The following is a 72089-nucleotide window of genomic DNA, read 5'->3' on the forward strand; positions in this document are numbered from 1 at the left end:
ACAATAAAATAATAAAATATATAAAACAATAAAAATTCTCACGACGTTTCGACCATAACACAAACGATCATCATCAGGTGTGAAAACCTGATGATGACCGTTTGGTTTGTGTTATGGTTATAAAAAAACAAAACTATTTTTATTGTTTTTTATATATATTTTATTTCGATTTAAAGCTTTCGTGACTGCAAGGATTCATCTTCTTTGGTTCTTTCGGTAAAGTCACGTAGAATGAGAATAAAATAATAAATTGATAAAATATATGTATTTTTATTGTTATATATTTTTTTATTTTATCAATTTATTATTTTATTCTCATTCTACGTGACTTTACCGAAAAAACTAAGAATATATATTTTATTATTTATTTTTTTACCTTCAACGTGACTTTACCGAAAGAGCTAAGAACATGCAGAGATCGTTATGTGCTGTGAGAACTAAAAGCTGCTGACCTATTAAGTGGCCGGTATATAGCAGCAGAAGCTTTGTTTTCATAATCAGAATATGTATTTATACTGGAGGAATCCGATGAGCTATGTAGCTGTTTTTCACAGATGTCCAGTAGGGGCGGGTCAGAACCTTATAACAACTGTTTAAATTAATAATTGCATCCCTTTTCTAAATTCACAGCAGGATGAAGGCCTCCCCTATTGTGTGCTAGTCATAGCGAGTTGTTTAACCATACTTCACCACGCGATTCAGTGTGGGTTAGTGAAGGTGGGGGTTGGGGGATCCAGATAGCTAAGAGCATCACCACTCACGTTCGCAATGGCCACCAATCGGGCTAAGGTCGCAGGGTTCACAGCGTGGTATTCTAACCACTGCGCCCTTTACTAACTCTGCATATATCGATCAATAAAAATTTGTTCCACTTCGTGGACAGTCAACATTGCTTCCCTCCGCAGAGACGCCTCCTTGCCAAAGAAATGTTAATGTTCCATTGGTGTAGGGACAGACAACAAATATGAGCATGGAGGACATATTATTTTTATTTAATAAAAACCAAATTGGCACTAACACAAACAGGAGTGTTTGCATGGTGTTACAAAGGCCCCACTTGCAAGTAGATTTGTCTACTTAACCACCGATTTATAATATAGCACTTATGGTGGCTTTCAGACCCCATCCATTATTTTCGTCTCCCCCCTCCTCTTTTCCGAACATAGATGGACTCGTCCATCTGAATAACTGCCAAATCGCTCTCCGTGGTGCTGACGTTAAAAAAACCCGCCACTTTTTTCAAAATTTCTTGCTGTGGTTTTCACACCTGATGATGATTGCTTGTGTTGCAGTCGAAACGTCGTGAGAATTTATTTATTTTATTATTTTATTGTTTTCCTTCTACGTGACTTTACCGAAAGAACCAAGAATATGAATCCCTGCAGTCACGAAAGCTTTAAATAAAAATATAGCACTGTACATTAATTTTGCTCAGAAGCGGCACTTCGGACACTTTGCTGAAGTGCGAGACTAACGTCATGAAAAATTGTGACGTGAAATTCACACTTGAATTTATTTTAAATGGCCTGGAGCCGTATATATAAACCCACTTTGATTCGGTTATAACGAACACCCCATCTATTCGGTATGCATTGTTGAAATCGCGCATAGAAAATGTAAAGCGTACTGTGACAGCGAATGGGATTGGTGACTTACTAGAGCCCCGAGGTTGTGACCATAAGGGCATGAGTTAAAGCAAAGCCAGGAACAACGGAGTCCGTCAACAGCACCCATACGGGGTGGATAAAATAAACATCACCTGAGAAGGCTGCACCACTTGGTCTGAAGTCAATAGCGATGCTCCGCTCCATTGATCGCCCTGATTCAGTGATTGAAATTCCACACTCCATGGTTTGGGCGAAGTCTCTAAATCCTACCAAATGGTACTAATTTGTATCAATCCTGGAAGCATCATGGGCAGATTCCACACCGGACTGGGGATTCAAACTGGTAACCTCACGGCAAACAGAGTGCTCTACCACATTAACACTCGGCTGGATTATCAAGGGCATAGTGACACAACGGAATCGTTTTTTTTTGTCCAAAGGGGGAGGGGGGGAGATCATTTTGGACATGCAAATGAATGCGCAGCGAAGACCTTGTATGCAACGCTAAGCATTGTTATGCTGAGCGCCTCAAGCACATGACCACATTTTGTAAACACACAAAACCTTGTTTGTGTCCCTTCTGCTCGACTCTTGTCCTTCAGCCAGCTGTATACATGGCTTTTATAGCCCCTCGTACATTAGAGTCTCAGTATTGAATTGGAAAATAATTATTCCAGGAATGCACACTGTACAATAATTGATTTTACTTTCAATGTGTAAACCGCTTGGTTTAAGGCTGGAGGTCATGTCATTAAGTGCGGTTATTAACAGGTTTGTTTATTTTATTTTATGCATATTCCCGTGTTCAGTGAGTGCTTCATATAAATCAGCCCGGGATAGGTGGCGGTGCGGTTAGAGCAATCGACTCGGGTGGCCCCCAGGCTGTGGGATTTACTTCCACTGGACATTCGCTCCACTGGCTCCCTCGTTTTATTCAAATCGGGCCTTAAGCACCTACTTTTAAGGGCTTCTTCTATTTCTGGAATCCTTTGTTGTGGACTTGGATCTGATTGTTGTGAGCCTGCGTGTGTGTGTTTTGTGGGGAACGGTAGTGTCGCGGTTAGTGCGCCGCGCTCTTAACCCGGCGACCCGAGATCGATGTCGCTCACGGCCAACATAGATGAATATTTGCACTAGTCCTGGGCCTCCCCAAGGTCGACTCAGCCTCGAAATGAGTTTCCTAGTGCGGTGTGTAATCATCGCCACTCGAGAGACAAAGGCGGCCGGGCGTGGTGCTGGCCACCAACCTCCTCGTGTGCTGTCCGGGCCTTCAAAGGTGCTCGCTAGCAGCACTTGCCCTAACAGTCTGTTAAGGCCATACGGGGGATGTTTGTCTTTGTTTTGTACAGTGCCTTGTGATCTCTGGTTGAAAGGTGCTTTAGAAGTGTACATTATTATATGTCACAAGTTTAAATGAGAATGTTAAACTCTGGTGGGTCTTCCCAGTGTCCATCTGGGGCAGATAAATAAAGTACAACTTTGTGGGGATTCAACAATGGTTGTCAAATACAGTGACTGGTCTAGAGGAATGTGGAATTTCCACTACTGGTGCATGCCATTGGAGATGAGCACCAACCACTCCGTGCGTTTTCCCGTGAGGAGAAAATATAATGCACGGTGTCTGGATTTCCATAATGTTATCAGCAAGACAAATCTCAAATTAAAATCTTTGAAATGTTTTCCCCAAAGGTGGTTTTTAATGAAAATTTCAAAGCTGTCTCTTCCGTTCATCAGTAATCTGATGTTGCAACCACGCGAGAGGAGTTCTACTCGCCAAACATGGACGCTGTCAGATAATTTTTTATAAAACTATCCGAGTTGTTTCCATTTAAACTTGCTTATTCATGCCTCCCGCCACTTGCAACCCCCATGTTTAATTCCGCTGAATTGAATTCCGAGAGGGGTATAAACAGCCTCTGGCCACCCAGCAGTGTAACCGGGTATGTTTTGGCCAAATACCAGTGACATTGTGTGTGTGTGTGTTTTAGCTACGTGAGGAAACTCGAGGAAACCCATTCAGAACAAGGAGGCGGAGGGGGGATAGACTCCTTCTTGCTGTGATGCACTAAAACGATAAACGATTTTTTTTTATATTTTACCAGGTAAAGCCCACTAGTGTTACACTGTGCCACCCTGCCGGTGAATTAAACATTTTAACAAAAACATTGAAAAGGAAAGCCAGCCGGTTGCGCTTGTGCACAAACTTATCCCATTTTTTTTAAGGATCAATACAATTAATGCAACTCTGATAAAATTATAAAACTGTGTAACAAATGTTTTTTTTTGGTCCTGGGTAGTAAGTATTATTTCCTAATTGCTTATGCCTCACAATTAAAGAAAATGGTTATTGTTCCCCACAAACTTTGCTTTTGTGACCAGGACATTGATATTTTGAAATTTACCTATTTTACAGAAGATTCCAGATAAATCTTGACTTAAAGCTTTCGTGACTGCAGGAATTCATATTCTTTTGGTCTTTTGGTAAAGTCACGTAGAAAATAACAAAAATAACAAAAACTACGACATATTCTTAGTTTTTTCGGTAAAGTCACGTTAAAGGGAAACAACAAAATAATAAAATATATATAAAACAATAAAAAATTCTCACGACGTTTCGACCATAACTCAAACGGTCGTCTTCAGGTGTGTTGGTTTGCATAAATGTATTTTTAAACGCGCATTTATTTATTTATAAAAACGTTAGCGCCACGCGCAACGATTTAGCACTTTATTTAGGACTAGTCCATCTATATTCTGAAAAGAGGAGGGGGGAGACGAAATTTTTTTTAGAATGTATGCTGTCTGAAAGCCACTGTAAGCGTGAATAATCAATTAAGACCTGAAATGGTTTATCAAATCTTTCCAATGATTGCTAAGATAGAATCCATCTTCTCGGTTGAAATTGTCTCTGTGCTTGTATATGTGGATAGCCTCATGAACGAATCTCTCATAGTAGCCAGATGGCTTACAAAGAACCTCTGTCTTGGAAAAGTCAATGGCATGTGAGCCTACTGAATTAGAACAATGATCTGCCACGGCCGAGGTGTTGGTCCTACCGTGTTTAAGGTCTGCTTTGTGTTCACGAATGCGGTCCGAGACATGGCGTTTGGTTTCTCCAATGTAACTACTACCACAGAGGCAACTTAGTTTGTAGACACCAGGGTATTGTATGTCCGGAATCACATCTTTTACAGACGGAACCAGATCACGGATTTTATGTAATGTGTTGAAACGGACCTGGATCTTGTGTTTATTCAAGATTTTGGAGATCTTTTTTGTGATCCCCGCAATGTAGGGTAAAGTGATGGTTTTGAAAGGCTCCTCAAGAGGGTTCTTCTTCATGGGTTGAGTGATAGCTTTGCGGATTGTATAGTCGGAGTAACCATTAGCCCTAAGAGCTTGGTGTACGTGCTTGAGTTCACTGCTTATGTGTTCCTGGTCGGATATGCATTGGGCTCTATGATACAGAGTCTTGATGAGAGAATTCTTCTGTGATGGATGGTGGTGGGAATCCGGTTTCAGATAAGCATCCGTATGGGTAGCTTTCCTGTAGACAGAGTGGCTCATTGAAACATCAGGTCTCTTTTTAATTAGGACATCCAAAAAAGGTATCTTGCCATCTATTTCGACTTCCATGGTAAATCTGATGGCTGGGTGTATGGAATTGATGTGGTCGAAGAATTAGTCTAGAGCAGGCCGGCCATGTGGCCAGATGACAAAAGTGTCATCCACGTACCTCTTCCATAAGGTTGGGCGCAGAGTGGCAGTCTGGATGGCATCAGTCTCAAATTTCTCCATGGCCACATGGCCGGCCTGCTCTAGACCAATTCTTCGACCACATCAATTCCATACACCCAGCCATCAGATTTACCATGGAAGTCGAAATAGATGGCAAGATACCGTTTTTGGATGTCCTAATTAAAAAGAGACCTGATGTTTCAATGAGCCACTCTGTCTACAGCCTTTCAAAACCATCACTTTACCCTACATTGCGGGGATCACAAAAAAGATCTCCAAAATCTTGAATAAACACAAGATCCAGGTCCGTTTCAACACATTACATAAAATCCGTGATCTGGTTCCGTCTGTAAAATATGTGATTCCGGACATACAATACCCTCGTGTCTACAAACTAAGTTGCCTCTGTGGTAGTAGTTACATTGGAGAAACCAAACGCCATGTCTCGGACCGCATTCGTGAACACAAAGCAGACCTTAAACACGGTAGGACCAACACCTCGGCCGTGGCAGATCATTGTTCTAATTCAGTAGGCTCACATGCCATTGACTTTTCCAAGACAGAGGTTCTTTGTAAGCCATCTGGCTACTATGAGAGATTCGTTCATGAGGCTATCCACATATACAAGCACAGAGACAATTTCAACCGAGAAGATGGATTCTATCTTAGCAATCATTGGAAAGATTTGATAAACCATTTCAGATCTTAATTGATTGTTCACGCTTACAGTGGCTTTCAGACAGCATACATTATAAAAAATTTCGTCTCCCCCCTCCTCTTTTCAGAATATAGATGGACTAGTCCTAAATAAACTGCCAAATCGTTGCGCGTGGCGCTAACGTTTTTTATAAATAAATAAATGCGCCGTTTAAAAATAAATTTATGCAAACCAACACACCTGAAGACGACCGTTTGAGTTATGGTCGAAACGTCGTGAGAATTTTTTATTGTTTTATATATATTTTATTATTTTGTTGTTTCCCTTCAACGTGACTTTACCGAAAAAACTAAGAATATGAATTACTGCAGTCACGAAAGCTTTAAATAAAAAAAACTATGACGTTTCGATCCCAACGCAAGCGGTCGTCATCAGGCTGAAAAAAGAGAGGAAAGCTGCTTAGGCAGGCTGTTTTAAAGGTCTGAAATGGGTGTAGCCCAAGGGGCATAAACAAAGTGGGCGGGGCTATTGATGTTAATGTGATAAATTAGCATGTTAATGTGATAAATTAGCATGTTAATGTATGATCGGAGGGCGACCTCCACACCAGGAAGCTACCAAGGACGGTATCACGAGAACATGATGGGAGACTACATTTGTGGGCTGATTCGTGAAAGTGATTTACAGTATAATTGTAAATCTCGAAAAACTACTCACTTATAAATCTTTTGTAGTAATTTTTGTATTACTTTAGTATAAATACATGTAAATTTTGATTCATATGTGAACGAAAAGACACACATCCGCCCATTTTCTCATTGAAAATAGGTACATTTCAAAATATCACTGTCCTGGTCACAAAAGCAAAGTTTGTGGGCAATAATAGCTATTTTCTATACTTTTTAGGCATAAGCATTACGAAATAACACTACCCAGGAACAAAAATTGTGTTACATAGTGTAATCAGAGTTATCTTATAGACTCCTCAACACCAAGCATGGAAACGTGGAATTTGCAACCGCAGGCGCATCCGCTGTCTGTGGCACTACTCAGGGAGATACTTTTGACTTGTGTTGGTCCTGATTATGGCGTCACTCCAGTTATTGGTGTTCTTTAGACAGTATTCATATTACATCTGTAGTGGGTTCCAGGACACGGAGACGGCAGAATAGAAGCAGCACTATTTATTTAAACCTTAACAAGGGTTACACTAGAAGGGGTAGCGGCCCCTCCACCCGTATAACTCAGGAACACACCCCAGGCTCTCTAGCCTAAGCTCTAGGCTCCCAGTTCCTCCTGGTAGGGCTCTAAGGGAGGCTATCAGATCCGGCCCTGGTTAGGCACAGATCTCGGCACCCCGCCGACCAGACCGGCCCTTAGAAGGACTCTGACTCTGGGGCTCTGGGGCCGCACCACTGGCTTGCTGTGCCGGCCCTGAAAAGGGCAGCGGTCACAGGAGTTCCAGGGTCTCACCTAGCTGGCCTTCTTTCTTCACTGGTTGCTTCAGCCTCGGGCCCCACACTCTGCCCCCAGCTCCCTGGCTCCCCGCACTTTATACCCACTGGAGCCTTAGCGGACGTTGTTGTAGCCACCAAGGTGTGGGTGAACCACACCTTCCCGTGTCATGTGTTTATTCCCCATAGCACCCCTACATCACCCCCTCCCGTGTAACCCGCAGCCGTCCCGGCTGCAACAATACTCGAACAATAAACACAACAAACCCTCACCCGTGCGTGCCTCATAAGAACGAACACCCCAATAAATAACCCAACCCACCTATACAAAATTACACTATATACACATATACATTGTACCCGCCCCCCCCATCAACGCAGCAAGAAAACTTAACAGTGAACAACAAGAGTAACAAGAACCATTTTTACAACAAGCGGCGCATTTTGGCGCGAGTCCGATTTGCGGGTCCATCGTAGGGGGAGGGTCCGGTCGGCCCGGCAGTGGGCACCGGCTGTGCAGGTGCACCGTCTTCCGTCACCCCGGAAGGGCAAACTCCGTCCCCACCGGGTGGCGCAGGCGCGCTGGAAGCCGTCATTCTTGAGGCGCCTGAAGGTGGAACAGTTAGTGAAGCATCAAGGGCAGGTGACGAAGACGCCGTCCGGGAGTCAGCGGAGACATCACATGCTCGGCCTGTGTAATGTGGTGGAGGGACGCGCGGCGCCACAAACGGCTTCAGACGCGAGGGGTGTACGTACCAGCGGCGTTTCCCCCACTGGATGCGAACGCACTGCGGCCGCATAACCTTCACAATAACCACAGGGCCCCTCCAAGGCCGCAACAATTTCGCCGAGGTCGCCAACGGCACCTGAGGGCAGTGCAGCCAGGCTTGATCGCCTGGCTTCCACGCATGTGTGCGTGATTGGCGCGATCGCAACCTCTCGTTGGCCTTCTGCCGAGAGGAAGAGTTTTGGGCCGCTGCCTCCCGCGCCTCGGTCAACCTCAGGATATTAAATTTAACGTGGTCGGCCAATTTCGATTTTCTGCTGGTTTCCGAGACGCGGAGCTGATTCGCAATTGGTGGGTCAACGTCGCGACCGTACATCAAAAAGAATGGCGAGAAGCCGGTTGCCGCGTGAGGAGCCATTCTATAGGCGGCCAAAACCCCCGGAATGTGAAGGTCCCAATCGGTCTGGGAGTCACACACCTGGTGACACAACATAGATGTGAGCGTCCTATGCAGCCGCTCCACCATGCCATCGGTTTGTGGGTGATAGGGGGAAGTGCGAATCTTTTTCGTACCAAGAAGCGCACACACCTCGTGCAGAAGGACGCCAGAGAAGTTCTTCCCTTGGTCAGTCAGCAGCCGTTCGGGAGCACCCTTGTCGAGGACATAGCCCTGGACAAAGGCCTCGGCAACGGCTGCTGCTGACTGGTTAGCAAGAGGCCATGCCATAGGCCATCGGGTGAAATATTCCACGCCAACCAGCAGGTACTTGTTACCCCTAGGGGTCGCAGGGAAGGGCCCCAATATATCGAGTGCGACGAGTTCGTTAACCCGAGAGACCGTGATAGATTGTAGCGGTGGGCAGGCGCCTTTTGCTGGTGGTTTTCGTTGGGCGCACTGAGTGCATGCACCCAGGAGGTCATCCACATCCCTTGCCATACCCGGCCAGAAGAAATCCAGCTGGAGCACGGCAAGGGTCTTGTGGGTCCCCAGGTGCAAAAGTCGCTCGTGTGCGGCCCAAACGGCCTTACCCCGCAATGCGGATGGCACCACAAGCCTGTGACGGCAGGCCCTCCCATCCCAATGCATTAGGAGCCCCTGGAGCAGCCCGTACGAATCAATCCCCGCGACCCCCCGCACGGAACCCCCTGCGCGACGACGCAACGCGAGGAGGGATGCGTCCTCCATCTGGAGGCGCCCCCATTCCGCAACGGACAACCCCAGCAAGGAGTCCGCACCTCCCTCCCCGACAGGACCCTCAGGCAAGGGGTCCTCAGTGGCAGCAGCGAGAACCGGGATATCTAAGGGGGGGCTATCCTCTGGCGGCTTACAACGCCCCGATCCCCTGAGACAAGCGCAATCTGAGGCGGGCGGCAGGCGAGACAGCGCATCCGCATTAGTGTGCCGAGCACCCTTCCGATATATGGTCGTGAAATCATAATCCTGAAGGATTTCGAGCCATCGGGACAATTGCCCCGAAGGCTGTGTCACCCGCAAGGCATATTGTAATGCCGCATGGTCCGTACGGACAGTGAAATGCCGACCGTACAGGTATGGGCGATACTGTTGCATAAAAAATACAATAGCCAAGAGTTCCCGACGCATGACGCAGTATCTCTGTTCCGCCGGAGACAAAACCCTACTGCCATAAGCCACGACGCGTTCCACACCACAGATCACCTGTGAGAGCACACCCCCAATGCCCGTATTGCTGGCGTCTGTATCGAGCAGGAAGGGTTCCGAAAAATCGGGGTAGCTCAATGGAGGGGCCCGCACGAGAGCGTCGCGAAGGGAACAAAAAGCGACCTCCTCCTCCTGGCCCCAGTGAAATTTCACTCCCTTCGCCGTCAGAGCGTGTAAGGGCTTAGCAATGGTCGCGAAATCCGCGACGAACCGCCGGTAATAAGACGCAAATCCAATGAAACTCCTGACCTCAGCCACCGAGGTGGGGGTTGGCCAGGAGTTGACACACTGCGTCTTTGCGGGATCGGTGGATATGCCCGAGCGGCTGACGATGTGCCCCAAATAGCGTACGGATTCCCGTAGCAGGTGGCACTTTTGCGGCTTAAATTTCAAATTCGCAGCACGCATTTTGAGGAACACGGCGCGCAAGCGCAAAAGGTGTTCGTCAAATGTCTTGCTGAACACGATGACGTCATCCAGATAGATCAAACAGACGTTCCACTGTAAGCCAGCCAAAACCAGTTCCATAAGGCGCTGAAATGTCGCCGGAGCGGAGTGTAATCCCATAGGTAACCGGTTAAATTGGAATAGGCCGTGTGGTGTGCGAAACGCAGTCTTTGGCTTGGACTCATCATCCAATGGGAGTTGCCAAAATCCGGATAACAAGTCCAACGTAGAAAAAAAACGTGCGCCAGCCAGAGCATCCAGAGATTCGTCCATCCGGGGAAGTGGATACGCGTCGGCCACGGAGATCTTATTAAGGCGGCGAAAATCCACACAGAATCGCAAGGACCCATCGTGCTTTTTGACAAGCACTATGGGTGCTCCCCATGGACTGGTGGAAGGGGCTATAATGTCTGCAGCCAGCATGTCATCCACTGCCAATTTGACATGATCTTTTTCGGCCGGACTTAACCGAAAAGGATTCTGGCGTACCGGGGCATTGTCACCCGTGTCAATGTGGTGACGCAACAATTTCGTGCACCCAATGTCATATTTGTGTTTACTAAAAACATCGGAAAATTCCGTCAGAAGGGTGCGTAGGCCGGCACGCTGGGAGTCGGACAGATCACTCGTGCCCGAACATAGTGTGTCCATCCAACTATCGTCCCCCTCAGAATGCGGTTGAGCCAGAGGATCGGTCCCCACATTACCCATAACCGTGTCTACCACGGGGACCGGTGTCGCGTGCGCGAGCACAGTTCCCTGAGGAACGACGGCCGTCTGTACGCCAACGTTAAGGACGAGGATAAACGGGTCATCGCTCCCCTTAACGAGCGTTTGAGCGGCCACCAGATCCAGCCCGTTTTCCCCAGCCCTCGAGGGCCCTAACAGAATTCCCTGGTCCAGAACACCGGGCACGAAAGGCCGACGCAAGCGAAGGGGCACGAGCATTTGCGCCCCGGGAGGTACACGCACCGTCCGAGTGACGAACGCTTGTATCGACGCGCACGCTGCCCTTGAGGTGACAGGGGAAGGCAGGAATGTTACCCGTCGGCCCGAGGGAAGCTCGATGCAACCCTGATCAATTAGAATTTTAATCGGCATTTTGCCCAAAAAGTCCGTCCCCAACAAGCACGGAACCGCCAGCGAGGACGAGACTAATATCGGCCCGGAGAGTTTGATATCGCCAATGCAAATTTGTGCTCGAATTTGGCCTATGATACCCAGCGAACCCCCGTTCGCTGCGTAACACGGAACGGTGACTGGGAGCAAGGGGCGGCTTTGAACGGGAAGAATATTATAAATCAAGTCTGACACAATGGTCGCCGAAGCTCCCGTATCGACGAGGATACGCACCTCGACCCCGTCAATGCGACCCGCGACCACGGACGAGCCTGCCGACGCAGCAACAATGCGGTGGGCCAATTCCGTCCACTGCCCCGGCCCGAGCACCCTCTCGACCCCGCCGCCACCCAACAAACCAATGGGCGTACCCCGAGGCCCGTACACCGAAACGCGCGAGGTGGGGACAGGTGTGTGCACAGGCCGAGCATGTGGGGTGCCGCGACTTGCCGGGTTGCGATGCGGAGGCCTGTAGGCTGGAGCGCCGTCCGACCGTCCCGGCTGTCGTTGACGAGGCGCCCGGCATTCCGCAGCCACGTGGCCCTTGCGGCCACAGTTGTAGCACGTGATGAGCGCCTTGGGGTGCTCCTGGCGATCCGGTGTGGTCCGAGCCGGCCTCCCTCCGGATCTCCACTCCACCGGGCGACCCGCCGCGAAGACCTCCTCGGAGGGGGGGATGGTCGGCGTCCCAGCGCACACCGCAGCTGCGCCCTTGGGGACGAGAGGTGATCGACGCTGCGCTATCAGGTGCGCGTGGATGTGTCTTGCTGCCCGCAAGGAGCACATGTCCGCGTCGTCCTCTGCGACGATGACGATCTGTAGCTCCTGGGCCAACGCCAGGAGCTTCTCCGTCACCATCGCGTCCACCCCTTCGCCGTCCATCCGCGGGAAAGCCGCTTTTGCGAGGGCCAGGAGAGCCGTGCGATACGCCAGCGGTGGCTCCTTCTGGCCCCTGCACCGCTCGTGGAAGAGTTTGCGGCAGTCCGACGATGGCCCGTAGACTATGGTGAGGACCTGGAGCGCCGACTGTAGCGTAGATCGCGTTGATCTGGGAGCTGTGATGAGCGTAGCAAGGGCGTCATCGTCCAGCATGGCCGGTAGCGCACTCAACGCCTCGTTGTCCGTCCAGCCGGCCATCTCTTGATGAGCGAGAAAGCGGCGTTGAAAGGCCCCCCAGTCGCCGCCGTCTGAAACGAACTCCTTCAACACCGGCAGGCGTTGTTGAAACGATGGCTTCGTCTCTGAGAGGTGCCGCGCGCCATTTCCGGCCTCTCCACCGGTGTCTGTGGGGCTGGGGACACCCATCGGCGGTCGCGCAGGTGATGACGATGCGCCCGCCGATTGGTCCTGACAGCGGGCGTCCGTTGGTGATGACGTCACCACCGCTGATTGGCCCACAGCGTCCACGTGGCGCTGCGACCCTCCAATCGCCGTGGCGGACACTGTCATGGCGGCAAATCCGAAATCTGGTGGCTGTGTTTCGGCGGGAATGGCCGTTGAACGGCGTTCGTCTCTCTGCCGCCTTTGCGCCCGCAGCCCCGCGCGGTTGATTTCCTCCAGCGTGGAAGCCGCGGCATACAGCAGCTCAGCCAGTCGAGAGTGAGCCGCCTGCAACCCGTCCTCCATCGGCGGCCACTCCTCCAGCGGCGGCTGCTGTTGGGGCGTCTGGGACATCCCAGGATCGTCGGCCGCGGCCTCTGGCGCAATCCCAGGCGAGCCGTCCTCCTCCTGGGGTTCCTGTGATCGGTTTGTACTCCTTGTGTCCATTTTAAGACCACTCCTGACACCAGTTGTAGTGGGTTCCAGGACACGGAGACGGCAGAATAGAAGCAGCACTATTTATTTAAACCTTAACAAGGGTTACACTAGAAGGGGTAGCGGCCCCTCCACCCGTATAACTCAGGAACACACCCCAGGCTCTCTAGCCTAAGCTCTAGGCTCCCAGTTCCTCCTGGTAGGGCTCTAAGGGAGGCTATCAGATCCGGCCCTGGTTAGGCACAGATCTCGGCACCCCGCCGACCAGACCGGCCCTTAGAAGGACTCTGACTCTGGGGCTCTGGGGCCGCACCACTGGCTTGCTGTGCCGGCCCTGAAAAGGGCAGCGGTCACAGGAGTTCCAGGGTCTCACCTAGCTGGCCTTCTTTCTTCACTGGTTGCTTCAGCCTCGGGCCCCACACTCTGCCCCCAGCTCCCTGGCTCCCCGCACTTTATACCCACTGGAGCCTTAGCGGACGTTGTTGTAGCCACCAAGGTGTGGGTGAACCACACCTTCCCGTGTCATGTGTTTATTCCCCATAGCACCCCTACACATCTGTACTGTCGCAGGACGCGCATGAAATAGACCCTAACAGGGCAATTCATGCTGAAAAACATGCAATCTAAAAAAAAACCCCACTATATTCTCCACGAAGACGCTGATGATCAATTTAAGGTACGGAATTGTATAATTTTGGATCTCAAAGAGAGGGTCCTTACTAGTAATATCTGCTAATTCGCTAGCATTGATTCGAACAAATCCTGGGCCCAGATTTTTTTTGCTTATTTTTGCATCAATGTTGCTGGAATTATGCACTCTCAGAAGGCCGTGGGCGCCGGATGGGTTTGTGTAAGAAATATTATTTGATTTTATTTTGGATGGACCTACAATGCTGAGAGAGACGTCGTCCGCTTCATCCCATTGCGTTATCCACAGCGGCTCATTACTGAGAGAGCCCCACGTGGTCACGGGGAGGGAGCGCGTGGGCAAGGGGTGGGGGCTGCCGTGTGCACGCAGCAGTACCCCCCCCGCGCCCCCACTCACTCAAAATCCGCGCCGCTCCCATTGGTCATCGCTCAAGATTGGCGGTCACGTGCCGCACTCGCGGCCCAGCCAATGGGCTCTCGCGCACAGGGGTCACCGAGTGGTGGTGGTGGGGAGTGGGCTGTTGTCAGATCGGAGGTTTTCCCCTCTGCGTTCACCACCAATTCCCTCCCCCCACAGAGGCTGGTGTGAGCAAAGTTGTAATGTTCAAAGGGATGAGCAATATATTTGAGTTACTCGTCCGTCTCTCCACGTTATGACATCAATAAAAGAGGCCTTCTTTCATACGCCCACACTACCTCCTCCCCGCTGCTCTTTCAGCAGCATTTTGCTGTTTTTTTACTGGATTTTTCTGTTTGCGCAGTCACTTTAAGATGTTTTCTTGTTCATGTTTGTTGCGGTTGAACCCGATTCAAGAGCCGAATGAGCCTCAGGGCTATACCAAATAAATGGAACTGACAAAAAAACTGGCAAGCAACACTCTACATAGGACCGGCTTCGGTACTGAGTGTCTCATCAGCAGTCAGCCGGATTACTTTGAATCAATCGCTGGTGACCTGCCAGACGTTAATTAGGCAAGGATCCTTCTCTCAGATGTGTCCTACCTAGTTCGACGCAAAATTATGTAATGCTTAACACGCACTCATTATATAAGTGTGGAGAATGTAAAGATAGGTTTGTTTCTACTTGATATTTGTACGTTTGTGTCCATGTTGAAGTAAATGTTACAACGCATTGCTGGGATAGCCAAATTCCAAGGATTCATAGTTTGTACTTTAGACAATGTATATAATCTTTAAACTACAGGTTTTCTTTTTTAACCACCAGGTTTAATGGTTTAATTCACTTTGGGTGGAGCATGTCAATTATTGCCAAACGTGTGGTTAAACTGTGCGGCTGGGTTTACAATTACAAGTAGAAAATCACTCAACTCCACCCAAATATATTTTGCGCAATGTATTATTTAGATTTTTATTGGCCTTCAAAGATATCATTTTTCAATCGTGTATGTACTATCCCACGAGGTATGAATTACTCATCCACCCGTCACTTTACAAACCTGTTTTACTCGAATGAACGGCACTTTATTCACCAAACAAGCGGATAAAAAAACCCCAACTAAAACATCCAGAATGCGACAAAGGGCTTACACAGCCCTCTAACGCCTGTTTCGCCAAGACGTGAACATTGCGCTCACTATCAACAGTACAACTAAGCTCTCCTATTTTTCACCCCATTCTTCTTCAACTAAAAAAAACCTTGGAAGTTTGTTTTGCTTTAGTTCCAAGGATTTAATTTTCCGAGAACTGCCAACTATGGAGTGGAGTGGGGCAACTCCCCTCCCTCCACCCCACCCAATCCTCGCTTGCCCATGCGCTCTGGGAAATGCAGACGGGATGGCGCCAGCAAGCAGAAGCAGCAGCAGTCATCTTTTTCGCTTCTCCTTCATCCCTCCCCTACGGTCTTCTTTCCCATCACGCGGGCTCCCGGTCTATCTCTCTCTCTCACACACACGCAGCACGGTGTCTCTCGCCAGTGTTCTTCCTGCTGGTTGTTGCAGCAGCAGCAGCAGCACGTACAGACCATATCGCAGGCGTAATAGGTAGGACCGTCGTTTCGGTCGTTACCCTCGGCGTCGCGTTGCTCAGGACAGGTCGTGTGCTCGTCAGTGCGCTCGCTCGTTCCTCGTCAGCTCCACAGCACTCGACGGACGCTTAAAGTTTCGGTACTCGCTCGGTACATGCCAGCGGTGGCAAGGATGCCTTGTGCACACGTGCAACCCCGTAATACAGCTTACTCGCTGCACGTATATATATCCCCCCCCCCCCCGATGATTGCACCATGCTTCAAGCGATGTACTTATCCAACGATGGCCCAACAGTCGCTCGACACTTATCTGACGAATCCACCGCAGGACATTATTGGCTGCTGCTGCTTCTTCTTCTCTCGCCCGCTACCACACCTCTGATCGCCACCGCCGCTTATTCTTCTTCTTCTGCTGCTGGTGGTGGTGGGGAGGGGAGACTCAAGTCTACGAAGTGGGCAAACGTAATAATGTAAAGAGGCAAGTAAGTGAGCGTGAGTGAGGGGGGGTGGTGGTGGTAGGGGGTGGTGACGGGAGGAGGGGGAGTAACACCCCTCCGGGCAGCCCGCTGAGAGAGAGAGAGAGGAGAGGTCACGGCAAAGACAAAGAGGAATGGCGTCCGGCAAGCAGAGCCGCCACCACCACCCCCCCACTAACCCCGGCCGGCGACGACACGGAGAGCAGCAGCAAGGCCATCTCGCCATCACGTACTCCAACACCACTAACAACAACAACCACCACCACCACACCGCTCAACCCCATTCACCATCGCATACAACACTTTGACCACTCGTCGGCATTCGCGCATTGCACACTCGCGATCTTCTTCGCATTCTCGTCCCACGCACTTTCCTCGTCCCTGCTCGTTCCCGTCACTGCATCCGCCACACTATTTGCCACTCGCCCTATACAGTACTATGCGACCGCAATCCGGCACCGTTATTAACGCGTGTCCACGTCGCTATAACACTCGCCCCGCGCTCGGGGTGTCCTCTCACCTTGTCACTCACCTGCACCCAGCAGCACTCACGAACCAGCCCAAACACCGAAACAACAGCTCCGTTAATTCCACACGATACCCTTCATCTCAACCACTCGTCATCCAATGTCTCCGACATCATCGACGCTCCACTCCTCCTTCACCACCACCAAGCACCACGACCACCACCATCATCTCCTTGGTGTCCACCGACCGCAGGCGAGGTAGTCTGTCAGTGTTGAAGAGGGCGACTTTGTGGTTGGCGGTGTTGGTTGCTGCTCGATTGTTGCTCGTTGTTGCCCCTCTGACCGTCGTGGTGAGTGGTGGTGCTGGTTGCGTGAGAGTGAATGCTGTGTAGTTGCTTGCTGTAGTTGATCGTTCGCGTTAGTTTGCGATGCGTGGAGTTTGACGCATTGTTTATGCTGCTTGTTTCCGTGCGTGTTTCGACAGGCTTGCTTGTTATGTACTGTTGAACTTCTTTCGTGCCGTACAGTAATCCACCCGTGCTAATCGTAGGTGTGTTGAGTGGCTCTTCTTCCTCTGTGTTTGTAGAGAGTTGGTCGTCGTTCTTACGAGGCTCGTCTCACCGACGTTGCTGCTGCTAACTTCACGTGGTTTGTTTACTGTTTGCGACTGTTGCTGTGATCATGATAGTTTGTAAGCAAGCAAGTGATAACATTTGTTATTGTGCACTCTTACGAGTCCAGTCCAGTCCATCAGGAATGCGCATTGATCACACATTGACTGCAGTAATTCATATCGTGTCCCCGGTGTTTTTGTATGCTGTTGTACGGCAGTAATTGCGTTGAGAGAGTCGTGTGCGATAGGAATGATGTCAAATGTCCTCCTGTAGTTGTTTCGTCGACCTGCTGCGTTTGAGAGAGCTTCTTAGTAAAGCCTTGCGATCGTTGTGTGTTGGTCCAGTCGGACAGCGGATGTCATGACCGAAATTGTGTTGTCACATCGTGTAATTTGTTATTGTATCGACTTGTGTTGGTGTTAATGGTGACCCGAGTGAGGGCTGTGCGCTTCTGTGATAGTGATTGTGTCGAGTCTTGTTTTACTTCTGACGGCGATTGTCTTGGCTTTCTTTGTTGCGTTTATTTGAGTGTTAAGCGTTGTGTCGATGTGACGATAGCGTCGAGCACAGCATTGTAACCATTGAGGATTGTAACGAGTGTCTTATGCCGTCAATCAAGACTTAAGAACCGGGCCTCCCCCTCCGGGTTACTAAAACCACGTAAGAGATGCCCCATATCCACGCTTCTGGTCAACGACATGTTAGCGAGGCTTTTGTTTTACGTTGTGTAAACGTGCATTCGTGTGTGTGTTTGCTTGAGTATATATGACTTGTGGTCGTGCCTTTACGTAACTTTTGTTCGCCGAAACCTGGCGCTTAACTTTAGCCTGCACGGTGCCCGTGCCGCATCGCCCGTAATTTTCGCAAAAGCTTTCGCGCCCTGCGGGTTGAGAGAGCCCAGAGTTGTGTGTGGTCGAGTGTTACATGTCGTGCTGTGTGACTTGTTTAGTGTCCCACTGCCCTTGTTAACTCGGTTTTATTAAATATTGTATTGTAACGTTAACGTTCTTTTGACGTTGACTCGTTTCGGTGTTTCCACATTCATATGACGGGGACCAGGCTATCCTTAACACGACAACCAAACATCAGTTTACTCCGTCAATATCTTATTAGTTATGTATATATACAGTTACACACAGGGTATTATAACTTCCAAATGTAAAGACAAGTTTTCTCGTAAAACGAGCCTTGGGGTGGTGCTCATAATACAATTAATCGGATCGACTGGTGACAATTCCACATTCCTTTGCCGAGAGCAAGTCAACATTACAAGAAAAAAAGTGTTGTACTCTATTGTCTGTTAAAACAAATATGAATTAAGTTTCGGCACAGATAAGCGCCTGTACGTCATCAAAACCCCCTCTTTCCCGCCAACTCCGGTCGTGCCGCACCCTTGATTTGCGGCCTTCCCTACCCTGCGGGGAAATCCGCCACGCCTTGGGTAGGGAGTCTAGGCAAGGGCGGTGTGCAGGCTGGAGACCGAGGCCCACGAAGCCGAGCTTATGGCACGATCTCGACTCACGGGTGACTTGAGAGAGTGACCGAGTGACTGACCGAGTCACTGACCGAGTTTGTCAATGACCGAGTTAGTGAACGATGAGTGAAGTCACGGACTAGAGGGAAACTCGTACGGGACGCCCTTTGTGTGGGGCCCAGGGCTGTGACCTCTGCGCGCAACCTTGGGCAATTTCAATTCGTTTGTCTCGATTGTGTTTATTATTATTGTCTACCGTGATAAACAATGCGTAATGGCAGTGCTATTGTTTGCATCGTGTTAATGTGTTCTTGTGTTTAACCTCGTAACGTATTAATTGCTGCCGCTTGAATGACCTCGGCACTGGTTCCGCTTGCAGGTAGATTTTTTTTTACTTTTTGAGTTTTAACCTTGGCGCTTTAATTTTGTATTTAATTTAAATACTCCACTGGCAACAACACTACTACACTATAATAATTGTAATAGTTGCCAATGTTCATTATGCCACGGCCGGCTAAAACAGCTGTCACATTGTCTTGCCCTTGGGTCTTGGCAATTCCCATGACTAAGAATACAGTACAGCATAAAGCGATGAATTTAATTAACGTTTTTGTTAATCCGCAAATGACTGAACATTCACTCCTCGCCCACTATTTGTGTATTTGTTGTGACACATAACTGCTTAGTCTCGGACGTCTGGCAACATCACAGGTTGACGTTTCAAAATCATCCTAATTTTACGGTAATGTAATTACTGTACCGTACTTACAGGGTGTACAATTTCAAAGGCACGTTTACATAGTTTAATGAAAATATTAACCGTATTCACGGAATAAGTCAATGGGTTGACACGGCCACGAAACTTAACGCACCATCGTCCCAGCGTGGACTTTTCTACAATAGTGTACAATTGATATTTAGTGTCTAATTGCAGCAACGGCTTGCAGTTTTCCCGAGTTAAGAGAGATGATCACAACATTTATGTATTAACTACATCCAAATGGGTTGAATACTATGTCCAAGTAAAAAGCCACATCGTTATTATACCAATGTTTATGCGATCTAACGCCAAAAAAATCCCCCTCTGTTTATCCACATTTAAAATATGTGAAATCTACACAACTAGTATGTCCAACATTGTGGAACTGCTCCACAACTACCGTGGCTTTGTCTTTATGTGCAGGAGAAGACGCTGTCGCTATGCACTGTGCATCCTGTACAAGTTGGGTCACAACGGTGGTGATGATGGTGGGTGAGTATGAAGCAGAAGTGGTGCTGGGTTTCTTATCCCAGCTAAGTATACGTTTGAATATTCACTGAATTGTGACGTTAAGTAGCTGTGCATCCCTTTATTGATGGTGTGGCTCTAGGCGGTGATGTGGATGTTCAACTTTGACATTGAATGTATGCTCCAATAATGAAACGCCACAATGTTGAGTCGGTGTGTTAGGTCCCTGGGTTTCCAAATAACTTGTTTTGCTTGAATAAGTGCTGCGTGTTGGTAAACATTTGGAAATATGTATTACTATAGTAATAGCTAACATCATTGAACATATCCCATTTAAGACCAGGATAAGTATGTATACAGTACCTTATTTTTTTAACGTAATGCATTTAGAATACAGTACTGTACAGTAGACTAGGCGTTTGGCAGCAGAGGGCAGTGGTGCAAATTCCATTGTTGCATTGTGTCCCTATGCTCCCACATCTCTGCTACCTATGTGCACTGGCCTGCACAGACTAGCTTGGTTAACTACGGTCAAATAACCTGCATGGTGGAGGAGGCCCTCATTCAGCAGTGGATATATAGAGGCCTGCACATGTGCAGTAGAGAATGAGAAATGAAGTTGTGTTTATATAGGGTGGCGCAAAAGTCAGGACACACAGTGTTATTTCATTTATTTTAACGCTTGCATTAAATAATTTTAATTGTTTGTTCTTTAAGTTAATATTTTATCTGTTATTGTTAATATCTATTTTTCTACATGTGGGGTTACCTCAAAGCCGTCGTTGACACAGTTCTACCAAGAACCCTAAATAAATGGAGACGAAACATAATTGATGAATGTTCTAGTATTACGCCTGTAAACTTAAAAAAACCATAAATTTCAAAAAATAATTAATGCATGCGTTAATGTTAATGTAAGTCATTTTGAACATTTGCTAAAATAAACGAAAGAACCCTATGTGATTGGCTAAAATAAATATAACCCGACGTGTTCTAAATTTTGGGCCACCCTGTATTAGTGAACATTACTCCTGCCTCAAATTGATAGCAGTTTACGACCCATGTGTTTTGCAACAACTTTAAAAAACGTGTAATGTCGACAGTGTTGTTGGAATTTGTTGAGGACACGTGGGTTTTATAGTGTTTGATAAATTCAACGTCTGTTCATATGCAACTCGTCGAGAAAGATACAAACGTTATATGTACGTTTCATCACCCAAATGTAATGTTTAGGTCTATGAACAAATGAGGTTGGTTTTAAAGGAAGACTAAACCCAAAAACATAATACTTAAGCTGTGCGTTGACAGCTTTCCAATTGACTTGATTTTCATTGTTGAACAAAATAAGTTAAACATTTGATTAATGAAGAAACCTAACTGGCATCACTGACTAATCCAATCATTGTAAGTGTTAATCCTCAGGTGTAAATACACGATAGCACTATGAAGAATAACCTGACCATACTTTTTAATGTTTTTTTTTCCTGATCTATAAAGGGTCAAACTCATGTCATACAGCCTGGAACACACAGCCTAGATTGGCTCTTCATAAGATGTTATCTTTGTTTAAACAACTTTGGCTTTATCTTCTGGCGTTATCTTCATTTAAACAGTCTCGAACCAGTTTTCACTTCTCTGTCGTAAATGGTACTGCTGAAATGTTCATGGAGTTACAGTAGTTATTGAACACTGTCTTGTGCAATGTATAGTTATTCAATACGTTCTCTGTAATTTTATTTTAACATTTTTCTGCCTTGTTATTTAATTGGTTTGATTAGGCCACAGGTCTCTGGTCTAGTGTGAGTGAGCTGTTTTATTTAAGCTAGAAGAGTGGTTTCGAGGTAGACTCTTTGGCGTTTCTTAGTCCATACTGCAGTGTATTAATGTACAATTCTTCTTAAACATGAAAGAAACATAGTGTATACAAATTGAGTTTTTAGAATGAGTTGTGCCACATTTAAAGATTGCAATTAAGCTAGTTGGAAAAATATCTGCTTACAGAAATAATTAATTAGCCCAAAAAACTTTTATTTGTAGAAACGAACATGCTTAGCGTCTTATTGTGACCAACATGAATGCACTATTTTGATAATGAGAAAAATACTTAAAGTATTTAGTAGGTGGTCTCTAGTGAAGTTACTGCAGTATATATCTGCTGTAATTTTAAATACTCCAGAGTGCTCTGAAAGTCACTTGTGTCTGTCTTCTCATTAACTCCTGTTGGGCAGCCAGTTGCAGCCTAGATGTGTAGCTTAGAGATAGGCGATATTTGTTTTGTGGGCTGCCTCTTTAACCTCATAAATAAAATCTTTAAAACAAATATTTACACAGAAAACCTACACCTGAGTGTTTTAAGACTTTCAGAAGGCTCTTTTTTGGGATGTTAGGCAAACATTCAAAATATGAAGGCTGGTGTTAATGAAAAGTTGCAATGCAGTTAAATTTTGCTTCCAGGGAAGTGTGCTTAATGTAGCGTCAGGATGACAAGATCCTGGGGGAGTGACTTAACAGCTGTGTTTTGCATTTTTTAAATTCTTCAGGAGACAGATTGCCCTCTGGGGCTAGAGATCTGTCTGTAATCAGTAGGTCTTTTTTGCTGGAGATACAATCGGGGAATCTTTGTGCCAACATGTGTGCTTCAAAGCTCTCACTTTACCTTTTAGAAAAAAAGTCAACATCAGCTAGTTTGTGAATTGGAGAAGGAATTCCTATTGTTACATGTGTTGTAGAGCAGTTAAAACAGAACTGTGCCAACTGATGTCTCACAAAACGTTGGCGATACAGCAGATGGGTGACAATAGTAAGTGGTATCAGCACTTGAGTCAATTTGCGAATTGCTTCTTGTCACAAAGTTGATTTTCAGGATTTGTCCAAGTCCTCTGCTGCATTGTGGACGTTATAAAAATAAATTTCCATCATAATTTCCTTCTGTATCATAGTCAAACTTATTTTTTTCATATGTAACATAACTCTTGTCAAACTACGTAATGGTCACTTTCGTCTCCTGATAAAGGGAATGAAACTCAGTGGCGTGATACAGTTCTCCCAAATTTGGGACGTTGAATCAGATTGGTTGTGGAACATATATTTTGTTTCCTATTTGCATGTTTATCTATGAAGTGCTCATTTTAGGCTGGCATGGAAAGAGAGGAGACAATGTTCCCATGGCCACGAGGCAGCACTGAAAAGTTTGTGCCTCATGTCGGAGAAGGAGAGGCCGCGGGCAGGGAGGGTGTGCAAGCTTCTGTGGGGAGAGCGGGTGCCCAGCTTGCCTTGGCGGGGCGAGCAACTGTAAACATCCTCGACTGAAAGCTGTGCTCCGCTGCTGTGAAAGGGCTTTCAGTCAGATGTTTGCGTTTGCCGCGTGTCAAATCGTCTCATCGGTGACCACCACCCTTGCGCTGCGTTTAATTGCTGCCTCGTTTTCTGCCGATGGCGAGATGTGGGATGATCGAACGTACAGTCATAACGAAAAACTTTGCTTCCTGGTAGAGGGGAAAACATATACTGATGTTCCGTTTTCATTCTCTGTCTCCTTATCCATTGCATACATTTCCTGTTGATGCCATCTATTGATGGTATCTTTCGCTGACGGATTTAAAGCAAGCATCTCAGATTGCATGCGTGCAATGCAACACCATGCCATGCTTGGCTGGAGTTATTTGTGGTGTACTCTGTGTTCCGGCCTTTCAGTATACAGTTGCCGCTTTCTCGAGGAATAGTGTGTCCTCTGTGGCCTGTACTTTAAAAGTATGCTTACTGATGTGGGGTACATTTTTCTGGGCAAACTAACTTGTGTTATCTTGTATGTTGTGTTTAGAAACGAATTTCCGTCTCCATGTTTACTTAGTGTTTTTTTTAAAGAATGTATGTTGGGACATTCAATGCAAGTGACCACTCCTACAATCTGTTATCCTTGGAAATTATCCACTTAATGTTGGTGTATTTGCATTTTTAGTCCCTTCAAGAAATGTAACTTTCACTGGGAGCGTAGCTTTTACTTGCATGCTATCTCTGCGTGTTCTAACCAAAATGAAATGCCTTGGGTCACCCATATAGCAGCACATGTTCAACTTTGGCATCAAGTCATTGCATAACGTTGAGTAATGTTACATGATGTTACCCAGTAAGTCGAAGAGCAGCGCCATGACAGTTAATTATGTTGTGTTTGCAATGCCAACACAACATTCCTGAGGGCTTGCTGGGAGGGACTGGCATCTCTGTTAACAATTTTACATTTCTAGTACTAAGTTTATATAAGCAGACCTCCAGTGTAAAAATTTACGTGGGAAATGCGTGCACTCAATGTTCAATCAGCTTCCATACAGTGCAAGTTTGTGTTTGTTAGTTTCTTGTCTTGTGCGTATTTCAGTTTTTGCTATGACAGTGATTACACCAGTGAGTGCATCAAGTTTCTGAAAGTGAAATGCAAGCTACTATATATATGGAGGTTGCTTCACCCTTGTTTACAGGGTGCTTGTGTTGTAGCATATTGTTGTTGGAGTTTGACTGGAACGTAAAGATTAGCCAAACACACAAAGCTCGTGCTCCTACAGATTCACGGTCACCTTCCAACATACATTTAAGCCAAATATTCACACTGCTCAGATGGCTTTATTTTAATAAGGTGGGCAAGCCTGCTAAAGTTGGCGTCTTAAAGTACTAGCTTGGCACTGAGGTATTATCTTTTTTTTTACTGGAAATCTCTGCCAGTGTGAGAATTGCGTGTGCAATACATTAGTTTGAACACGATGGGTCCAGCCCACAGTTTAATTGCTTACAAATTGTAGCATGTTACTTGCCCGTGAAAGATTGCGGAAGAGTCGGTAATTGATTCGGCCCTCGGACATGCTCGTTCCTGCTCGCACGTTTGACGTGCTGTGCACTGGGTGTGTGTATAAGGAGATGCTGGCACAGGAGTGGATTTTTGACGTTCTGCGATCATTCTTCACACCTGTGATCTCAAGTAGAAAATTACATTTAATTGAGAGATGGCGGCGTCTGGCCAGGTGGCTCTGGTTACAACTTCTGACTACAAATAAAAGTTCATTTTTCGGTCAGTTGTTGAAACGAACCATTCTCTTAACATTTGATAAAATGCATACCGCTGTGTGGGAGTCGGGAGTGGTTGTCCTATGGAGAGACCGGTTCTCATCATGGGAATTTGTAAATTCCTCCACTTGATGGAGATGAACGCACAAATTCGATAACTTGTGCAGGGAGACAAGTTGACCTTTGAATGCAGTAGTGGCATTAGCTTTTACAGTAGAGTGGGTATAGCAATCCCCACCGTGTGTGCGACTTGTTTAAGATGACCAAAGAATGTTGAATGGGTGACGTAGCGCTCGGCTCACGAAGCATTAAGGCAGTTTGTGTACATGGTCTCCACAGTTTCATACGTGCCCAAGAGGCTACGTACGGTGCAAAATGAGTTCAGCATGCATTAATTTTTTCAATCAATGCATTCTTGTGGTTTCATGAGATAAATTAAATTGTACACTTCCTACTCAAAAGCATAAACAATTACGACTGTTCTCGCCTTAACTGTGATTGTCAAGGTCGTTGGCGACCTTTTCACATACAAATACTTTACTGTGATATTTTATTTAAGTAAAGGACCTCGACTGAGTGTAGGCTTTTTTGGGACAGTTCTGCTCAAAAAGGGTGTTGTTAAGTGCACTCGTGCATCCAAAAAGAATAATGTCAACAATCTACTCGATGTACTTCCATTCGCAGACCACCTCACATCCTTGGAGGTGTGGGTATCATGAAATGACTGCCTCCCTCGCCTCAAACGTGCTGGATTTCAGGCATGCGCCACCACGCCTTGGTTACATTAAGAACAATGCATCGAGGTTTCTCAGTTTGACATCCACGTTAAAGCTCCATAGCATTGGCATTAGTATTGCATGGAGAGTTTATATTTTTATGGCCGCTTTGAAAACACGTTGGTTACAAAATTTGACCGCTTGGGGGAGAGGGGGGGAAGCGTGCTGTATTGGCACACTTGCAGACCCATATCGTCGTCCGGTTTTTTCAAGAGTGTCGTGGGGCCTCGTTAGGGCCGCACTCGAGCGGACAAGGGAACGAGCCGAATGCCTCCTCTGAGAAGCACGTGCTCTTTAGTGCCCCCGCTCTTGACTTGCTGCTGAGGGCCGGTACGAAGGTTCGAAGCGGTGAACCTTGTATAACCAGCGTTCTATGGACCCTCCAGGAATGAGCTTAAAGATTTTTGGACAAAGGCAGTTAGGAACTGCTCAGAAGCTGCCATCAATTACATTGTGCTGCTGAGTACATAATTGAAAGCCTCCTTGTTTGAAAAGATTGGAATGGGCATTTCCTGTGCTGCCTTGTTTGGGCAACTGGGGCAACTGGGCCAACTGGCCCCATTTGCTAGCAAAATATCAAAGTGAATATCTGGGTGTGCCAGGGAATTTATGTTATCTTAATGAGCCTGGGGATGTCCCACAAGGAAACAGCTTTAAATACACTTGAAGCGTTCGCAAACAAACAGAATTACAATTCCTCTCGATTGTAGTTTTCGCTGGATAAAAACGATTCTTTAACATCACGAGCAAATTTATGGATTTGCTAAATAGCGTTGAGTGTGGCTTTTATGCCAAGGGTGCGGAGGACTTTTTTTGTCTTTTTTTCTTCCAATTATATTACAGTTGGCTTATTGGCATAATGTTGTGAGATTTGCCTGTTGGAGCTCTCTCGCATTGTATCAGGGAATGGCCCTGCAGGATGAATTCAGGAAATAACCCTGCAGGATGAATTCACAGAACTGTCGAAATCACTTGGATGTCTTATCCAAGGTTTTACGCCATTGTGCTCTGAAAAAATAATGGTCAAAGGGGTGGGAGTAAAACCATGCATTTTTCATTATCAGAGCTAGAATATGCTAAAGCAAGTGACAACCAAATTCAAAATTATTGTGTAGTCATTGGTGACCAGGCTGAGAACATGGACTCTGCTACACTTGAGAACTCGTCTTCATCACGGGTGGGTGAAACTTTTGACTCAAACCCAGGAATCTCTGCATGCTCATTGCTCGAACACAGTATATTAGACCTCCACCCTGAGCGGTCCAGCCACCTCCAGTATGCACACATCTTGATCGCACCTGTGCCTCTTCACTTAGCCCAAGTGAGGGCGATGTGAACGCTGCTGTGTGGCTGCTGCAGGTGTAAATCCTGGCCAGATGCCACGGCCTAAATTTCCTCTCCCTTCTAGGCCTTGGGGCCAAAATGGAAGCTGCTGTTGAGCCATGTTAATTCAGCGTAGTGTTAATAATATCTCGTTACTTAACCGCCCGCTTTCCAGTGTGGTGTCTATTAGTGGAGTGTATTTATAGCCCGAGGTGCAATAATCCATGCAGTCATTAAGCCGGGTGGGCTGGGTGGGGAAAGAACTCGCCTTGTCTCCCCGTCCTCTGTAATTGAAGCTGTGACTGCTCAAGGTTCTTTTCATGTTTGCTGCAGACCCTTTTGGAGATGGCCGTGTGGTTCTGGGGGCTAATGCTGTGTCAGAGCGGTGCTGACCTGACAGCATTGAGATTCGGGGGTTTGCATTTGTGATTCAGTCGTTCTTGATTATGCATGATGGTTTTCAGTCTGGTCACCAATGACTCTGGCATAGTCCAACTCTTGAGGATTAAACATGTCAGCTAACCATAAGAAAAAAAACCCACTGTCAGGACTGTTAAAGGTGTGTCCTGAGTGTGTATAAAGGAGCATCTCGAATTGATTTCATAAGTAAGTTTTGTTACACCATCTTCTGGGGGTCATTCTCCCCCCCTCCCCCCCCTGGCCTTCGACATGATTGGCTCACAAGTGACGACACTACGTTCATCCCTCTATTTAAGACCGAAGCAGGAGGATTTTTCCACAACTCTGGCTGTCTGCCTGATGATGCATGTTTTATTTGCCTGCGAAACGTCGTACTCAAAATTGTAAATGTTATTGCTTTTACTCTCCAACACACGGGTGTGCTGAACTAGTAACGAATTGGCATTTTTTGTTTATGTGACAAACCTTACTAATTGGCTGTGTCGGGTGGTGGTGGGTTTAACGACATTTATATTTATGCGATCTGGCACAAAAACTTATATTATGGACAAGATGGTGCACTGCCCAATTTTCAGATGTCCCTGTCTAAATGCATTTAGCTCAAAACATTGCTCCAATATGACAAGAGAAATATAATTTTGGGTAAAAATAATTAAAAGTTCCCCATTTTCACCATGGAATATTTGAAGTGATTAATCTACTGGGCTGGTTTTTCACGGTTCTTAAATGGGGTCTACTTGGTCCTTGACAGCAAGGGGAATAATTGTACTGTCGCCACTTCGCTTGAGCTCATTCACTGACGTCATCAGTAATTCTCATCTCGCTTATGAACTAATGCACTGCCTGCTGAAAATCTGTTTATATTTACAAATGCGAAGATGAAGGCTGCAAAGTAAATACCTATACAGTAGTCCCTCGGTTAAGTTTTTTAATCCGTTCCACGAAAACTACCAGTAACCGAAATTACTTAATCGAATATAGGAATTACATGTTAAAAGCATTAACAATAAAGCCAGTCGAGGTCTAAACGCTCAGAAATGAGCATCGCTGATTGTATAACGTAAACATACCGTTAATCAAAAATTTTACGTGAGTTGAAACTATGGGGTCTTATGGGAGTCGAAGCGTTTACCGAAAAACCATTAACCGATGTCACTGTTCCATTTCGGCACATGTTATGTGGCCCCGTGGTGCTGGGCTCGCAGGCAGAGTTCAAATCCCACTCAAATGTTAACTCAGCCCTTCCGTCGTTCCTCTACGGTAAAAAAAAATATTGAAGACCGTGTTGTAGGAATTCCAAGCCATCTTACGGAGAGATTGACCCCCCAACGATGGGAATGAGGAAATTTCACCGACTGGCCCGTTGTTGTCAGTGGAGATGATAATTATCCGATGTGCGTTTGAGCAGGGAGATATCGACTTGAACTCATTTGCAAGTAGCTGGCTGTTGCTGAAACTGCTGCTGTACTCGCTGTACCTTGACCATAATGCAGACTTCCACCATAACTGTCTTGCAGTTACTCAAAGGAAGTGGAAATCTGAAGTGACAGATTCTTAAGCAATGGACTTGACTTGCAGTGCACTTGCTGGGCTCACTGAAATTTGGATTAAATACAGTATTTAAAATATCTGCTCATGCATGTGTATTGACAGTGCTTTGTTGCTTTTTAGAGATTGACCGTTCTACCGGCAATAACAACTTTATTGTGTAACCCTTTGCGAGAAAAACCTGGAAAACCAGATACGCATGGACATGTCATTTATTTAAAATACCCCAAAAATAGTTGCAGATATTTCAAAAGAGGATTAGGCTGCATAATAACAATTAAAATATAATTTGTCTAGAAAGCGTCGCCTAGTCTCAAGACTTAATTTTAGAGAGCCCAGCATTGCTCTCCATGGCTTATTCGTGTTTGGGGGGGAGGGGGGGTTAAGGTGTATATTTGTGACTCAAGTCGTATGTAGTCGTGGGCAGCTGTGGATTAGTGGTGAGGTCTAAGTTCATGACAACATTATGTTGAAGCCACTCCCTAAGGCATTGAGACAGTTACCTGCTCTTTTGAATTTATCTACAGCATGCTTAAAATCTATTTTACAAAATGCTGTGCACTTCAGTGATTTTGGGGGATGTCTGTGCACAAAGATCTGCTTATCTGCTTAATACACCAACTCAATCGTCAAAGCACTGGATCACAGACGTGTGCCACCACCACCACCATCACGCCCTTCTTCATAGTCTCCATCGTCCAATATAATATATAAAGTTTGAACATCTGTCATTACTGCCACTGTAAGACCAATATCCATACAGTGTTTTCACCCACTCTCAATCACTGCCATACTAAGACATATGAAGTGTCCTGCTCAACTGAACCAAATGATGAATGACACTGCTAAATTAGTCCCTGGCTTTGCAATGGAAATATTAGTCTTGGTACTTTCATGCAGCCCGCACTCAGCGCGTGTGTGACCCTTTCACTTCCTTGGACTATTGATGGCGTTCTACTCTCTCTGTGCAAGTGTGGCTGCACTTAACTGTGCTCTCTGGAAAGCCCATGTTGAGAGTTGAATCCTTGATAGGACAGACTGTGATGTGTGCGTGTGTTTTCTTGCTGTGCGCGGTCAATTTGCCTCTATTCCTGTCTTGCTGAGCATGCCTGCCGTTCGATTTGCTATCAATCCTGGGGCTCGGTTACTGAGTGAGCCACAGTGCTGAATGTGTATGTGGTTCCTTTACTACTTATAATGTCATGAAGGCGCATTAACAAATCCGTGACTGCACCGACCTTCCAGCGTTCAAATCATTGACTAAAACTCACCTTTTTAAAATTGCTTTTAATGTTTAGCTAAGTTTAATGTGTTTCTAGTGTTTTTACCATTTGATGTTGTTTTTGCTGCTTTTATGGTTTTATGTAAAGTGTCTTTGAGTATTCAGAAAAGCGCTCACAAATACAATGTATTATTATTAAATGTTAACCCAATTACAGTTTGACATTCGCTGATCTACCTCGCAAGCAACAAAGTAAAAACACTGGTTAACTAATAATAATAGGTTTTTACCCTTTTATAAAAACCTATTATTATATCTTGCTACTGGCAAAGGAGGTCTCATAATGTAAAAGCTTACCCGAGCTCTCAATACTCTGATGGTGCATTGTCTTTGAGTTGTGCGCCTTTTGGCGTCATCTGGTCCAACACCATGTGAGACTGGGCTCTTAAGAAAAGCTGTCTGGGGTGTGGGCCAATCAATTTCAAGGACAGTGCACACATTATCAGTGTTGTCTTTTTGTTTGCATTTTGACCCTTGTAAAAAGGTATCAGTTTTGTTGCCAGATTAAAGAGTAAAAACCTATTACATCTTGCTACTGGCAAAGGAGATCTCATAACTGGTTAGCTAGTGACCTTATTTTTTTCCATTTTATTTTTTATTCTTGCTCACTCCAGTCGCGCGAATGTAACATTTGTATATAATTTGTGTAAATTTTGCATGAACCATAAATACATTGAAATTTCACCTGTCTACTCTCCTTTTGTCGACGCTTATTAGCCGACGTTATTATCTGCGCGGGATGTTTTTTTGAATGTGTGAATAACATGAATGCTCCCTGAAGACGGGGGTTTACCACACCCAGACGTGTGTGCCCTGGTGCTCGGAAGTGCGAACCAATAATCTTGGCTAGGTTTATGCGGCCTCTCGACTCGGCTCTCCCATTTAGTTTAGTCTTTGTTCGCAGTGCAATCATTGATCGTATTAACGCATCAGCTGATCCATCCTCGCTGTACAGTGCAGTGCTCCCAACCTTTAATTCTGTTACTCGTTCATCCCCCCGCGTGGCTGCATTAAAACTGCAGCCCATTTAGCGGCCGCTGTCAGCGGTTAACAAGTCTCACTGAAGCAGGGAGCTGTGTTGATACATTTTTCACGCGCGTGCGAGCGGTGAGGGGGATCTTCGATTAAGTTTTGGTCTTGTTTCGAGCAAACACGAAATATTACGCTCAGTTGGAAAGTGTGGAAGTAAGCGTCTGTAATTTTCCGTGGCTCATTAAAACGGCTGCCACGATCGCACAAGTAATTTTTTGTTACATTTTTATATTGATTCCTACAATAATTAGATCAGTAGTGTCGTGTTTATTGTGGATTTATTTTGGAGCATTATATTTTACATTGCTTTACTTCTTGACATTTATTCATTACGAATTTAGGTTAAAGTAAGTGAAGTCTTTGTCCGTTTGTGTTGAAACAAGGCTTTGGGAGGTGCTCATCTCTGTTGGTGGCCTTGATCCAGTGGTGGAAATTCCACATTACTATTGCAGGTACAAGTCTCTTCTAGAAGTCACCAAGGTAGGCTCCAGAGGCTTGGCGACCAATGGAGGCCCTAGAGTCACCGATGCTAAAGATCAGCTGTGGGCTGCGCAACAGTTTCCGGGATCTAGCAGCAGGGAGGAAGAGATGGCGATGTGTGGTGGAAACAGCGGCAATGCCTGTGGTCATCTCCTGACCTTTGGGTGACTGCTATTGCCCTCTCACAATGGTGTAGGCTAAATTATTTACATCAAATCTGCATACTTATTTCCCCTGGGGTTTTTTTTTCACTGATTTTGATTTACACAAATATATTCCACTGACAAACCTTAGTGTTTGTTTAAGCTCACCTGTATTGTGTTACACCCACGTCTTTCTAGATTGAGATGTGCCGTCTCAATGGACTCACACCTGGTTTTCACAAAAAAGCCTTTGTTTAACTGATGGACCGATTGATGGGCAAAGTGGCTGGAGTGCAGTGCCCTTTTTGACTATGAGGCTCAGTCAATGTAAACACCCTACACTCTCAGCTGTGCGCCATTGGTTAGCTGGGAGTGGGGTGTTTATGTTGACTGCCTTAAGCAAGCTGCACAAACTGCAATGCTCCTGGCGAGGGGGAAGAATGGGCAAGCAGGCTTCCATTCAGCCCACGCAGTCGCTCACAGTGGTGAGGTACGGGATTAATGTTTAATCCGAACCTACTGCTGTCCATTGTTTATGCTGGTTGATTCGGTAAGTTGCTTGTTTACTTATAGGTTGATTGGTGGTCAGAGAAGAAGTTGGTTCATGTCGATAGCTCTTATATTTTCTGCGTTGAAAATTAATACGTAGGCCTTGTGTTAAGGGCTGCCCGGCACAAAGTTTGAAGCATCACGTGTGAAAAAAAAAGCATTTGAAGTCACGGTCAGCAGAGATGTCGTGATGTCACTGCAGTGTTGTATTTGATTGTACATAGTGGCACAGCACTGATGTTACCAGAGCACTCCTGGGTAACCTTAAATGACTCATCTCAGGAAGAAAGCTTCGAAACGTGTGTTTCACAGCCTTAGCCGCAGCCTAGGGGTGTAACTACAAGGCAAGGGCTGTTTGTTTTTGGTTGTCTTTGTAAATTTTTCTGTGTATTCCAAGATTTTATGTATAAATACATAGCCTGCTCAGTGTCTGGATATGCTATGCTTTTTTAATAGTGTTCAGCCCTGAAATCGTGTTGATCCTCAAAACAGTTTATAAATACGCATATTTAAAAAAAGAATACCGCTAAAAAGTCTGGCTGGCTTGTACAGTGATTTGAGATCATACTTAAAACACTGGAAAATGTTAATAAAGCTGACGTGTTTAAAATGTTGACATATGAACAGGTTTAAATAAACAGTAGTTTTTCATTACCAGATATTGTGTAGGAAACAGACCTTTAAACAGCCAAAATGGACATGTATCCCATATTAGAATAACAAACCAGTCCTTGTTAATGCTATATATGTGGACCCAGCAGATGACAATGCAGCATGTATCTTGAAAGTATTTTTTTATGATTAAATCACATTCTTACCTTTGCATGTTTTCTTCTTTTAGTAGTAGTCTTCCATCACGGAGTCTCTAAAGTATTGAAATACAGCAGAGCTGAAAAGCACAAGGTACGTATGTGTGTGTGTGGTGTGTGAGGTGTTTGTGTGAATGTAGAAACAAAAAGCTGACCAAAAGCTGATAAGGCTTTCAATATGTGCGTGGGACGCATTGGCCAACAAAATTATTGCCGTGCCTCAACCCTCACCAAATTGTCAATCGGACATGGGACCCATCCAGGGGCGGGGCCACAGGGGGGGCTGGGGGGGGCTTAGCCCCCCTGAAATTTTCGTCAAGTCGGTAATCGTGATAACTGGTTATCCGGCTGCTGCAAAATTCTGGCTGCCACCTTGTGCTGCCCTGCAGACTGCTTGAGCGGCAGCCTTTCGAACTTATCGAACTTATTAGCCACATCAGCGGCTCTGACCTTTTAACAAACTCCGCGTTCAAATCCAATAAAATTTGTTTTGTACATTTGTGGCGCCCATTGGAAAACATACACACTGGATATCTCAGAATATTGAAGTCAGCCCCCCCCCAAAGTCAAAATCCCTCTGCCCCAGGACCCCACCTGACCTTTGTTCTACCCCCACACTCGGTGCTTGGCCATGGGCTCATTTTGACTTTAAAATTGTAAGTTTTATTGCTTGCAGAACAATGCATTTCACACAATGCATGTTGTGTCCGTGACCTGACGCATAGAGGACTTTTGCGGTCAGCCGCGGATGGTCAAGGCACAGGGGGTGCGATCGGCTAACTGTCTGTACCTCAATACATTTTTGACGAAACGTCAAACCTGCAATGAGAAACTTGCAAAGTTTGAGTGTACCTCTAGCGGTTTGTGAACATCGTGGGCTTTGGTGTCTTTTAACAGGCACCCACAAAACCACTTTTCCCAACAGTTTGTAAGATTATACAGGAATAAGGGCCGCAGGTTGATGTAAAATAACGATCGTGGTGAAATTTCTAGGATTTATTATTGTTGAAATTTTTAAACTGGTACAAAATGTGGAAAATTACACGACATTGTTGTTTTTCTTTAAAAATGTACACCACCAACATTAAACCATATAATCCATTGTTACTCAAATTATTCTAACAAGTAGAAAATTAAGTATGGTAATTCTATTAATGGTCATGTTTCATGTGAAAATTGTCATGAGGTTCAATAATAGCGGCACACGTTCACAGTAAGTGTTTAATTGGCAGTTTCAATACGCCGTCTTACTAGGCTTTAAAAATCAGGGTCCATTGGACGTGTTTAAAATGAACAAAATTTAGCACAATTGACACCTTAATTTCCCATGACACAGCTATCAAAATTGTTGAAAACCATCCACAAAAACAACAAATACCGCCACGATGGTGTGTAATGGTCAGTACACTCGGCTTGCAATTCACACGTCGCCGGTTCGATCCCCCCGGTGCTGCAGTCGAAACAACGATGCAAGTTTCCAAATTCTCTGCCCGCCCATCTAGTGGTACAGATAGGTGGACCACCGTTAGTCGACCACTGGCAGGTCACGTGTTCTGGTGGGGTAAAGTGTGAGGAACTCCCCATCTCGTCCAAGACGTCTGGCCAGTGTGGAAGAGTAGACCAAATTCAGGGACTCTCCAGAGCTGCCTAGAGTGGGGAGGCACTTCAATGAGCAGTGGTGTGAGCAAGCAATTACAGGGCTGCACCTTTGCCTTTTGAAATTACAAATAAGTATGCAGATTATTAACTTATTCTGTAATAAACATCCCTGTAGTTGCAGTGTTAAGTTTTGAGACTGTCACTTGCAGCACGGTAAGGTGAACCTCGCACTGAGTATGTGGACCTGCACAAACTTGTTAGTGTTACTTGCTGGATGGTGTTGTCAGCACAGCATATGGCCCGCAATCAGGAAGGTTTTGCGTTCAAATCCCATGAAGGGGGTTGACCTAAATGTACATAAAATGAGTACCACTTTCTAGGAATTCAACAGAGGTCGCCCTCTCCTATGGAATAACTTTTCTCTGTCATGTGAATGTGGAATTTCCATCAACGGTGCAGAACTATGAGCATGAAATGAGTACTGCCGCATCTATTTGAGCACAAATCTACTGACATTTATTTTCCACGTCCTTTTCCAAAGGCAATGCCAATGCAAAGTCATTTGCAATGCATTGCCCTATGTCTTACTTCACAAAAGTGCAATGTGTTCCCTGTAGCGCTTAGCATCTGGTACTTGTAACATTTTTACAGTGCGTATGAACTTATCTTTGAATTATTAATTGCGTAGAAGTAAAGTTTTGCTTTTAACGGCCGTTAAGTTAAATGCGGAGTGTAATAAATTAGAGTTCTTTAACAATGGGCATTTCCTTTTGGCTTCCAATATTTAAAAGTGGGAAAACTGTAACTTAGCTTGTTTCCAAGTTTTAAGCTTTAATGTTTACGTTTAGCCGTATAAATCCCTGTAATCGCTTTCTGCTGTCGGGCTGAAGCTGTTGTATGGAAGAATAAATTGTGTCGACGTTAACTGTTGGGCTGGGAGTAAGGGCGAATTATTAGGCTGGCAAATTAATCTCTGTGGACAGGCTAACAATGTGCAGAGGAACAGAGCAAACTTTGGCATGGACCTTTTTCCCTTTTGTGGTATTCAACAATGTAACAGGGTCTTTTGTGTATACATGTGTACATGTGTGTGTGCATGTCCACGCATTACGATTGCATTGATTATTGTAGCTGCTACGATTGTACTGGACTTTTATTCCTAGCAACCTGAGTTCAATATTTTGGCAACGGTTCACTTAACCAGTGCAAATTGGAATGTGAACCCGACTCGTTGACTGAACGTAAAATCATTGACCTGTTTCAGAAATGTGCCAATATCAGCAATGAGACAAAGGCAACTGGGAATTGGCAACGTCGGTCACGCTAGGCCTGTATAAACTCTTGAAGTTGGGGTTGCAAGTAGCCATGGGGGCCATGTAGAGTAGCCAAGGCAGTTGTAAAGGCTATTGAGGGGGGGTTCAACATGTGGGTTTGGTCGTCCCCCCACCCCGTCTTGAAAGGAGTTAAAGTTGAGAGCAACGTCTTTTTCTTCCCTCTTTGTCTCTGCACCCATAGGCCTTAACCTCCTTCTCACTGTGTGCCATGCTGGCCTCAATAGATGCTGCTCGCTAAGAGTCCTTCCTCCGATACTCATCGAGGCTAAAATGGGACATCTTTGTATTGGAGATAGCTTTCCACTTTGGTTTGGAATGCCGTCTGTCCCTCTATCAGTTCTTTTGTTTGGGCATTTGAGGCATGTTTCTGTGCTGGGGAATTCTTCTTCAGGCGATGATTGAAGAGGCTTGGCCACGCCCGTGGCTGAAAGACATCCGTGGAAGCAAGCATCCTCCTGTGTGTAGCGTTACTGAGCTGTGCTGCACAGCAACAACGCGTGTTATCAGCACACTGTCCCGCATGGCAACACTATGAGTTTGAGTGGTGGAGTTGATGCATCACGCAACGCAACCCCTTCTCTGTTGATGCGTTTAGCCATTCCACACATGCCACTTTCCCTGCAACACACCAACCCTGTGAAATTCCAATATCGCTCTTTAAACAAACATTTTTTTTTAAATACCTGGCATTACTTGGCCTGCTTTTTCTGCATTACATGTCGGCAGTTATGAAGCCACAAAAAACCTTGTCTCTGTCTCTAGCTCTTAGAAACTTTCTGGCCTTGGAATTCAGGTGAATGTGGGAGATGCTAATGAATGTCACACGGCAGGGGAGGGTAAGTGACTTGTACGTTTGGAATAGAATGTCAAAAACACGGAGGCTTTATCGGGAGGATGAGGTTTCCATGGGTGGGACACGTACAGGATAGAGGAGGGCTGGCTTTTTTATTTTAACAAAGTTGCTGAGCACAGGCCCAAAATGTCAAGCAGCCAGCAACAAATTACGCTTGTAATAGATTAGGATTAACGCGGTTTTTTTAAATTGAGCAAGGAAAAGAGAATATGAGAGGGAGATCCAAATTCAAGCATTGCGATGAAAGAAGCAGAATAAATCTTTTGACTTGCAGGATGGTTGAACGCAGTATGGAGGAGACAAAACAGTCGGTCCTGGAGGAATCAAATAGTGAAGTTCGCGAGAACAGTAACCATGTGAGTAGCAAAAGAATAGCGACAAGGAGAAGGCATGGAGTGGCACCCAGAGATTGGTGATTGCGGGGAAGAGCTAGTGCCAGATGGTGCTGATGAAGCATGCTTACAATGAAGCCAGTGCAAGAGTGCCCTGTACATGGCGGCTGTCAGCTGTCTAATGACTGAGGGATTGAGTAGAATGAAGCATTGGTGAGCTGTGTCAACGGCAGCATTTAGTTGCGATGATATCTTGACTCGATGTTTTCAGATTCAAGGAAGCTGCAACCCAAAAAAAACGAGTTATATTTTTTTATTGTCGGCATTTACCTAGGCTGTGCAGATTTATTAGTGAGTAATTAATATAAAGTCACTGCCAGGCACCCTACCATAGCACTTAACGTTGCTGAGATAATGACATTAAAGGGTACAGCAGTGATGTTACTCTGTCATGGCACACTTAAAAGTAATACAAAAATATTTTTTGTCTCAATGAAGCTTAACTTTTGTTGGACAATCCCAGGATGGTCAGGTTAGGTACATGTCTACAGAATAAGGGCCGTGTACAGTACTTGTGGAATGGATTGCATGATGAAAGTATAGGTTTAAATTGTCATAGGTAAAACCTATTGGGCAATAAACTCTCATGTTCAACGTGGACTCTGTTACATCATATATAAACTTGGTTACACCAGCAACAATACAACAACAACAAACCTAGGAGCGGCCATGAGTGCTGAGGAGCGTTCAGGAGCTTGTTGCAACCCTCAGAGGTGGATAGAGGAAGCGCCTAAATACCACTCGTAATTTTTGTCAGGTTCTAGCTCGTTGGCTCTTATCACATCGTGTGGGAGGAGGAGCTCTTCCACTCTTCCACTCTTCCTGAGCGAGAAGAGAGGCTTTCATCAACAAAAACTTGGAGCGGGTTTTTTGGGTCACGTCCGCGAAGAATGTGGCTGCTACCGCCGCTGCGTGCGTTGTGTTGTGACGGTGCATGTCGTGTGCGGGAATTAAGAGCAGACACTTCACCGCTTTCTCGGTGTACGTTTCCTTTCTCATCTGAACACATTGCTTGCACACCTTTGTGTTTCAGAGAGATGCAGGGTGAGGCTGTACAATGTCAAATCTGTCTTGTATGAAATATATGAATAAAGCTTAGGCAGCTAACTTAGTCAAATAATAATTGCATATTCCACGTAACTTTAGAGTCATCTTGTGTCAATATTGTGTTCATGCTGTTTTCCTACCACTACTTAATATGCCTAAATTGCGTAACTGCACAGCAAATCCAAGCGCATTTGGTTTGCAAGATTTATAAATATAGCCAAGTGCGTTGCCATCCTTAAGTGCCGAGGAATGCAGTGCGCATTGATATACTGTGCTGCATAGTAAACACGTGTTTGCATAACTGGGCCCTGTGAACACTGGTTGCATTAGAGCAGGGGTCGCCAAACTACGGCCCGCGGGTCGGATGCGGCCCGCTTGCCGGATGTGGCCCGTGACGTCAGTCCATCAGGCCCGCCGACGGCACTTGAATTTGGTTGATAAAACCTATGGAACACGAGACTTTGTGATGCAATTTAAATATGTTTAGAATATTAGGAGATCTTCACGAGTGCGGAGACCTCCTGACTGCTATGTTCCTTAAATGTAATATTTTAAATTGTATCTATATTTTCTTGTTTATTGCAATGTTTGCTTATTTCGCGCCATCCCAAGTACTTCCTCGGCTCGTGGTAGCTCCGCCTACGCTCTGACGTTACCATGGTTTCCATGGCAACGTCATGGCAACACGTTACCATGGTTTCCACGGCAACGTCATGGCAACACGTTACCATGGTTTCCATGGCAACACACACAAACACGCATCTTTTCCCGCCCCCAGATTTTCCAGCTGTCAACACAGGTCCGACGCTCCAGAAATATTTATTTATTATGCGGCCCGCGCTTGTCATTCTTTCAGTTATCCGGCCCACTGTGAAAAAAGTTTGGTGACCCCTGCATTAGAGGAATGAAACATGAACGTGAGATAGGACTGCAGGCTATCGTGGAGAGGTGCGACGTCAAGCGGATACCAATAGCCTTCCTCATTGTGTGAACTTTCATGGCACTTTGCAGGACGTAGTGTAGGTGTATACAGCACTTCAGGATTATGTCAGCAAAAGTATCTATTTGAGTGGGGGAATGGTGGCGCAATGGTTAGCACACTGCAATATTTAACCCAGCGACCCGAGCTTGATTGCCAGCCATCGAGTGACATTTGTACCGGTCCGAGCCTCCCTCTTCACCAACTGACACTGACCAGGGTATGGTCAAACAATCCCCTTGACCAACACAACATCAGGGGGGGGGAGGCCTTCATCGAGCAATAGATGGACGGAGCTGTAGAATTATTTTATTTATTATTAACGCTAAAGTGTGACTGCGTGAAATACGATTTACCTGTGCATTCCTAAGCGGAGATACAATCCAAAAACATGCAGCCATTACTCTTTGGTTCCTTCGGTAAGTCACGTAGAAAGAAAATAAATAATAGAATACGACGTTTCGATTGCAACACAAGCAACAGTCACCAGGTGTGTGTTTGTCTCTCTGTGTGTCTTTCTGTGCGTCTCCATGCCTGTGTTTGTCTCTCTGTATATTTGTCTCTCTCCGAGCTTGCATTCACACCTGATGACGGTTGCTTGTGTTGCAATCGAAACGTCGTATTCTATTTTTTTCATACGTGACTTTACCGAAAGAACCAAAGAGTCATTCCTGCAGTCACGAAAGCTTCAAATCAAGTTTGAACCACCTCTACGGGGAGGATTTCCACACAACTCATACTTAACTTCAAATTGAGCAATCCTTGGAAGAACGTGTTAGCCGACTGTTGCATTGCATTACAGTTCCAAGTCTACTAGGTTTCTTTTCTCAAACTTCCAATTTCTCTCCGCCTGCCGCTCTCACTGACACGCTAATTTCTCTGCCCCAACCCCTCTATATAATACCTCGTCACAGAGGCGTTTGTCTGTGTGCGTCTCTCTCTCTGCGTGTGCCTCTCTCTGTGTGTCTCTCTCCGTGTCTGTGTTTGTCTCTCTGTGTCTCTCTCCGAGCGTGTATTCACACCTGATGATGATTGCTTGTGTTGCAATCAAAACGTCGTATTCTATTATTTATTTTATTTTCTTTCTACGTGACTTTACCGAAAGAACCAAAGAGTAATTACTGCAGTCACGAAAGCTTCAAATCAAGCAGACATTGTGGAAGCGTACCTGAGCAGCGTGCCCTGGACTCTGACACAAGCTGGTGCTTCTTTGTCGAGGGAAAATACTTTTAAAGTTGTAGTTAAGTGTGCCGCCATAGTGTACATGCCGGTGATGTTTCCGCATTGTTGGAAAAATGCATGAGAGTGACATCACTAGAGTGCTATAATGGCATGCCGAACTGTTAACGTTTAGTAAATGTCATTAATTTATTCAGAAAAGCCTTAATGAGTCTCGCCGCTTTTCATCTGGCGTACTCCTGCGTCGGGAGTGTTTTGTTCTTTTTCTCTTCGATCGTTGCTTTGCATGCGTGAGGAATCCGGAGCACCCTGGAACAAAATGTATCCATATGCAGGCAGGTCCATTAAGGCAGGTCAGCAACCCACTTGCTCTACTGCTACCTCCTGCTCAGCTGGCATTCCCAGCGGGTTTGGAATTCTCAGAGCACGGAATTTCAGTCCGCACAGTTCACCTACCCTGCCTGCAAGAGGGCTGGACTATAGGCGTGCGTTACAACGACCAGCTGCAATGTTTACAATGGTTTTATGTTGACATGGCGCTGCTAGCTGTAACTGGGAATGGCTCTTCGTGTGATGTCTCTTGCAGCTTGGGGTCCATGCTGTCGGACAAGGCTGAAGTGATACCGATGAAGACTGCAAGACAGGAGGACGACCCATAGGAGAGTCACATGCGCTGTTGCAACTCGTGGCTAATTATTATTATAGCCACCTCGAGCTCGGAGTCTTAAGGCGATTTAATAAGTTCTGTACGCATACTTTAAAGATGCAGTATTTTTGTGAGCTAATGAAAGCAGAATTTTGCCAACGCAGAGCCAAACTATACCGCCACAGTGAAATAAGCTTAAAGGTTAAACAGAATATACTGAAACACATTAGCTGGTTTAAATGCTGATGGAAAATTACTGGTTTTGTCACCTACCATTAGATTCCAGAATTTACACCATTGGCTCCGTGCTGCAATGAAGATGAGCATTGTCCCGCGCTCGTGTGACTAGGGAGACGTGCTTACTAACTCGTAGACCTGCATGGTGCAGCGTAACCCAGTGGCATTTACTTATCAGGTAATGACTCACTGAAGTCAAAACAGATCTAATTTGCCTTAAAATTAAGTGTTCTTGCGATATATTATTCCAGAAAACACATTGATCATGAAAATAAATGCTATTTTATTTTGGTTACTGATCATACACCTGTTTATTCGTGAAAAAAAGTTGTGTTTCTGCGGGCTGCATGGTTTCAGCTGATAGCTCCAACTGTATTTTTTACTGCTAAATGCGTTCTTTTGTACGGAAATTCGAGTCGCCTAAAATTTGTATCGTCGGATTAAACTGGCCACCTCGGTGGTTTGTAAAGAGATTGGGCTCTACCTTAGGAACGTTACAGTTCTACCACTGGCTCATGTTGCTAGGAGAAATGAGTACTGCGCAGTGCTCGTGAAATCACCTTGACTTTGAAGCAATGGAAGCTTTACCAATTGTGGCTAGCTCTGGATTTGATTTTTGAAAAATTAAACGTGATGCTATAATATTGCACGGAGTAGCATATGTCATGCGAGACTTTTTTTTATCAGTCGCTGTATTCCATGAAACTGGGTTATTTTCCAAATGTTTCTTAATTTTGGTACATTTTGTACGGCGCTTTAGTTTGTAAGGCCGGCTTGGCTCTGAACATGGCACTTAGTGAAGCTTAATCTTTGCCTGCCTTACCTGGTTCCCTTGCATAAGTATAATTTGCAAGAAGCAAAACTTGAAAACCTGTTCGTGTACACGCGGTGCCTCTGTATTGGCTCGTGTTGTGATGCACAAGCGTGCGTGTGTGTGCGCGCGCGTGCGTGTGCGCGAGCGTGAGAATAAACAACAATGTGCTTGCTCTGCAGCGAGCGCATTGACGCATGGGCTGCCAGCTGTGCTCTGCGGAAAAAATCCATATGCGCACGTATACTGGCGCAGAAGGGAAGTGAAATTGTTATGCTAATTGTGATGCGATAATAAAATCAAATTGGACGATGCCGAAACGTGCAAGCCTCCCGTACACTCAAATAAATATCTTGCGCGGTAAAAACAAAATAGCGGGTAAAACCGTGGAACAGATGCCACTGATGTCTGGACACTATTGCGGTGGCAGTTGGTGTGAGTGAGACTTAGTGGAGTGTGGGAAGTGCATATTGGCTAGTCAATGCGCACAGAAGTAGGGTCATTGACAGTTGCACTGCAATAGAACATGCATTAGCTCTAGCTGCTTGTGGTTATCAAACTAATCATTGAGTCTCATCAACATTCTTGCTTTGACCTTTTTGGTCATTCCAAGCGTGCACATACCGCATGTGAATTGATTTTATTGGTGCATAAGTGGACTGGTGGTGGAGTCTGCTCACGGAGTTTACGAATCACGTATACAGTAATGTCTTTGTCTTTTGTCAACGTGACACTTTTTTGCTGATTGGCCGTGTCGGGTGGTGGAGGGTTACGACACATTTATAAATAACGCGATCTAACCCAAAAACCTGTATTATGAATAATATTGGTCGCGAAAGCCTAAGTAGTGTCTTTAGAAATCTGTTGTGACATTATCAGGTCTGTCCTTTTGTATGACATTTCGAAAGCCATTGGACCGTATGTGTGGTGATAATGAAGAGTATGGGTTTCCTTTGGTGCAAAAATGACAAAGGAAAAAAATGTTTACTTGCCCGAAAAACCAAAGGGTACATTGGAGTTTGCAGCTGTGGTGCAAATGGTATTGACAAGGATGCATCATCCATCATTATTTGTAATAATAAAATAATGACCGCCTGGAAGCTTGCGTTGTCTCGTGCGCTTGTGTGGTGCTTAATGTGGCTTCTAAGGGACAGGATTTCACTTCGCAAATGACAACAACAAAAAGCTGTCGTCGGTGTGCAATTATCAGAGTGGTTAGAAAGGAGCATTGCTTGCCCTTATGCTGTGGCTCAGCCACGTTAAAATTGTACGCACTATACTGTTGTACATTGACAACCCGTGCTGTTCATTTTAATAAAGGCAGTTGGATCCTTAACAGTGTGAATGTTACAAAAAAAGCGATTCGATCTGGTCATTGCGACGATTTACCGTGCATTCTGATTGAATCGCCTCCAAAAACCCGAATTGACGTTCGGCGTCCGATGCACACAATAACTGCATTTGACCATTCCCATTGAAGATTGGAATAACAACACAACGTGCGTGTAATGTTTTTTAGGAGAGAGGAAAAAAACATGCATTGTCAAGATGTTTAATTTACTTTGCGTGAACACGTGGTTTAATCTGATGCTGCAATGGGACAAATTGCAACATATCTCGGGACATGTATTGATTCAATTCCAGCATGAGTCAATTCAAAATTACATTTGTTGACCTTGAGTGGAAGTACGGTTCCCAGGAACCAATCACAAACAGCGTAACAAAAACATAGTCGATGACACGTGCGATGTGATGCATCTCGTGAGCATCGGGCTTTTTTTTCAATGAATCGTGACATCCCTAGTTAATAATAATGCACAGGCAGTAGACAATTTACTGTTTAATTCGCAAGAGTTGCTGATGCGACGTAAACTAACAGACACGCGTTATTTCCATCCGGGGATTACACTGGGGACTTGCGTGAGCCTTGAAAAGGACTGAACGGGCTAAAGGAACAAGGCAGCTTTTATAAAACGTAAAAAACGTATCTGTACTGGGTGAAACTACAGTCTCATCGACTTAAAGCTTTCGTGACTGCAGGAATTCATATTCTTTGGTCTTTCGGTAAAGTACACGCAGATATATTTATTTGAACCTATCTCCGTGACTTTACCGAAAGCTTTAAGCTTTACCGAAAGACCCAAGAATACAGTCTCATTTTTCAAGAGGGTCCTGCTCGAAATGTTTGGCCGATCCCTAATTGAAACCTTAGTTTGTGGAAAAGAACAAGCGCTAGGAACCCGGCGGCCCGAGTTTGATTCCCACTGGCGGCCAACACCAATGACGATTATCGGAACCGGTCCTGGGCCTACCCTAGGTCGACTCAGCCTCAATATGAGTACCTCGTGCGGTGTGTAAACATCACCACTCGGGAGACAAAGGCGGCCGGGCGTGGTGCTGGCCGCCCACCCCGTCGTGTGCTGTGCCTGCCTTCATAGGTGCTCGCTAACAGCACTTGCCCGAGCAATCTGTTAAGGCTATACGGGGGATCTTTATCTTTTTGTGTGCAGGATGGAGGAGGACCAATTGATGAGACAGACATTGGGGCGGTCTCCACAGGTATGGCGATCGTCAGTAACACTGCTAAAGCCTGAAAGGCAACGTGTATATAATAGGTGACGCTTTGGGAAATCGCCCCTGATCGTACGTAAAGAAGTGCATTAAGGGCCATAGCCCGAAACGTCACCTAAAATATACTTTTCATTTTTAGGCAGTGTTATTGATGTATGCGTTGAATAGTTTTACTGGTAGGAACCTGGTTACACCAGCAGCCCACAGGGGATTATTGTGTCTGTCCGTCCGTCGTGCATCCAAAAATGGGAGGGGTGGGGCTGGGTGGAGAGGGGAGGGTGGGGAGGGGCTGGGTGGAGAGGGGAGGGTGGGGTGGGAGGGGCTGGGTGGGGAGGGGAGGGTGGGGAGGGGCTGGGTGGGGCTGGGTGGGGGGTGGGAGGGGTGGGGCTGGGTGGGGAGGGGCTGGTCACCCCGTGGTGCCCTTATAAAACTCAACGTTTAGCCTACTCACGCCGGCTTGTGCCCGCCCTCACAGTCGGACATATTTGCGGAATACACCACGTGGTGCCGCCGTTGACCCTGGCCATTGACCGAGCAACCCAACGTTCCTACCAGCTCCCTCCGCATGAATGTGTGTTTTTTTTATATTTGTGCATATGCACAACTGCCAACGCGGCATCACCGACGCATATTTATTGTAGGAGTCGGCATGTATGTTTAACTTTGTTCGCACCCTACCTAACCAACCGTGCTAATCGGAGGTGCAGGGGAATGAGGACAATCTAAACACAAAAGCAGTTCTAAATAAATGAGTTTTCAATCTAGGTAATATTAAGATGCATAGCTCCAGTAGCTTCCTAACATTGTAAGGAAGAGCGTTCCAGATGGCCACAGAAGCGCATCTGAAATCGTGCGATGCAGTGACCGTCATTGTTCGACGGATAGCCAAAAGCCGCTGCTGCGAGGATGACCAGAGTTCGCGTGATGATTTCTGCTCCTTGACAAGATCAGCAAGGTTACCGTGTACTGTGGTTCATTTGTGACAAGCATGTGCTGCTCCCTGGCGGATGTCTCTCAAGATGCGTGTGGACCGGCACCCTGTGCGGTTCCAACGGGGAAATGTGCGTGCTTGGAATGCTTGCTGGTTCGGGTTGGAATGCTGTACAATATGCGGCTCCGTATCGTTCCTAGAAAGGAGGGTTTTGGCTTTGAGCCCCGAGGGCGTGTTCGTGCGCACAGCCAGACGTAAGCCTCCAAATCTCACAAAGCTGACATTCGGACAGAGCCTCAAGGGCAAGAGGCTTGTCATCTTGAATGTTCATTTTCATTATTTGTTTTGTTGCAAAAAAACTAACTAACCGATGTCTAAATTTACCGACGAGAGGACAAATTGCCAAGGCGATGTGTTTAAAGTGTTTGGGCCCAGAGTGTTACCATGCTCCAACTAGCCATGGGGCAGCTTTCATCCCCACCGCTAATGAGTGGTTGAGTTGAACATTCTCATGGCAGGAGACAATATCCATGTAGGGTAACCGCCGTTTATTGGCTTCCCACGATGCTGAGTCGACCCCAACTGGCATTTCAATTCGTGGCATTATGTATTGTGAAACAAAATTTGTGAGCCACGTCGATAAAACTTTAAACGTGTCGTTGAAATGACCGCAAGGAGACCGTACGCTGCTTTCACTTTTATTATGGATCGTGAATGCAGTCGCCCAGGCGTGCTTCTGCCATAATGATGCCTATCGCTGACAAAGAGCGTTACGTCCTGAACGAAACCGCGGGGCCTTTGTGCAAATGTAAATTTGAGCATTCTTACAATGCCACAATCTCGAAGGAAATATAAAATTACGCGAGCCGCATTTTAAATGACACGAGGTAAAATACCACACAGCGCCGTAGGGAGAAAACCCACAATGCCTTGGAGTGTCCCGAGAGTGAACATGAAGTCACGTGGGGGTGGAGCAGTCGTGCAAAGGTTCGCACATTGCACATGCCAAACTCAGTTCGATTTCTGGCCCTGGCTAACATCAACTGATGAGTAAATACCTCAACAACTCCTGATTCCCCATCTCACCACCAACCCGCAATGACCAGCATGGAAAGCTTTGGTCTGACTGGCAAGACGTCTAATATATGATTCACACTCTGCTCAAGAGATGTCGACATCGGGCGTAAAATCAGACGTGGAAACGAGCCCATTGTCCTCCACGGATATATCCCACGTGTCCAATGACAGCGGTCTCCGACGTGATTTCAAATCTGTTCAAGAGGAGATAACTCATCACGACGGAAACATTACTGCAGGCTGGAAAAAAATGTACAGCATCGCATGTGAATTATTTATTGTATTGTTATACAATGCTTTGCTGATCTTATACTATGCTTTGTTGATCTCATAAGCCATCACGCAAACTTCGGTCATCCTTGCAGCAGCTTTTGGCTCTCCATCGGTCACCGCATCGTCACGCGTTCAGGTGTGCTTCTGCGGTCGTCTGGAACGCTCTTCCTTACTATATTAGGAAGATACTGGAGCTATGCACCTTAAACTCACCAATATTGAAACTAATTTCTTTAGAACTATTTGTTGTTTTTAGTTTTATAATGAAGGTTTTTGGGTTAGATCGCGTTATTTATAAATGTGTCGTAACCCTCCACCACCCGACACGGCCAATCCGCAAAAAAGTGTCACGTTGACAAAAGACAAATAGTTCACTACTTTAGCCCACTGGTGTGTTGAAGAGTGAATCCACAACATTCACAGTTTGAGTACGACGTTTCGCTGGTAATTACATCCAGCATCATCGGGCAATTCGCCAGAATGGTAAAGCCCTCACTTGCTCCTGGTCTTAAATAGAGCAGCAGGGTGACATCATCATTTAACTCATTCAGGTGCAGTGATTTGAGGCGGAGGGGGGGGGTATTGTAATTATATAATCGATTGGTAATCAGTCAATGGTTATGATTAGTAATGAGTTGTAGATTAGTAATTAGTTGTAATGTGTGTTATTGTGATTATATGCTACGTTACTAATCCGTTAAATAGTATGAGTTTCCCCTATAAGGAATTGTAATATGTATTATTTAATAATACGCCTCCAAGCCGCACTAAGCCTGTAGCTGTCAGAGCGATTAAAGTTATTTCTATCTCTCTCAATTTCAATTGATTCTCTAATTAGTCTTGGCCAGTAATAATTAGTTTTTCACAACACTTCAACGTTATCAAAATCAATTGAGTGTCCTTGTTGGCAAGCATGTTCTGCCACTGCCGATAGTTGTGTTTGAGATAATTTAATATTTCTTTGGTGTTCTTTTAGTCTTATGCTGATGTTACGTCCCGTCTGTCCAATATAACATCTGCCACATAAACAATTAATCCGATATACACCTTCTGTTGATAATTTAGGTAATGTGTCTTTGGTGCAAGATACTAGTTTTTGAATTTTGTGTACTGTACCAAATCTTACTGTAATGTTTTGCTTTTGCAAAACACGGGCTAATTTGTCAGTTACTCCTGACATATGGAATTTTAATTGTTTTCACAATCTGATCGCTTTCAGCAGTGTTGCTTTACGATCGTGATTTGGCATTCACTGCTCTGTTAATTTGAGTATTATTGTAGCCATTCTGTCGTAGTGCTTCTTTAACGTGTTTGATCTCTCTCACTAGACTTTCACCATCTGACACTGTTTTAGCCCGATGTATGAGCGTCTTGATAAGAGATGATTTCTGAGCTGGATGATGATGCGAATCTGCATTCAGATAGGCATCAGTGTGCGTTTGCTTTCTGTAAACGCTGTGTGTTATTTTACCGTTTAGGCCATGTCCAAGCTAAATATCTAGGAACGGGAGTATGTTATTCACCTCCATTTCCATGGTGAACTGGATGGCCGGGTTTTGTGCATTAGATGATTTAGAAAATCATTAAGTGTATCTTTACCATGTGGCCAGACAACCAAAGTGTCATCCACATATCTAAACCAAAAAGATGGTTTCAATGTGCTCGAGGCAAGTGCTCTTATTTAAAAGTTTTCCATGTACAGATTTGCTATAGCAGGAAATAAAGGAGAGCCCATTGCTGCTCCTTCCTTTTGTTTAAAGAAATCCCCTCTCCATAAGAAGTAAGTGTTATTTAAACAATGGTCAGCAAGTTTCGGAATATCTTTTGGTAAACCTGTATTCTTTACCAGTGTATCAAGTAATTTAAGGGATTCGTTCACTAGAACCTTAGTGAATAGAGAAATCACATCAAAACTTACCAGAATAGCATTAGGATTAAGTTTAATATATTTAATCACATTCACAAGATGTTCTGAAATTTTTTATGAATGATGATGTCCTACCAATGTAGCGCTGTATTTGTTTAGTTATATATTTTGCTAATTTATATGTGGCAGAGCCAATTGTACTGACTATGTGTCGTAATGGGATGCCGATTTTATGAATCTTTGGTAGCTCATGCAGTCTAGGTGGTTTTGAGGCCCTTGGCTTAATTTTGTATTGCTCATTCTTAGGGATTAATGAATTTGCAAGTATTGCAGTAGTCTTACGTACTAAAGTATTAGTTGGATCTCGTTTAATTTTAATGTAGGTACTTTTCTCTAATAAATTTCTATTTTTATTATCATAATCGGCACGTGACATCACTACAGTAGTGCGGCCTTTATCAGCTGCCAGGATTTGGATATCTTTATTTACACGGACCTCTCTTAAGGCTGTTGCTTCGTTAGAGCTAATATTTACTTTTGGAACTTTGCTATTCTCAATTATTTTGGCAACCTCGTGTCTAGTCATCTCTGCCTCATGTGGAAGGAGTCCTACTGCTGATTCTACCTCAGCAATTATCTCATCCACTGGAATTCTGCGTGGGGTAACTGCAAAGTTAAGGCCTTTAGAAAGGACAGAGATCATGTCACTGGTTAAAACAGTGTTAGTCAAGTTCATTACGGTTTTGTTTTTAAAATGTTCGTTTTTAGTAGGGATTTCTTTATTATGAAGTCTAGAAAATGTATTCATTTGGTTAGTTTTTGTTAGATTAAACACATTATCAGCCGATTGTTGTTATGGTATCGATTATATTCCAATAATGCATGGATACACTATTGCTTATATCTAAGTGTAACTGCTTTAGCGATTCCGAAATGTAAGATAATTCACTCCTGTTGTGCTGTATTCTCTCTATTAATAATAATTCGCTAGCTTTGTTTAGTATTTGGTAGCTTTAGAAGACTTTATGTGATGTGTTATTTTAACTGCGTTTGGTATTACCTTTGAATCTCTGCACCTTTTGAGGAACGCCAGTGAAGATATCAATTTCATCCGCTTAATGCGGAGCTTCTCCAACTATCTGGTTCCCCAAAAGGTGCAGAGATTCAAAGGTAATACCAAACGCAGTTAAAATAACACATCACATAAAGTCTTCTGATGAGCACGGTTGGCTACGTAAGAAGTTCAACATACAGACATACTGTACAGGGTGATCCAGATGTCTTGTAACCCCCAATTAATTGACCCGTAACACTTTTTTTATTTGCTCATTCATTTATGTTTTAACTAAAACCTTACTTACAAAACGAATATGAAGTTTTAGATCATTCAATGCGGGTCACAAGACATCTCTGGACCACCCTTGTACATCGATTTCACTGCTGCCTGTTCGGCGCCTATTTGTACACGGGAAGGCTGCACGCCGTGGTGTACTTTGTGAAATCTGTTGCTTTCCAACGCCGCAGAACTCCAGGGCTCCCAGGAGCGAGAATGTGGTGATTTGACAGCGATTCAAAATGTCTTCCTGAGCGTGGAAAAACGGAGCAAATTGCGCGAACACAGGGAAATTGGTTGACGAACGACAAACAGAATGGTCGAACGCTGACGTGGAGTCTTGGCGGCCACGAGGTGGCGACAGGACACCAACCACATCCGGGCCCTCTTACGCGAGAACGCTGCCTCTGAATGTACCACGCGGCTGGCTGTCATTCTCCGGCGTGCCTTCATTTGACCCACAACTAAAAACAATCGCCTGCGTAATTGCGGAGAATGTACAGAAATAAACAAACACTTAAGCGTATAAATTTTGATTTAAAGCTTTCGTGACTGCAGAGCTAAGAATGTGTAATACTTAAGCGTATCTCATACCTGTCAACCCCTTAAGAGTGTCTCCCTTATTCTTTGGTTAAGAGTGTCTCCCTTATTCTTTGGTTACTTCGGTAAAGTCACGTAGATAGAAAAAAAATAATAAGAAGAAATAAAGTTAATAAGAATAAAAAATGAAAATGTAAATAATAAAAAACTAAAAAAACTAATTTAGACTGTAGCCTGGTTCTTAATCGGAGTGAGTGTACTGGCAATTTTTAATGTGGAATGTAGCCTGGTTATTAAGTTTGGTGAGTGTACTGGCAGTCTATAATGTGGACTGTAGCAATGGTTATTAAGCTAGGTGAGTGTACTGGCAGTCTATAATGTAGACTGTAGCCTGGTTATTAAGTTTGGTGAGTGTACTGGTAGTCTATAATGTAGACTGTAGCCTGGTTGTTAACCTCAGTGAGTGTACTGGCAGTCTATACTGTAGACTGTAGCTTGGTTCTTAACCTGAGTGAGCGTACTGGCAGTCTATAATGTAGACTTATTATTGGTTCTTTCAGTAATACAAATAAAATAAAAAACACAATAACCACGACGGTTCGATCGCAACACAAGCGGTCGTCATCGGGAAAAGAAAGAACCAAAGAATATGAATTCCTGCAGTCACGAAAGTTTTAAGTAAAAAAATAGTGCCTCCCTTATTATAGACCAATTCAGACCTTATTAGTCACCCCGTGCCATTATACATCTCAACGTTCATCCCACAAAGTCCCATCACACGGGAGAAACACAAACAAATAGATGAAAATGTTAATTTTGTCCGTATCGAAGCGGCTGTACGACGTATGGACTTGAAAACTAAATTTCCCTGTACAGGAATACGGGATAAATCGTATGGGTTGACAGATATGGTATCTGTCTCACCACATGAACAAGTATTTCTGAGAAAACCCGTCAACCGACCGGCATTCTGAGAGTGCATCAATTGAGCAGCATTGTGCTCAAACACACTCTGTGCCGGTTCTACAACACGCAGTGTCTCATCGGCGCAGTGAGGCTTGCTTGAATCGATGATAGTGCCAATGCTTTACTTCACCAAGCGAGACCCAACTGAGTCAGTTTCCTGTGCAATGGAGACCTGGGAGGAATAACATTTCAATAATGCAGACACATATCTGTACAATTTTAGAGTACGTTTTTATTTATTTTATAAGGAACCACGAACTCATTTATTTAGAACTGCTTTTTTGTGTTTAGTTTTTCCTTCCCCCGCACCTCCGATAAGTGCGGTTGGCTACATACGATGCGAACGAAGTTCGACATACAACAAAGATCGATCGTCATGATCCACAGCCATGGACGTCAATCCACTGCTGGTTTAAGACTTTTTTCTAAAAGGGTCATTTGGATATTTATAACATCATTCGCGGGCCATACAAAATTATCAACTTAAAAAATAGCCTGTTAAATTTAGTCAAACATTTAATTAACTCACCCCCAAAGTGATGGCTGGAACTGCTTCTCTTTGACGAGGCGTGTGATGTTAGCTGGTATTGACGATGTTGCTACTCGCAACTGCATTTCCAGGTTTGCTCTCCTAGATTTATTGAATTTCGAGTCCCGCCTGCGGTTGCCTTGGCAGGGCCAGAGACCAAATGATTTTCCGGGCCTGAAACGGCCCGCGGGCCGGACGTTCCCCACCCCTGCCCAAAGCCGCCACCACCACTCCCTCACTCACTATCCTGCATAATCATCTCGCACTCATTGCACATTACACACAAGATGCTTGCCACAAATGAACCACAATACCTTGCTGATCCAGTCAAGGAGCGTAAACCACCACGCGGACTCCGGTCATCCTCGCAGTGGCATTTGACTGGCCATCGAATAAGAACGGCCACTGCATCTCGCACTTTCGTATGCGCTTATGCGGCGGTCTGGAACGCTCTTCCTTCCGATATTAGGAAGACACTGGAGCGATGCACTTTTAAATCTAGATTGCAAACTAATTTCTTTAGAACTGTTTTTTGGGTTTAGTGAGTTTTCCTTTCGCCACACTTCCGATTAGCACGGTTGGCTACGTACGGTGCGAAAGAAGTTCAGCAACATACATACAGAATTCTAACGAGCACCGGAACATTTCAACTAAACCAGGTAAAGCCAATTGAGCCATTGACTGATTTCATCGCTCCATCTCCTCGGTAGACGATCCTCAGACTCTTTTCATTCTTTGCCTGCCGCTCCGTTCTTAGCCTTGACCATCAGCTATCATCCCTTCTAGATGTGGCGCATCCTCCTGGCCAAGCCCCAACTGGCTTTCACGAGAAGACAATGGTGTCACCAGTCCGCGTATGTTCTCTAACCCATGTGTTCCTTTTCATTCTAGACATATATTATGTACAGTGAGGGAAGAAAATATTTGATCCCCTGCTGATTTTGCACGGTTGCCCACTGACAAAGATATGATCAGTCTATAATTTTAATGGTAGGTTTATTTGAAGAGTGAGAGACAGAATAACAACAAATAAATCCAGAAAAACGCATGTCAAAAATGTTATGAATTGATTTGCATTTTAATGAGGGAAATAAGTATTTGACCCCTCTGCAAAACATGACTTAGTACTTGGTGGCAAAACCCTTGTTGGCAATCACAGAGGTCAGACGTTTCTTGTAGTTGGCCACCAGGTTTGCACACATCTCAGAAGGGATTTTGTCCCACTCCTCTTTGCAGATCTTCCCCAAGTCATTAATGTTTCGAGGCTGACGTTTGGCAACTCGAACCTTAAGCTCCCTCCACAGATTTTCTATTTGATTAAGGTCTGGAGACTGGCTAGGCCAGTCCAGGACCTTAATGTGCTTCTTCTTGAGCCACTCTTTTGTTGCCTTGGCCGTGTGTTTTGGGTCATTGTCATGCTGGAATACCCATCCACGACCCATTTTCAATGCCCTGGCTGAGGGAAGGAGGTTCTCACCCAAGGTTTGACGGTACAGAGCCCCGTCCATTGTCCCTTTGATGCGGCGAAGTTGTCATGTCCCCTTAGCAGAAAAAACACCCCCAAAGCATAATGTTTCCACCTCCATGTTTGACGGTGGGAATGGTGTTCTTGGGGTCATAGGCAGCATTCCTCCTCCTCCAAACACGGCGAGTTGAGTTGATGCCAAAGAGCTTCATTTTGGTCTCATCTGACCACAACACTTTCACCCAGTTGTCCTCTGAATCATTCAGATGTTTATTGGCAAACTTCAGACGGGCATGTATATGTGCTTTCTTGAGCAGGGGGACCTTGCGGGCGCTGCAGGATTTCAGTCCTTCACGGCGTAGTGTGTTACCAATTATTTTCTTAGTGACTATGGTCCCAGCTGCCTTGAAATCATTGACAAGATCCTCCCGTGTAGTTCTGGGCTGATTCCTCACCGTTCTCATGATCATTTCAACTCCACGATGTGAGATCTTGCATGGAGCCCCAGGCCGAGGGAGATTGACAGTTCTTTTGTGTTTCCTCCATTTGCGAATAATCGCACCAACTGTTGTCACCTTCTCACCAAGCTGCTTGGCAATGGTCTTGTAGCCCATTTCAGCCTTGTGTAGGTCTACAATCTTGTCCCTGACATCCTTGGAGAGCTCTTTGGTCTTGGCCATGGTGGAGAGTTTGGAATCTGATTGATTGATTGCTTCTGTGGACAGGTGTCTTTTATATAGGTAACAAGCTGAGATTAGAAGCACTCCCATTAAGAGTGTGCTCATAATCTCAGCTCGTTACCTGTATAAAAGACACCTGGGAGCCAGAAATCTTTCTGATTGAGAGGGGGTCAAATACTTATTTCCCTCATTAAAATGCAAATCAATTTATAACATTTTTGACATGCGTTTTTCTGGATTTTGTTGTTGTTATTCTGTCTCTCACTGTTCAAATAAACATACCATTAAAATTATAGACTGATAATTTCTTTGTCAGTGGGCAAACGTACAAAATCAGCACTGGATCAAATACTTTTTTCCCTCACTGTAGCTGTTAGTTGCCAGAGACAAAATATACACTGTATCAAATTACTTTTCATAACTTATAAAGGCGAGGTAGCTATGATGGTAACGACTATTCATTATTAATCAATGGATGAATGGCACGGTTTTTGTTTGCGAACTTGTGTCGTGAAGTTCACGCTGTAGCCTCGGCGTGAAGTGCCGAGGCTACTACATAAACAGGGAATGTATGGAAGAGCATCCTCCACATGTGCCCATCTTCTGCGCTCACGCGGAGGATGGAAGACAGCGCCAACCTCTGTGACTGCGGAGCGAAACAAACCACGGGGATCGCATGGTCACCTGTTGCCCGCCCAGCAAGACGACCATTTCGTGTCGGCACCCAAGCAATCCACGCCCGCTCGCAGCGAGCGCAGTGGAATTGCTAAAGAACCCAGACGTCGATGTTACAAGCCTGTTCTCTTATAACGCGGCGGTAGTTGCGTTCCTGAAGAACACCGCGTTGTAGGAAGAAAAAAAAAATCGCGTCATAATAAAAAAAAATGTAGGGGCCGAACAAAGACTGAGGCGCGCGGGTAGCATCTAGAAGCATCCAGCAGCATCCCCAATGCCTTGTGCGATGCCAAGCCGAGGCAGCCGCGCGACCGCTTATTCCTACTCGCGCGACGTAGTTCCGTTCACTCGATCGCGTTATATCCAATTCGCATCCAGCGTTATATGAAAAAAAAATGTGCTCCCAAATACATTCGTCGCGTTATATATCCAATTGGCGTCATGAAATACAGCACGCGGCGTTACAGGAGAACAGAACTGCACTGCGTAATAACCTTTGTTGCCGTTCCCGGTTGCTTATCTCGGCAACGCGCCGCCGCATGAAGGATAGAAAAAAACTATTTTTGCTGCCCGTATGCGCAACACCGCCGCTTCGATTTGTGGGATTTTATCGAATGAATCGACATACCGTAGTTCTCACAACCCTTCTCCACCCCCGCCGTTGCCCCCCGTGCACGTTTGGGGCAACGTTGACGCTCGCCGAGCCTCGGCCACAGCCTCGATAAAATCGATCTTCAACCTGAACACCGCAGGGGTGGAGAACTTTCCACGCTGCCGGTGGCGCCTGGGTTGATGCATGCGACGGGACAGAGCACTATTCGGTGCCGCCAGGGATGGCGAGTATTTAACAATACAGGTAGTCCCCGACTTACGTCGGTCCGACTTACGATATTTTCGACTTACGATGGGGTCATCGTAACGCATCTCCATCGTAAGTCGGGGACTACCTGTACTAGTTTCTGTCTGTGGCTAATAAAAGTTGATGATATACTGATAACGCATTTACTAAATTAGGATCATTGCATCGTTCACTTTTATTGATTCGATGTAAAGATGTTGGTACAACTCAAGATTTAAGGTCTCAGGTGGTACCAATGAGTCAATTAGTTGATCTATTTATTATGTGAGAGCCCACCTTCACAAAGGTAAGTCAAATTCAGGTATATATTTACTGTCCTTAACTTGTTCACGTGACTGTTTATTTTTGCTTCCTTGAGTAGCCCTGTTGGAATAATGTTTCTCATTCCTCTTGCTTCAATCAGCTTTGGGTGAAAACTTCGTGCAAATACCTACAATACCTTAGACAGTATCTTGTGATTCGAGGAAGATGTTTGGGAAGTGTAGGCCGGCGGTCAGACAACACATCTTCGGCCTTCTTTTAAGGATAAAGTTTGATTTGTAATGCTTCATTTCGCTTGTTTGATCATTTATTTCTGTTTTCTTTATCGTGCAAAAATATTTCAGTTGTTGTTCCCTGTCCCACATTGTTGAGCATTTTTGTTCATCATTGTGAAATAAGGTACAATTGTTTTTAACGATTTTTAACTACAGTCCTTGTATCACCAAAATCAGTCATGTTCTATTCACTGCAGGATGGAGGAGGCTCCCAACAGTTTCACCATCCCGCAATCCATCTCGCTCCTGCTTACGAGCCGATCTTAACACTCAACCTCCGTGGTGGTGATGTGGTGGTGGGTGCATTGGTATGCGTGTTCACCGCTCTGTTATGAAGGCTAGGAAGGGGTTAACTTTAGCATCGAAGGCCTGATGAGATGTTGGCTTCTTCTGGGGGTTCAGCGTCTTTAGGAGGCATATGCTGTTGTTGGCACGTACAGTATGTAGCTCAAAGCCCTCCAGCTCACACAGCCCCAGCTATGATGACGCATCGGCACTCACATATGGGCCCATTAACAATAACCTAATGAAGGCAATAGGGATTATCATCATGTAGACTCTACATGTGGAGGGGAAAAACCGGAGGACCCGGAGAAAAATCCACGCGACCACGGGGAGAGAGACACGCAAACTCCAAATATACAGGCTTCCGGGTCGGGATCGAACTTACGACCCCTGTACACCAGTCGAGGTTGTTAACATCTCGCCGCCGTGGCACACACTATACTATAGCGGGGACAATTATATCCGTAGGACAACACACTGGTGACTTCACTGTGGCATGTGGTACTCATTTTACCAACCCTGGATGGATGATGATGACGATGACGAAAAAGCCTCTCCGTTAACCCTGGCTGCAATTTTAATCAGCACAACCTTGTAGTTCATTATTACGTCACAGAATCATCACAATGCAATGGTCATGAGAGGCGGCGGGGACTTGGGGAGGTCTTCATCCAGCAGTGGATTGACCATGGCTGACGATAAACATTATGATCAAGAGACGTGCAGCCAACTGAGCTACCCCCTCAGCCAGCATTTTCTGAGAGCTTTGTTGATGTGAGCCATAACAGCAATGCGTATCTGCTCAAACGAGTATCGTGGTGATTGCTACCATCTGTGACCTTGAGCCAGTGCCGGTGATTCCACATTTCTCTTGTGCCAGCCCCTTTGTAACACACTGTTAATGCAATGATAAATGTAGTGTTCGTTCATTTGACTTTTCTTCCAAAGGCTTTGATTTTTTTTCACCTTTGATGTTCAAGTATATCTGAAAAGGCAGAGAACTGTTTTATATGAATGCAAACACATACCACTGGACGGGCTCTGGTTTTAAAGTCACAATGCCTCCCATTCTCAGTTGCTCATGGTGAAACATCTAAACCACCGGTGGAAACTCCACATTTCAATGGAGTGCGTGCGCGCATGAGTTTACCCATATGCCACAACCACTGCTCACATCTCACAAAGTGCTACTAATCTTCTTTGGTTCTTTCGGTAAAGTCACGTAGAGTGAGAATAAAATAATAAAGTAAAACAATAAAATTCTCACGACGTTTCGGCCACAACACAAGTAGCCTTCTTCAGGTGAAGGAACAAAACTGTCGGGACGACAGAGCTTTAATGAACGCTGCTAAGATTCGTGGCGTCTTTTTAAGCTGCTTGAGAGAAGTGAGGCACGTTTGATAAAGGGGTTTACATATCAAACAGGAGAATTTATCATTGAAATAGCTGGGGGATTAGCTTGTGACTGGTCACAGAAATAGCTATGTTAAAGTCAAAGCCTACACATCCACAGAGGCACCTAGTACAAATCAAACAGGAGAATTTAGCATTGAAATAACTGAGGGATTAGCTTGTGACTGGTCAACGAAATAGCTATGTTAAAGTCAAAGCCTACACATCCACAGAGGCACCTAGTGCATGGATGCCAAAAGGGGGCTGCAACAACTCAAATATCATAAAGTAAACCGATGTGAAAAAACCTGAGTCTAAATTACATCAATATAATAAATGTACTCAATATATTATTTAATAAGCAGAGCTATTAACAGCAACTGGGTATACACTACACTATATAATGAATAGCATATAGTAAACAGATAAAAAACTAAAATATAAACTACTTCAATGTTATATTCTTAGTTTTTTCGGTAAAGTCACGTTGAAGAGAAACAAACCGACACACCTGATGATGACCGTTTGAGTTATGGTCGAAACGTCGTGAGAATTTTTTATTGTTTTATATATATTTTGTTATTTTGTTGTTTCTCTTCAACGTGACTTTACCGAAAAAACTAAGAATATGAATTACTGCAGTCACGAAAGCTTTAAATCAAAATTTAATACTTCAATGTTATCAATAAACTCTATATATTCTCCAATCAGCTGAGCTACCAAAAATAAGTCGTTATATATCACGATGCTATATGGCGAAAATGGATTAGTGGTACTAACTTTACCAACCCGCATATTGCGATGGCGAGCTGAGTTGCCTCCCCGCCCCCCCGAACTGGGAGTTTTCACGGCCTTCGATGTTGAGTTGAGTCATGGAACCAGAGCAGCAACAGCAGGAGCAGCAGCAGGAGCAGCCAGCAGCAGCAGGAGCAGCCAGCAGGAGCAGCAGTAGCAGCAGGAGCAGCAGGAGCAGCAGCAACCAGCAGGAGCAGCAGCAGGAGCACCAGCAGCAGCAGGAGCAGCAGCAGGAGCAGCAGCAGCAGGAGCAGCAGCCAGCAGGAGCAGCAGGAGCAGCAGCAGGAGCTGCAGCAGCAGGAGCAGGAGCAGCAGCAGCCAGCAGCAGCAGGAGCAGCCAGCAGGAGCAGCCAGCAGCCAGCAGCAGCAGGAGCAGCCAGCAGCAGCAGCAGCGGCAGGAGGAGCAGCAGCAGGAGCAGCCAGTAGAAGCAGCAGCAGCAGCCAGCAGCAGCAGCCAGCAGCAGCAGCAGGAGCAGCCAGTAGGAGCAGCAGCAGCAGCAGCAGCAGGAGGAGCAGCAGCAGGAGCAGCCAGTAGAAGCAGCAGCAGCAGCCAGCAGCAGCAGCCAGCAGCAGCAGCAGGAGCAGCCAGTAGGAGCAGCAGCAGCAGCCAGCAGCAGCAGGAGCTCACTCTTGAGATGTGAAGAAGTGACTCGCAGAAGAGACTTCACGCGGCCTTTGCAAAAGGCCATACCTGTCACAAAATGTCAAGGAATGTTTGTGGCATTGCAGTGGTGCCTGGTAATGTGGTCAACATCTCTGTGGGGAAATCGCCCCAACATTCTGCTGGTGTTTCGGTAAAGTCTATCTGAAAAGGTGTGGTTTTCACATCTGATGATGATTGCTTGTGTTGCAGTCGAAACGTCGTGAGAATTGTATTGTTTTATATTTGTATTATTTTATTGTTTCCCTTCTACGTGACTTTACCGAAAGAACCAAGAATATTAATCCCTGCAGTCACGAAAGCTTTAAATCAAAATTCTGCTGTTGGTTGAAACTTTTATAGCTTACTTCTAGCGACATCTGCACTTTGCCTTGCCTCGCCCAGAGTGAAGTTTAAAGATCTTGAGAATTGTTCCATCCACGCGTGAAATCCCAGGGTGCGAGTAAACAGCGTGTGGTATGCGAAAGCTTCGTGCTCCGCGTTAGCTCAAAAATAGGGAAGATTAAAGTTACCGCTTCATTACGCGAGAAGAAAGACTCGCGCCGAGGAACAATCGGTGTGGGCCAGGGAAGTCCAATTCTCTACCTGCTGATACCAATGAACAAATCAAAGAAATCCGGCAGTGCCATTGTCGGCTTGACAATCTAAAATTCCTAATTTGTTCTCCGTCCTCAACAGTTGCACTTGAATACTAATCGTGCGGTGTCGTTTTTTAGTTTTATTTTTAAATTAAATTTAAGCCTTTGATGTGTTTAGCCTCTTGCAACCCTTTGAAGTTTGAATATTTTTGCACAGGTAAGCGTGCTTAGAGAATTGCACCCCGTTCCATACACCGCATCGTCTTTCGTGCCTCAAACCGTGCCCCGCCTACATACTCCTTGGTTCTTTCGGTAAAGTCACGTAGGTATAATATAAAATAAACCACGACGTTTCGGGCGCAACACTAGCGTCCGTCATCAGGTGGGACAGCCACAACAAGAAACAATTGCTGAAGTGGGCCCCGCCTGCTCAGTTGCGTGTGGAGCAGTGGTCAGCTCTCTTTATAGCTGTGGCAGAAACTCCACATTCACATGGTGAGGATGGATTATTCCAGGGGACTCCCATGAAGCGGCGATTATTTTATCCACCCTGGAGAAATCGTAAGTCGACGATTCGACCGGGAATTGAACTTGCGGAATTTTGGATTGGGCTCCTTACTACGTTGTACACAAATTAGTTGTTGAAATGGTTACAATAGTACATGGCTGAATTTAGTGAGCCGGTTTATGATTACTATATATATTTACACAATGTTCTTTCAAATAATAATAATTTTCATTTTTAAACCGGCGTATTTCATCCATAGACCCCAATGCGCCACCGTATATAGAGAGCAGGAAATAAACAGAACCTGCAGGGTACACGGCTAGAACTCGAGCGTAAAGGTCAGTTTAAAGAGGTGCGTTTTCAATACAGAGTTAAACAGCTCTAAATACTCTGATTGTCTTATTACTAAAGGGAAAGCGTTACCATAATTTGGGCGCTACACTGGCAAAAGCCCAATCACTCCGAGGAACAGGGGCCTTGACACGGAGTACAAGGTAAGACGATCCGAAGATCCCATGGACCTCTTTGGGAGTATAAAAATGGATCGGTTTCTGCAAATGGACTTTTAATTCGTCTCCGTAAACTTCATGAATGTTGGCACGCCTCTTCGTTGCCTAAAACAAGTCCAGCGCTTTCATCAACACTCCTACTTGCGATGGAGCTAAAGTTAATGTGCGTGTGTGTAGGGTAGTGTGGGGAACGGTGGTGTAGCAGTTAACGCGCTGCGCTCCGAACCTTGCGACCCGAGTTTGATTCCCGCGCACGGCCAACACCGGTGACGATTATCTGAACCGTTCCTGGGCCTCACCTAGGTCGACTCAGCCTCAAATGAGTTCTTGGCGAGGTGTGTAAACATTGCTACTAGGAAGACAAAGGCGGCCGGGCGTGGTGCTGGCCATACACCCCCTCGTGTGCCGTGCCGGGCTCAATAGGCGCTCGCTAACAGCACTTGCCCCTATAGTCTGTTCAAGGCTATACGGGGAGACCTTTGTCTTTGGTATTACCTAGGCGGCTGTTGTTATTGTTGTAATGTGTGCATTTTGAACAACACAGTGTTATTATTCAACGCAATATTTCTGGACAACACCTGTCGAGACAGCGCGTGTCTCTGGAAATGGAAACAGATTGACAGACGTTGCTTCTGCAAATGCTGCTGGTTGTGATGGCATTGTTGTCTTGATATTTGTTTTAGCGTGTAGATGATTTAGAAGATGTCTTTGCAGATGATGGTGCCATTCCTGCTGCTCATGTTGAGGCTGATACCGTTGTAGTTGCAATTGCCAGTGATGATAATGGCGATGTTAGTGATGATGAAGGTGTTGATGATGATGGTACTGCAGCTCGCTGATGCTCCTGCTGACGATGAAGATGCTGCAGCTCCTGTTGCTAATGGTGACGATGATGACGCTGCTGCTGCTGAACATTATAATACCACTGCTGCTGCAGCTGTGCAATGCTAATCACGCTGATGATTATTCTTGCCTTTTTTTCCATACCAAGCTGATGCCTGCGCAAAATGAATAATCGCTTCGTTGTATTGTCATTTAAATGTGCGACTTAACGGATATAAATAACTGGTACGCGAGACGTCACGTTGCGGCGTTCACGCTGCCTGCCTTCCTCGCGCGCACGCGGCAATCCTGGCGGCCGTGATGATTAATTTGCGCGAAACAGATTGTAGCGCCGGAGCCGCTGCTAACGAGCGATTCCACTTTGCAGAGTGACACCTTCCACGCCGCCCGCCGCCACCCGTCCCTGTCACTGTGCCGCACGTTAAAACATCCGCGCAGGACACCGTCCGCCGGGTCCCATCGGCTCACGGATCTTCTCGGATCACGGTGACAGCTCGCTGGCGGCCTGACCCTAGCCACCGTGTGATTCACTCACCACCGCGTGATTCCCTCGCCACCGCGTGATTCACTCACCACCGCGTGATTCACTCACCACCGCGTGATTCACTCACCACCGCGTGATTCCCTTGCCACCGCGTGATTCCCTCGCCACCGCGTGATTCACTCACCACCGCGTGATTCCCTCGCCACCGCGTGATTCCCTCGCCACCACGTGATTCACTCAACACCGCGTGATTCACTCACCACCGCGTGATTCACTCGCCACCGCGTGATTCACTCGCCACCGCGTGATTCACTCACCACCGCGTGATTCACTCGTCACCGCGTGATTCACTCGCCACCGCGTGATTCACTCACCACCGCGTGATTCACTCACCACCGCGTGATTCACTCACCACCGCGTGATTCCCTTGCCACCGAGTGATTCACTCACCACCGCGTGATTCACTCACCACCGCGTGATTCCCTCACTACCGCGTGGTTCACTCGCCACCGCGTGATTCACTCGCCACCGAGTGATTCACTCACCACCGCGTGATTCACTCACCACCGCGTGATTCACTCGCCACCGCGTGATTCCCTTGCCACCGCGTGATTCCCTCACTACCGCGTGATTCACTCACCATCGCGTGATTCCCTAGCCCACAAACGGCGTCGACGCCGCACCAAACTCCTTTAAACCGGGCGCGTTCATTCACGACGCACGGTCAGTCGTCCGGCGCTTTAGAGGCAGGGTTGGTGGATCACAACGAGAGAGGCGTAGTCGTTGTGATGCTTGCAGGTTTTGACCTGGCTGTGGGCTGGCCAGGAGAAGGCGGTTTGGTGAGGGTGGTTGCTAGGGCTGAACGATTAATCGATTTCAAATGGAAATCGCAATTTGAAACAATGCGATTAGCAAATCACAAAGGCTGCGATTTTTTGCGATTTGTAAAGTCCTATTACTTTCTTATTGGAATTGTTTATTTTTGTATTATTCTAACTTTATTTATTTAACTTAACAATTGTTCTATGTTTGATTGTTATATTTCAATTAAAACATTTAAATAAATACATGTTGGAAGAAATTCATATATTTTAAGTTCTCATCCTTGCATTAGAACATATAGAGCAGTTCATATTTTGATGGTATCACGTGGTAATGCTCCATCACGTGTTTTAAATCTATTACACGGTCAATATTGAACTGAAGCTTGACTTGAAAATGTTTTATCGCAAATCAAATCGCAATCGCAATATGTCAGAAAAATCGCAATTATATATTTTTTCCCCAAATCGTTCAGCCCTAGCCCCACTGGTTGCCCGTCCTGCTGTGTGGGTCGTGAGTGTCGATTCGCTCGTGGGGATCTCTCCGCGCACGGCGACAACGCGAAGAGTGTAACTATTGATCTATTTCGATTTAAAGCTTTCGTGACTGCAAGGATTCATCTTCTTTGGTTCTTTCGGCAAAGTCACGTAGAATGAGAATAAAAGAATAAATTGATCAAATAAAATAACACAATAATATTCTCACGACGTTTCGGCCACAACACAAGCGGCCTTCATCAGGTGCTGTCCTACCAGACAGTCTCGTCCCTTCACCTGATGAAGGGACTTTACCGAAAAAACCAAAAAATATTGATCTATTCTTACACACAAAGTTCACGTGTAGAATTGTGGGCGTAAGAATGAATTAATTCCATCGTATACTAATTGCATGCCATGATCATGTTCGATTTAATAGAACGGAGCAAACAAAACTGCTTGAGACAAAACAACGAAAAAATCCCATTCAAATTCAGTTGTAAAAATTAGGCAAACCGAACAGATTATTGAATTGAATTACAACCCTGAATCGTGATATTTGATAGAATCGCTGGATGGGTGAAGTGTAGCAGTCCTCCGGCGAATGAGAAAATGGTCGAACGTCTCAAAAGAGGGCCTACATTGTAAGCCATGTGTCTTGAGCCTCATTCAAGATTTTCCTTGATATATCTACCATAGTAATCTTTTGTATGTCATTTACCTGCAAGTAAGCTTACATTTTGGGATTTGACTCGGGAAACTATTGGGCAAATCTTAGAAATAAGGTAATAAGATCGTTACATCCGCTTCTCTATACAGATCATGTAAAATATATATAATTTCCCGTATAAATTACCATGTGGCTGTAGCAGGAATTGAATGGCAAATTTGGTGCAAATGAATCCAGTGGCTAGGCCACATAATACCCACTGCCTTATAACGGATGCCAACCTAATCTGTGAGAGTGGATTCGCAGGGCCTTTGTAATTGATGCTCATCTTTGAAATGAATTCACGCTTAATGAAAGAATAATGAGATGGAAATGGGATGAAAGACACGAATAATTAGAAATCATAATCTACCCAAACAGGGTCAAATGTAGATTTTAAACAACACATTTTAAACGAAGCATTATCAACACTTGACATTACTTTTCACAATTAAGATTAAAAAAGAAAAAAAATATGTGCACACTGGAATTTTGTTAATTTGTTCATATTTGATTTTAATTTGAAGCAGATTCGTGTGATAGATATTTAAGCACGTGGCCGTGACCGTTTTTTTCGTGCCAAAGATGTAATAACACTTTTTCCTCCTCGCAGTCCCAGCCATAGTTGATGAACTCGCGATGAACATCCATGAGTTCATACTCTTTGAGTCTTTCGGTCAAGTCACGTAAATAGAAAATAATAGATCACGACGTTTTGATCTCAACACAAGCAATCGTCTTCAGGTGGCTATCATCAAAGATTTGTTCATGAAGCCATCCAGATATATAAGCATAGACACAAATTCAACCGAGACGATGGGTACAAATTGAGAAATAATTGGAAGGACGCAAGTACGTTGCTGAACTATATGCGCGATTATTTGAGTATTATCCTCTCGCTCGTACCTGGAATTGTTTTCAAATACTGTGGTTTTCAGGATCACGGTGCCAGCATAGCAACATTGAAAGTTTTGAAAAAAAAATAAGAATAAGTTTTACACTTTTTGGCAATAAAACAAATGTTAAGATGTTCAAACACCAAATAGAAACCTTTTGCAAGGAATAAAATTTACTGCATTAACCACACACGGTACTTGTGGTGAACATACAAACAAAAACATGCTCTGATAATATACTTGCATTGTCTTTGAAACTGATTGGTCTATACCAGAGACAGCCTTCTTAAGGGCCTAGTCTCACCACCAGTGTCAGACCAGAGAACGCCAAAAGGCGAACAGTAACAAAGACAATGCCACTATCAGAGCATTTAGAGCTACAAAATGGCATCTTTTTGCCAGTATCAAAGTATGAAAAAAATATTTTATTGCCAGAAAAGGGTAAAACCTATTCTTATTTTCTTTCCTAGCTTGATACTGAATGTTATGTTACTGTGCTTACAGTTGGTGTGATACGGACAGAGGCAGGAGCACATCGCACTCAGTCATCCCACTTGTACGCGACTATCTGGATGAACGCAGATGCTCCCGTGAGTAAAAATAATTTCCACGACTTCATTTGTAAGAGACTTTCACGAAAAATTGTGACAAATTGTGCAGTGTTAACTTTTTACAAAAGGTGACTTTCCTAATCGTCCCTTTGAACACGCCACCGACCTGACCCCTGGAATCACACCACAAGGGGGAATGAGATGTTCATATAATGTAAACTATTCTTACTCCGATGCTATAATTCTATGAAGGCCAATACTTCAATATCAGTGGTTCTCCACCTTTGTTTGGCTACTGCTGTACCCCGTGTTGAATTTGATTTCAATCTAGTACTCCCCCATTCCTAACCCAGCATGGTTCTGAGAAATAAATGTATGAATAATGAACATCAATATTATAACCAATTGTCCACTTTGTGAGGTATCCTAACTATCTGCTAGTAACTGCAAGCGAAATAAAAAATAAAATGTCAAAACACTCGTGACGTGCTTTGTTCACGCACGCTAGTTACTCTTGGAAAACCAACATTGTTTACGATAATTAAGTTTAGCAAGGTCTTTTGTATTGTTCTATGTTACCATATGCATTAACATTTTACCGTAGTTATTTTATATTGCCAGATTCATACATGCTTATTCACCAATGGCTCGAATGTGTAATTTCGCACGTTTATAATTAGCTCATGTACTCCCAGGGCTCCGCGTGCAGCCAGGTGGGAGCCACTGCTGTATACGCTCTCACACCAAAACGTAGAGATGAACACCGCTATGTTGTTCACGTGAGCGGGGAGACGCTCAGACTCTTGGCTGATTCATTTTCACTGCGGATGTCAGAGGGCGGTTCCCTTGGCTCGGGCACTCACCCCTCCTCCCAACTCCTCCTGACTTTCAGCCTCCCGCTCGCCGCGTCTCATCGCACAGAACTATTAATTAACCTGAGCACACCTTTCCTGGCTTCACATTTAAATGACCTCCAGTGACCTTTGGCAAATTCGGAACCGAGCCTTTCGCTGTTAATCTATTCGCAGCCCGGCCATTGTCCTGAAACTAACGGAAGCTGGCCACAAAAAAAAATAATCTCAAGTTATCAGTGAATTGAATCCCTTTCCCTGTCTCACCATTTTGAAATGTGTAATCAATCCTTATCAGCCCGGCTCTCCTCCACGTGTCCCCAGAAATCGTTCTGTGCAGCTTCTTGAAGTGCCCTTATCCACGTCTCCCCCACACGCTCCCGGGACGTCCACTTTCATCACCATGTCCTCTGTGTGCCCGTCATGACCGTGTGGTCCTGTGCATCGCTCCCTACTACCCAGCAAAGCCTGCTAGTGCTGTGTGATCGGGTGTACTAGTTGTTTGCACATCTGTGAGACTACTGGACATCTGTGAGAAAGAGCTGTATAGCTCATCGGATTCCCCCAGTAAACATTCTGATTCTGTTTGTGTTGCTGTTGTTTAATATTGCATTGTTGTGGGAAGCTGTGGTACAGTGGTAATCACACTGCATTGTTATCCTGGCAATCCGAGTTCGATTCCTGGCAATGGCTAAGACATGTAGTAAGCGATATCTGAACTGGTTCTGGGCCTTCCTCTGAGTCGACTGAACCTTTAATAAGTACCTTCAACACAGTGTAGTACCTTCAACACAGTGTAGTACCTTCAACACAGTGTAAACAGCATCGACTAAACTGTCCATCCCTTCAGGGTTGATAACATGAGTACCACTTCATGGAAAGCCGCAAGTGGTTACCAAAATGTATAGTTCAACCCTGCCATAGGAAGTTGAAATTTCCTCCGGAAGGTGCTGAGCAGCTCCCCATGCTCACGGTGACGAGGTGTGAACTACTTCACCTGGGATGAAGAAGGTCGTGAGTTCGATCCAGACCCTGACGTCTGCTGTATATTTGGAGTTTGCATGTTCTCCCCGTGGTCACGTGGATTTTTCTCTGGGTCCTCCGGTTTTTCCCTCCACATTTAGAATGAACATTCGTTTTGAGTCTTGATTTGAAGCTTTCGTGACTGTTTTTTTCGGTAAAGTCATATAGGACGTTTGTGTTGCGACCGAAACGTCGTGTTCTTTTATTTTTTCTATCTACGTGACTTTACCGAAAGAACCAGAGAGTATTCGTCTTGAGTGTTTGGCTGCAATAATTTTCCACATGATAAGCCACTTCGTTGAGCTATCATTTGTGATAGCCAGGTTGCATCTGAAAAAAAAATAGCTGCATAGGTCAGTGGGCCTTAACTGGTAAAATACAAATAAATAGTTTATTTTATATTATGCTCCTTTGCGCAGGATTACACTTTGGTATTTTTAATGCATGCAAGCTTTGCTGTTGTTACTTTCTCGAGCATGACATTCCTTAACTGCGCTGCCCAACTCACCCTCAGCTAAACTCACACTACCCCCTCTCCACGAGCGACCTAGGGGAATCCGTGCCAAAGCAGCTTAAGGTCCATTGCTAATTATATGACATTTATCACCATTAGTCCAAGCCAGTGTGAGAGGGCTGGGCAGTCGACTTCATATTTTACGCATTACCCCCAACAAATGTCAACTCAAAGTGTCGCCTTCGCTGAAGAGCAATTGTACATCAGCCGTGAAGCCAGTGGAAACTCAACATTTCCATGGCAAGGGTTAGTTCCTGCGTTGGCAACCAAAATAACAAGAAAACCCTTTTTTATATAGAAAAAATATCGATATTTAAAGAGCCGCAATGAATGTGAATATTAAATGGACCTTAATAAATAATGTCACAAAGCAGTCCTTAAAGAGCCGCAAATGCCAATGTAACGTAGTGCCTATCGAATTCGTTCCCTAATTATTAGTTTACGTTATCACGAAACTGCATATATTGAGCTGCCGTTTAATGAGGAACAACTGTACTCAATTTAAAGGAATGTAACGGGTCATCGTATGAACTAAAATGATGTCACCCGACGCCATGTGACAAAACTTGTGGTGGGAAAATCACGGATGGGACATCGTGTAAATGATGTCACTACCTGAGATGTCACATTTTCGCATTAATTCGAAACTTTTTTTATTTGGATCACCAAACATTCCGTTTCTAGGCCAATTTTTGGGCTATTTCAGTTTAATCCGGGTGGTGGTGGCATGGGCCTGTAACCCAGCACTGTGGTGGGTCAGGGTTGGTGGATAACCGCACAAATGTTGTGAAACTCCCTTCCCGTGGGCATCGAGGAGGTGTCATACGCTGGCTCGCCAGGAGGAAGCAGAACATGACAGGTGGACTCCACCTGTTGTCTGTACGGTATCGAGTGTTCCCCCTCTCACACGTGCGTTTTCTCTGGGTGCTCCAGTTTCCTCCCACAGGTAAACGCTCATTCATTGGCCGATAATTCACTGGTCTACACTTTTTTTAGACGTCGTCTGCTTCAGAGATGAAATGTGCTGTTTATTATGGATTGTGGTGTGCTGAATTCAAATATGGCAATTAAAACAACTGATTGGCTACTGTTTCCAATGTATGAAAGTTTTTACATTGTACGTCTATGTATCTTGTGTAGATAGAGTTTTACTCATAAATTGTAAACCTAGGTCTTTTCATGTGTTTATGGTTGCTTTATATGATAACATGTCAACTGTCCTGTTCATGTAACACTTTAAAAATCAGCAAAAGGTTTATATAGATAGAATGTATTATGAAACAAGAGACAAAAAACGATTATGTTTTTTTAAGTACGTAGTTTAGTACTTATTCAGTGTCTACTCGGCGCTTCGTGGCTTGTCTCTTGTATTTATTAAATGGAGCATCTTTTGTCACTGTCCAGCAATAGTCTGCAAGCATTGATAGCCTCCATTTGCCCTGAGAGCGTTTCTCCATTGTCGCAATGTCCTGGTGAAATCACTCGCCATGCTCATCGCTCACTTCTCCGCAGTTCGGTGGGAATAAATGTAGATAGCGAGTGCAAAAAATGTATCTTTAGTGACATGTTGCAACCAAGGCATTTGTATGCCTTGAGGAGGTTTTCCACCAACATCCTGTAGTTGTGTGCTTTGTTGTTTCCGAGAAAATGTGTTGCCACTATCTGGAAGGTTTTCCATGCCGTCTTTTCCTTGGCACACAGTGCACTGTCAAATGCATCATCTCGAAGAAGTTCACGAATCTGAGGACCAACAAAGACACCTTGCTTCATCTTAACTTCACTTAACCTTGGACATTTTTCATGGAGGTACTTGAAAGCTGCTTGTGTTTTGTCTATGGCTTTGGCAAAGTTTTTCATCAGACCCAGCTTGATGTGTGAGGGTGGTAACAAAATCTTACTTGACACAACAAGTGGTGGATGCTGAACATTCCTCCCAGGCTCCAAGGACTTTCGGAGTGGCCAATCTATCTTGATGTAGTGGGAATCTCTCGCACGACTATCCCATTTGCAGAGAGAACAGCAGTACTTTGTGTATCCAGTCTGCAGACCAAGCAAGAGAAGCAACAACCTTCAAATCGCCACAAAGCTGCCACTGATGTTGGTCATAGTTTATGCACCTCAAAAGTTGTTTCATGTTGTCATAGGTGTCCATCATATGGACTGCATGACCAACTGGAATTTATGGCAAAACATTGCCATTACACAGCAAAACGGCTTTAAGACTCATCTTTGATGAATCAATGAACAGTCTCCACTCATCTGGATCATGAACGATGTTGAGGGCTGCCATAACACCATCGATGTTGTTGCAGGCTACAAGATCACCTTCCATGCATAATATTGGGACAAGATCCTTTTGATTGTCACGGAACATGGAAACCCTAACATTATCTGCCAAGAGATTTCACTGCTACAGTCTGGAGCCCAACAACTCTGCCTTACTTTTGGGTAGTTCCAAATCCCTGACAAGGTCTTTCAGTTCATCTTGTGTTATGAGGTGTGGTTCAGAGGAGGAGGATGGGAGAAAATCTGGGTCATGTGACCTTGATGGTTCAGGACCAGAAGTTTCATCCTCTTCCGATTCCTCATCTGACTCAAGTGAGAATGATTCTGGTGCATCAGGAACTGGCAGTCCTTCTCCGTGGGGTACTGGGCGTATATCTGATGGAATGTTTGGATAATGCAAAGTCCACTTTTTCTTCTTTGACACACCTTTCCCAACTGGAGGCGCCATACAGAAGTACCAATTGCTGATATGATTTGTTGGCTCTCTTCAAATCATTGGCACTACAAAAGGCATAAATGTCCTTTTCCTCTTCAACCACTGGCGAAGATTTCTTGCACAAGATTTGCAGCATATGTGTGGGGCCCACATCTTGTCCTGATCTCCAATTTTGCAGCCAAAATAAAGGTGATAGACTTTCTTAACCATCGCGGTTATACTGTGCTTTTGTGATGGAAAAGTCACTTCACCACAAACATAGCAGAAGTTATCTGCTTTGTTCACACAAGTACGAGGCATCTCTTCTCAATTTGGCTAAACAGAAATGTGTTCCTTTGCAAAATCAAACACTGACAAATAAGAGAGCACAACACTGTATGATTTCTAGAGCTGATATAGGGCAATTTGTTCAGCAGAGGGATGTAATCCTAGTTATGATTGCATCATCCATGACTTATAAGAATAACATGATGCAATTAATATCATGTATGATGCAATACCAAGTTCAGATTGGATCATTCATTGTTCTGCCCAAAAAGCAAGTACTGTCCAAACCCACTCAGAGATTTATTCATAGATCTAGTCAAAGATGCATTTTAG

At 45.0% G+C, this 72089-nt stretch overlaps 1 long non-coding RNA gene across 35 annotated transcripts; it reads left to right on the forward strand.

Annotated features, from left to right (window-relative positions):
• The first annotated feature begins 15612 nt into the window (after positions 1 to 15612).
• Positions 15613 to 43668, forward strand: LOC116941535 (uncharacterized). Of its 35 annotated transcripts, XR_012941559.1 has the most exons (5): positions 15613 to 15834; positions 16147 to 16300; positions 20033 to 20101; positions 33524 to 33585; positions 41461 to 43668. It is a non-coding gene; the product is annotated as an uncharacterized LOC116941535 (long non-coding RNA). The 35 variants fall into 35 exon arrangements; XR_012941583.1 differs by lacking the exon at positions 16147 to 16300 and having other exon boundaries at positions 15614 to 15834; positions 20033 to 20097; XR_012941586.1 differs by lacking the exon at positions 16147 to 16300 and having other exon boundaries at positions 15614 to 15834; positions 20033 to 20097; positions 33527 to 33585.
• Positions 43669 to 72089: the final 28421 nt, after the last annotated feature.

This window comes from Petromyzon marinus, chromosome 12, assembly GCF_048934315.1.
Source record: "Petromyzon marinus isolate PM22_M1 ecotype Great Lakes invasive population chromosome 12, UKy_Petmar_22M1.pri1.0, whole genome shotgun sequence".
Classification (NCBI taxonomy): Eukaryota; Metazoa; Chordata; class Hyperoartia; order Petromyzontiformes; family Petromyzontidae; genus Petromyzon; species Petromyzon marinus.